At 40.7% G+C, this 68,630-nt stretch overlaps 2 protein-coding genes and 1 long non-coding RNA gene across 15 annotated transcripts in view; 1 reads left to right on the top strand and 2 right to left on the bottom strand.

Moving 5' to 3' along the window:
* The window catches only part of MCMDC2 (minichromosome maintenance domain containing 2), an 8,147-nt gene extending 2,979 nt beyond the window's left edge, over positions 1-5,168 (bottom strand). For 4 of the 6 annotated variants that reach the window (XR_009723869.1, XM_061342997.1, XM_061343000.1 and 1 more), the window contains exons 1-9: positions 5,029-5,168; positions 4,808-4,938; positions 4,652-4,711; positions 4,144-4,339; positions 2,929-3,051; positions 2,629-2,736; positions 1,300-1,428; positions 580-811; positions 1-67 (exon numbers count right to left, since the gene is read on the bottom strand). The exon at positions 1-67 is cut by the window's left edge and continues 139 nt beyond it. Coding sequence is in view for 5 of the 6 variants with exons in the window: in XM_061342997.1 (XP_061198981.1) it covers positions 1-67; positions 580-811; positions 1,300-1,428; positions 2,629-2,736; positions 2,929-3,051; positions 4,144-4,339; positions 4,652-4,711; positions 4,808-4,938; positions 5,029-5,128 (1,146 nt within the window). In the remaining variant the exon portion in view is untranslated. The remainder of the gene's footprint in view (positions 68-579; positions 812-1,299; positions 1,429-2,628; positions 2,737-2,928; positions 3,052-4,143; positions 4,340-4,651; positions 4,712-4,807; positions 4,939-5,028) is intronic. The other 2 variants (XM_061342998.1, XM_061342999.1) reach the window with 2 other exon arrangements.
* LOC133206762 (uncharacterized) overlaps positions 1-5,358 on the top strand; it is an 11,158-nt gene extending 5,800 nt beyond the window's left edge. For 3 of the 6 annotated variants that reach the window (XR_009723874.1, XR_009723872.1, XR_009723871.1), the window contains 2 exons: positions 1-17; positions 3,379-5,358. The exon at positions 1-17 is cut by the window's left edge and continues 151 nt beyond it. This is a non-coding gene — a long non-coding RNA (uncharacterized LOC133206762). The remainder of the gene's footprint in view (positions 18-3,378) is intronic. The other 3 variants (XR_009723870.1, XR_009723875.1, XR_009723873.1) reach the window with 1 other exon arrangement.
* A 3,310-nt stretch (positions 5,359-8,668) lies between these two features.
* Positions 8,669-67,861, bottom strand: SGK3 (serum/glucocorticoid regulated kinase family member 3). 3 transcript variants are annotated; one of them, XM_061342895.1, is made up of 17 exons: positions 67,606-67,861; positions 37,662-37,865; positions 33,197-33,280; positions 31,222-31,294; positions 28,294-28,369; positions 22,947-23,034; positions 20,924-20,976; positions 19,598-19,655; positions 18,735-18,818; positions 18,515-18,646; positions 16,431-16,543; positions 16,169-16,205; positions 15,975-16,061; positions 12,900-12,995; positions 12,166-12,321; positions 11,015-11,104; positions 8,669-10,053 (listed from the first exon to the last, which is right to left on the bottom strand). In XM_061342895.1, the coding sequence occupies exons 2-17, from the start codon at positions 37,737-37,739 to the stop codon at positions 9,883-9,885; spliced, it is 1,476 nt and encodes a 491-aa protein (XP_061198879.1). In that variant the 5' UTR covers positions 37,740-37,865; positions 67,606-67,861; the 3' UTR covers positions 8,669-9,882. The 3 variants fall into 3 exon arrangements, with proteins under 3 accessions (XP_061198879.1, XP_061198880.1, XP_061198878.1); XM_061342896.1 differs by lacking the exon at positions 67,606-67,861 and adding an exon at positions 45,305-45,450; XM_061342894.1 differs by lacking the exon at positions 67,606-67,861 and adding an exon at positions 44,918-45,031.
* Between the last annotated feature and the right edge of the window lie 769 nt (positions 67,862-68,630).

Here is a 68,630-nt window from a genome sequence, read left to right as displayed (position 1 = left end):
GAAAATGTCACTGCAAGGTGGGTGTCGTATGCCACGAGGCAGAAGACAGAGGCTGTAATTCAGAAGCCTAAAACATTGAACAGCTGTCAGTCACAAATTGTAAAGTTATTGTTCAGTTTTCAAAATCTAACAACACTTTATAATGGTATTTGCATATATTAAGACTCACTAAGAAGCAACAACAAACCCAACGTAAAACCTAAACATAAAACCAGTGTCAAAACTTAAATGTTTAAAGTAACTTGTGTCCAAAGTACACAAACGTAGGAGGCCAAGCCACCTCTGCAACAGCTCCCAGCAGGACTGTATTCCTTATGGATTTAACGTGAGGCAAATTGTGGTTTGCAATAGAAGTAATTCCAGAGAAGTCTCATAACTTAACCCTATATTGTTAATTCCTGTTCCTCTTCTAAAGAAACTTGCCACAATCTAGAAAGGTAAGGGATTAGTAATCCTGACCATCTGGGATAAATGAAAAGGCTGGGTGGGAATCTGCAAGCTCTGCGTGCACTTACTATTATTTTTAAAAATACTCATTTTTTCATTCTAACCTATGTGAAAAATAAGCAATCTCTTTACCTATCAATTACTAACGTGTCAGTTGTCACAATCAACAGATCCAGGTAATCTGCATTTTCTTTTTCACACGTCTGTACTAGACTCAGCAGTATTGCCAGTTTGAGCGTATTGTAAGTGCCTGGTGGAACAACTTCAGAAGCAAAGATATTGGCAAGGATGGCAGTAAACCTCCAGCATGAACTTGCAGTCAGTGACAGCAGATACTTAAAATTGTCACTGACAAAAGAAGGACCTAATGAAAACAAAGTACAGGTTAACAAATGCTTAATAAGACAGCTGTTCAGATATATGAGAACAAATCACCAGTTTAGTCTTGATGCAAACCTGACAAAGAATTATGTTTATGTATTAAGCACAGATTTAGAATGTAAATATCTGACACCATTAATTTTACTACTAAAAGCTAGCAGACATGATCTGCTAAAACTGACAAAGGAATAACAAACTGAAATACCAGGTTTATCTAATGTATGATTTTAAAATAGTTTCCAATGGATAGGAAAATTTGGAAAGAGAAGTTGGAAGGACTGCAGTAAATAATGATGTAGTTTCCCAATGTATGGAAAGTGGGCAAAGGAAGATGTTCTCAAGGAACAGAAAGCATGCATTGCAAACAGAAGAAAAGTCCCAGAGTGGTTTAATAACCTGGGCCTCCAGATAACAAAACTCCACCAGTTCTCAAGATTTTGTTCTAAAAGATTTTTAATGGAACTTTCTTACCACTTGGTTTACAGAGCTGTATGCTATTGATTTCTATACATGCTGTAGCTTGTAAGCCATTTTGTACACAAGCTGGAATTCCTATAATCTTGTAGTGGTTTCCCATTTTCATTTTATTGGCCAGTTCATCTAGAAATAAAAAAACGGAGGGGGAGGGGAGAAACCTGCAGATGTGTGAGGTATAAACCACTTAGTTAAAAAGACATGGTCAGAAACAACATTCTGAATGGTTCTATTTTACGCTTTAATTGGAGAAAATAACAGTTGGCTGCCAGGTTTACCATAATGGACTAGAATAGAATGCATACAATTATAATTGATCAGTGTAATAGGTAAGGAAGGCACAAGGGGTGAGAAAAAGCAGACTCCTCATGAAGAAAATGGATGATGCATTTAGCTTTGCATTGAAAAGGAAATGCATAGTTGTTTGCAGGTATGCATTCCTACTCTGAAACTTGTGGTCATTCTGGTATCAGTTACTGTCCTACGTGATGTCAGAGAAAAAGACAATAAAATGGAGAATTTCAGAATGACACACAAATGCCTTTAGGAAGATTTGTATTTCTGTGTTTCTTAATTAAAAAAAAAATCATCACATTTATTTCTAGGAAGGGAAAGCTACATCCAACCATGTCTGAATCTCAGCTGCGAGACCTGGTCTGACCTCAGTGATCACTGAAGCCAGTGGAAATTTAATGCATGCAGAACTCATGGTATCTCATCTACTGGTATTTTTATTATTTTCATAATTTTATTATTATTAGTTTTTTCCTACTTAGCTTTCAATGAATTAACTATATACTTCCATAGACTTTTTGAATGGTAGGTATTTTGCTTTTTTAAGAAAATTAATGGAATTATGTTGAGGAGTTGTGATTTTAGTTGGATATTCACACTGGAAACCATTTAATGTTTGCAGTGCAAGGTAGTGGTAGTAGAAGCCAAAATCCTGATGGAATGTGAAACAGCTATACTGGGGAAGGATGTTAAAAATGCATGAAATTAGTACAAATCAGTGTGACCAAAGGAATTAACAAGGAGGAAAAAACAAGCTGCAGTTAGGCTGTGATACTGCAAAGCTGGCTGGGGGATTTTATTTATATAGAAGTGAACACAACAGTTTTGCCATGTGCATTCTTCAATCACATGTGTATACTGTTTAGTCACCTACATTAATGCATTTTTTCCTCCTAATCTTATTAAAAAACTGCAATATAAGTTATGAGTATCACCATTTTGTCCAGAGAAATGGGCCTATAAGGCAAATGAAACAGATTGTTAGCTTTCAATTCTTAACCATTTTTGACAAAACTCCAAAATTCAGCTTACCTCTCAAGAAAACTGTGAAGGTCTGAATCCTGAAATGTGATTTATCATTGGAATATCCTTTCAAAGCATTCAGAACTTTTGCATCAATCATTTCAACTATTTGCTTATCTTTCAAAACAAAGGCAAAGAAAAGGTTAGTTATCTAGAAAACAGTGTGGCTTTTAGTAGTATTATTTTTATTAAATGACTGGTTTATTTTATGGTCCTATGATTTTCAAGCTTTTTCCATTTCACCATTTTGCTTACTTACTGTTTAACAGAAGTAGGAAAGTAATACAGATAAAACTACATAGGTCATACCACCAAGTACTCTAAATTTCATGTCTTCCTGCAGTGGCGAAGAACACAAACCACACACAAAATCATTTCTCACTGTGGCAGATTCTGTAGCTCCAGGGAGATGCACTCTTATGTACCTAAACCCTAAAAAGAAATTATTTATGGAACATTTAAAATGAGGACATGGCTTTCATTTTAAATTTATTATTCTGTATAGACATGATACCCCCCCTCTGTAAGTGTTCAAGGCCAGGGTAAATGAGGCTTTGTGTTGTATAGTGGGACATGTCCCTGCCTATGGCAGGGGGTTTGGAACCAGATGAACTTAAAGGTCCATTCCAGCCCAAACCATGCGATGATTCTATGGTTAAAATACTGGACACTGAACTGCCAAATGTATCGTGTTTCTTTGGATGAGCATACGTTCATGTACTATGCCTCCACTAAAATGATCTCTGTCATTTATTGCAGGCTGACCACAAGATGGCAGTAGTTCCTACGGCATATTCGCACGCAGAACAGCTTGGGGCGGCTTTCTGAGCGGCGGGACGGAAGCCACTGCCGCCTCTGCCTGGCCTGGAAATGCCATTGGAAAAACAGATACTCATTACGAAAGGTACGTGCCCTCATAAAGGTATCATGATTTATTCTGCAGTCTCCTAACTTTGGGATTTGGCTTTTCTTTTATCATTCATGGTCTATGTTACAGGAAGAAGCAGACAGACTTAAAAGTCCTTAAGGCCTAATCCTGCAATGATGCAGGCAGTTCAGTAATATTACTGAAAGAAGTTGTTCCACTGAAGTGAGCTACTTACTAAAACAAACTTGTTCTACACTAGCAGTTTTTGCCAGTCACTTAAGAATACTGTTCTACAGTATACAAATACACACAGAAACACAGTTTCCAAGGGAAAAAAAGTATTCTGCTAGCTTAGCTTTTTTTTTTCTTTCAGTTTATATGAGAAAATATGTATGTCAATATAATTTAATGAATTATCTTAATCATTAGGAAAATGGATTGCTGGCATTACTGTGCTTCCAAAACATTTAATAATGCTGAGCAACCACTGGCAGGGTCCACTGCTTTCAATTAACAGAAATCACACTGTGCTCATTACAAAAATATATGCATAATAAGACTGCATAGAAAAATGCCTTTGTCATGCTGGGGTTTTAGCTCTTAAATTATCAAAATTATTATAAAGCTTCTGAAATAGTACCAATTTTTTTTATTACCTTTAGAAAATTGGCAGGTTTCCTCAGTACAAAAAAATCTTGCTCCTTGCGTATATTTCGTTACAATTCCCATCGCAATCGCTATTCCTTCAGACATATAAAATCTTTGAGATGTGTAATTAAAGGGAAACGCAGCAAGACTCAGAACATAACTTGGTAAAGGTGGCAAATGGGTTGGTTTCAACAATATACTGATCTAACAAGAGACACAATCACATTAATACCATCAAAATATTTGTTTGTTTTAAACCCACTTTACTTACATGGACAAGCATACAGTGTGATATATGGCTATGAGAAAAATCAGAAATGCATGAGGTTTCATATTAATTATCTCTAAATTCTTGCAATAGGGTTGGGTGAGATTTCCAGCTATTTTTAATTACAACTAATACTACAATCCAAGGAAAAAATGCTAAATGAAAAGTTAATATAAAAATAATACTAGTTAATACTTCACCATACTTGAAAGATTTAAGATCTAAATGGAGGAAAACTGCAGCCTCACCTGGGCCTCTGTCTGCAGTTGTTCAATTAATGATAATGTCTTAATAGCTATGAAGCACACCTGTGATTGACAAATCATTTCATTTTAGAAAGGAAAATCTAGTTAAAATGTAGAAGATGTACTTTTGTCTGCTCTTGTCTATCAGTCTGTACTTACTGACTGAAAAATCTGTGCAGCTTGTATGGGATTATGAAGAATGTAGTTTCCAAGAGTTGCATCTAATTCAGCAATATCAGAAGGGTTTATTGAAATAATGAAACGATAAACAGCATAACTTTGTTTTGAGTCTGTAGGAGCAAAAACTATCCAAATAAAAAACAATGTAAGACTTATGTGACATTATGTGTTAATTTAACAGACTATCTGTTGAGTAATACCACTGTATTTTTTGCAATCCTGCATGAATTTCTGAAGGCCACCACTTCTGTCCAGGTAAACAAGGGCAACTTCCCTCATCTTCTGTATTTCACGATGCATCTTCCAAGAAAGACCTTTGCACTATTTATCAAAATGTTGGAATAAACTGTGAAGAAACAATGTTAGAGCTGGCCATGCTATGATAACAATAAAGGGAAATATGAACAAAGCCATACAAATAAGTCTCTTTTTCAAGCTATGCAGTTCTCTAAGGATTTTTAAAACTCAGTGGAAAGTTCTTTCCAATGGCTGAAGCATACTACATTCCCAAAATAAATTCCCGGAGAATGCTCTGGTGTTTTCTTTTCTCAGTGGTTTACTTTACTGCTCAGTGCCCTAACCCATGAAATGAAAGCTTGCATTTAACTTAACCTCCCCTCTATATTTTATAGGTATAATCAGCCTATCAGAAGTAGGGCTTAAGCACTTCCTTTACCTAAGAAGTCTGTCTTGGCTGCTAGAAGTGCAAAACTGGACATCTTTTTCCCTTTTTAAATCTGACTTTCCTACTCTGCTGTTACCTCCTGTATTACCCACTTAAGGTGCTGATCTTGCACACACTTATTTCCAGCCATGTACACAGAAGATCAGTCCCAACTCCCACAGACAAAGCTTTAACAACTACAGTTCTGGACTGGAGGCTGTGCTCTTCAGTGCTGCTTTCATTGTGTACTGCTGCATTATTATTTTCTTTTTAAAGCGGAATCTCGTGCCACGAAGCACTGCTTTGCTGAATTTAGAGGGAGGATTACTAAGGCCAAGTTACAGCATTTTGTATATATGTATCTGGTTTACTGTCTTACAGATTTTCTTCCACAAAGCGTCCTTTGTCCTCTCTGTTGATGACCAATATAAAAATACCACTTCAGTCTTCAGAAATAGATTTAGCTTCCTAGTAGAGAGTAAGACACACAGTTATTGGGCTGATGAAGAATCAAAGCTCATAGCATATGAAAGATCCCCTGGAGTTCACAGAACTGGCTTTGGAAAGACAAACAGATCAACATCAGAGATGAGTAACTGAATACTAGGGCAACAATAGTGCAGCACAGTGCAAACTCCATTGACTGACAGTTGTACGCTGTGGCCGGGTAGATGTGTTTAGTGCCTGAAGCATCGCATTTTAAACACAAGTTGGAAGATAGTTTATAGTAGAGATTTACACACACACGCACACACACACAGAGTTTCTTTAGGTCTACTCCTACATGATCAGTGATTCATCCCTCAAAATGGTTATCAAGAAGGGGTTACAGAAACACACAGATCCACTATACCTCCCCTCCCTGTGTTCCCCAGGCTAGAAGGGACACCAAGCACGACTAGGAAGGACTGAACTATGGCCCAGGTCATCGTGCACTAAATACTGTCATCACCTAAGCTTCAGAAAGTCTGACCAGTCCCACTACGGGGCTGATGGTGTTCATCGGTGCCCCCCACAGCCAGCGATACTGGCTCCTGCCACCCACCTCCCCTCCCCACATAAACCTCACGGGCGCTGCTTCCCAAGTGCTCTACGGGTTCCTACGCCGCCCTGTTCAGCACAGAGACCGACCGGGCTGTTCACATCACATCTGGGAGAGGCCGTGGCGCCTTCCCCCTCAGGGCGCCGCTGTACCCGCGGCAGAGGTCAGCTGTGCCGCTTACGAGGTGGTTCCAAGGGGCTCCAGAGCCTCCGGCTGGTGCCGCTCCCTCACGCCCTCAGCCGGGGGCAGCCGTGAGGCAACGGCCCTGCGCGGCCCAGGCGGGAAAAGCGCCCGAGTTCTCCCTACCCCGGCCTCCTGAGGCGCCGCCACCGGGGCCCTGAAGAGCAGCGCCGCGGTTGAGAACGGCTCCCGAAATCCAGGGGCTGCACAAGCACAGCCGCCAGCACCTCTGCCCCATTAAACACGGCTACTGTGGGTGCACGGCCATTGCTTTACTTTGCCCAGTGCATGAGGCAGGGCAACAGGGAAGTGTCATGCACTCAGTGTAGCAAGCACTAAATACCAATGTAAAAACATTTTTTCTTATTAATAAAAAGTTATCTCACAGAACATTTCTTCTTCTGTTGCATTTCATTCAGTTTGTGTTTTTACAACTGCCATACATGTCAGCCAGTCCATCTTGCTGCTGCCTCTCCCACTCCCATCCCATGCCCAAAGCAACAGAGCTGGTCGAACATTCCTTTGCTTCCATGGCACCAGGAGAGGTCTGCTCCTCACAGGGTTGAGATGTACCTCTCCGGAAGGGAGGAATAACTTCCCTTCAGTAAGGACAGGCAAAAACCCCTGCTTTAGTCACAAAGTCAAATTTTACCTCCCTTTATTACTCATCTGCCGAAACAGAAAGGCAGCACCACAGATGGTTCCTATGTAGGCTGACTATCTCCTGCCCAGGCTTTACCCCAACTAGTGCTTCAGAGCTCACTTGCCAGCTCAGCACTGGGTGAAGGAGCTGTGACACTCTGAACCTATCTTACTTTGAAACCCATCGTCATGGGATGCAGGGAGATGTGGAACAAAAGCACTAGGTGCCGAAGCACTGTTGTGAGGCTTTACTGCCTGATAATGTACCCAGTCTGTTATCTTCACAAGGTGGGAGCTGACTGAGTCATTTCACAACATGAACTTACAGCAGAACAAAGTGAACTGAACTACTGCAAGTGGTATGTTTAACAAATCCACACTTCACCAAAAAGGCAAGAAACCCTAAATTTGTCATAACCCTCCCCCCAAAACCCTTCACACAGTCAGGCAGCTAGGTACAAGACAAAGTGAAAGGGGTGTTACCTTCCCCAGCAACAACTTAAGTATCCCCTCTTCTTCCTGTCTCTCCACAATGCTGTACTTCCTTGCCATTAAGGCAGTTACAGTAGCCCACAATAATTTCAGCAGCATACAGAGTGAAAATCTGGTATGAGAATGACAGACACTTCATTCTTACAATCAACTTCTGCTTTCAAGTCCATCAGAAAGACTTTTTGGTGTTTGTTTTGGTTTTGGTGTTTGTTTTGTGTTTGTTGGGGTTTTTTTCCCCCAAAAAGGGCAATGCTGCTGCTTCCTCATTATTATAATGGCAATAATAGGATTCGTGTAGCTGCTGGTTGTTCTGAACATCTGCACAGCTATTTCCAAACCTCTCAAAATTCCAGAGCAGCACCACAGTAAATGAGAGCCAACCCACTACTTCACTTCCACAAACAATGCAGGTCTTTCCTTCCATAGCAATGTCAATTCTTACTTCTTTTACCCAATCACTCCTTCCAACACCTCATGAAGCAGCAGCTCAGCATCACTTAAGCACTATGCAGATCTCAGTTCTATAGCAGATACTGCTCCAGATAAGCACAGAATCCTGTTTCTGTTTCCACTTGTCTAATGTTTCACTGTTGTTGTAACATTGATTTCAAAAGAATTGATACTCTTTTCCCCAACATTCTCAATTTTAAACTGACCTTCATGCAATATGGATAGCATTTCTTTTAGCTAGTTCTTAGTGAAAAATGAGATGATTTAGATATCGAAACTTATCTTTTACTCATCAGTGTCTTAGCAAACTTCTCTCAAATCAAGGCATTTAACAGAATATATTTATGAACAAAAACCACAGAACATTGAGTAACAGACAAAAATAAGTTGTTATTTACAAGTAGTATATATAATAAAACTACTACTGTGATAGGCATTTATACAGGGTAACTGCAGTCAATATTTGCATTGTTTAAAAAAATTTCCTTAAACAGAAATTGTTCAGAGTTAGCCATTTGTCCATACACGTGTATGTTATGAGAAGTACAACAGCTTTTCACATTTTTAAAATTATAAGCATAATTTACATTTTTCCCTCCTAATATCAAGTGAAGATATGGTGCAAACTGGAACACAAAGACAAGTAGCTACGACTGCTGAAATACAATCAATTTGGAACATATTAGTGTTTCAAACCGTAAATCCATGAGAAAAATCCCTAGTATTTGGCATGGTCCCCCCACCACCCACCCCTGAAAGGTCAAAGCAAGATAGTCTTTTAAAGTAACAGTGATTATTGCATATTAGGTCTTTGGAAAAGCAGAGTTTTAACTAAAAATATTTTTAATGTAGTTGAAATATAGGCATATTTATCTCAGGGAGGAAAGAAGAATAGAACACATGATCAGTAATGTTACCAAATCAATCCAGTTAATTTGTTCCATCCTTGCTTTGACTTATCCCCAGTACCTTAGATAATCCAGTGGAGTGAACAGCACTGCAGCAAGTGCAAAAGCAACAATCCAGTTTTACATGACCAATTTTTCATTCTCTAGAAGTCCTTTAAGAATCTGGGTCTTAACTTCTATTAACCCCTAATTTAAGTGCTGACAGGTAAACGAACATATATTTCGAACTGACATAACAGGGAAAACATTTACCTTTCTTAAACCAGGATATACAAAAGACAATTTGCATAGTTACAATTCAAGCACAAATAGGTACAAAAGCATTTATAAATTTACTAACTTTCTGCTGTTTGTGCCAGCCAAATCTTAGATTAGGTATGAATGTAAACTTGGAAGGGACTGAGGAGAACAGTCAGTGTTTTTTGCTTAAAATATATTTAGAGAATGCTTTTTAAAGGTTTTTAAAAATATTTTCTGCAGCAGGAACAAACAGTTCAAACCCCCCACAAAGCCATCCAAAATGCCCAAATTCCTCCTATACAGCAGAGAAAGTTTGTTCATAGGTTTCAAACCTACATACAAAACGAGGCACTAGTTACGCTATTTTGGAATGTGTCCATAACCCTAACACTTCTGTTCACCCCAAGACTTCCAAAACACCATGGCTTCTAGCTTCCTAAGAAAACATATCTTCAGAAGGTGGTGCATAAGAAAATCCAACAAATGCATCATCTGCCTCAAGGACACTGGCATTAACAATGCTGTAATCTGAAGAAACGCAGACAGAGTATGGGACCATTTCTTCTGTAAACACTGCATCAAAATTCCCAATGTCATCTGGTCCAACCTAAAAATCAGAGATCTATCAGCTGTTATGTTAATACTATGCTTTAAACTTGTGGTTGTGCTTTCAAATTTAACTCTTGAGGCTATCTGTGTTGTTGTTGCCTGTTTATGCACAGGAAGTTTAAGGAAGCACACCACAGCATCCCCGGAAACAGCTATTAAAAGCCTGATAGTTTCTTTTAGACTGGAGTTTAGGCCAAAGCTTACACACCTTTATGATCTGATGAACCAGGGAAATACAAATAAATATGTCTGTCTGAACTGACTTTTAGGAAGATGCAAAAACTAATCCCACCCCCCTGAAAAGGAAGCCAAAAAATCAACCCCAAACCACACCAAATTGTATTTCTCTCCTTTCCATAAGTACTACTTTAAATGTTAAAATTCCAGCAATGGTACTGTTACTACAATAGATCAGTGACACACCTCAGAGCAAAAGCACAGTAATACTGGGTCACACAAAAAAGAGACAAGACATCTGAGGCTCCTTCACAAACCGGATGTAGACTCAACTGAAGGTGATGCTCTGATGGGACTTTAAGGACTTCCTTTCCACTGGACCACCCTCACCCTCCCCCCAAGCTTTTGGGCAAGCAGTCACAGGTTGACAAGAGTTTAAAACTGACAGGAAGATAAAGAAAAGCTGCAACCAAGGCTGCATAACTACAAAAAGCAGTAAATCAGTCTTTCAGAAAGATTTAAAAGTAAAGACTATCTTCTTATTTGGTCTTCAGACCCCACAGAAAATGACAGTCCTTTGACAGGAAGGAGCTGAAGAAACAGTGATGTATCAAACTGAGTTTTAAGTAAAAAAGGACGGTACCAATGCTCAAAAGTGTGACTGCTCAAAAGGCACTGGGGGGTTCCCACTTCTTCACCATTTTGAAACAAACGTTCTTTGCAAATAAATGAGATCTCAAAGGCAGAATTTTGGCAGCTATGAGCCAAAAGCAGGTACCTACCACATTAGGATTAAATGGCGGTGGGATCTTCTTCTGAAGAAGATCAGTCCAGCTGAGAGATTCAAAGAATGGGTGCTTTTGAATTTCAAGCTGCAGTAAGGAATAAAGATTTTAGGTATTTCAGAAATCCATCCCATGCATCATAGTAAATACTACTTCAGACTGCATGCACATAAGGAAGTCCTTCTTCAGTTTGTTTATTCACAGTTTACTTTGCAACAAAAACTGTAGTTGGTAAAACAGCCATTAAAATTTGTTAGCCTGTCTCTGCAAACTGATTTCCCTTTAAGATTGTATTTTCTGCTTTTAAGTCTTAAAATCAACCACCCTGAAGTCTACCTCAGAGCAAGCACATTTTCTGTTAGTACCTCTGCTCTTGCCTTAAAGTTTTGTTAGTTTTTGTTAAGTAGATCATTGGCTGCGAAGCAGCTGCTTCAGCAAATCTACAGTATACTTAGTTAAGAAGCATTAGCTACAGTAACTGCTACTATCCTTTCATCTTGGTCCATGCTGTGAGAAAGCACAATATTATAGTGCAAATGCTCTGTTACAAGGTCAGCAGGCTACCTAATGTTAAAACTGAAGACTGTGAGGATCTCACAATTACTGGATGAACTGCTTCTAGATGTTTCCTCATTGCACAGTTCTGAAGACACTGTATTTTTTCACATCACCTTCTTGCAAACAAAGTCTTTGTGCTACACTGGGAAAATGTTTAAAATGATTTTAAGGCTAAAACCAAGCTTCTGTCTGCACACTACCAGTGTTTATCTGAAGATTGTGTTTCATGCAGACCGCTAAACTGACATTACCAGAGAACAGCCTTTCCTTTTGATTATTTCCCAGTTTCACTGCAGTGAAACCTACCTTAGTACACCTTAGTGACTACTACACATGGAATTGTGTTTCCTTTGCTGGCTGGTACAGCAGCAACCAAGCTCTAAATATTTCTATCCCATTACAGTAATTTCTCTCTTACTGCCAACGGCTTTTAGGGCTCGATTACACTGGTGTCTTTAATGAAGAAACAGAGTAGGAAAACAGAGATAGAGCAATCTCTTATCTCCAACTATTAAACCTGTGCTGTGCACATAAATTTGGTGATGACCCTTTAAACAAAGCAAGGCTTGATAAATTAGGACATTACATACAAAATCTTCCCTTGCTCCAAGTCTGCTTTGCCGATCTTTCTCCAAAAGCTCTTCCAGGATAGACCAGGCTGTAAGACTGATTCCTGGGCGCAAAACTAGGGGTTTATGAAGAATATTCTCGTACATCTCAGCAACATCACGGCAGTAAAAAGGAGGCTAAAAAATAAAAATCATACACGAATTTGAAGCCAAATGCAGTGAATTATTCTGTAAGAAATACAAACTGCTAGCAGTCAAGAAGAAATCTACTTCTTCTTACACACTAACTTCTAATTCAGTCACCACCACTGCCAGACCTTTACACTTGATAGCTTCCCCACCCACCTCCTGTACGCCTAACATGTTCTCACACTCATAAGAAGCCACAGATGCCATCCAGTTTCAAAGCTCCCATTGAGCTTCCCTGAAAAGAACCTGAGAGTGGAACCCAAATTTATCTCCCTATTTAAGGTCCTGGAGCAGGGGGAGATGAAGCACAGAAAACTAACAGAACAGACTGTTACTGGAATAATTACATGTGAGTGAGTAGAAGCAGCACAGTAGGATTTTTTAATCCTAATGCTGCAGCAAGAAAACGTGTCATGCTAAGTGTTAAGAGTAACTGTTCATCCATTTAAGTGGATTTTATCAGTATTTTTCAAGTTAGCATCTTTAACAACATGCCAGGGTTACTTCACATAAAGGGAGAGGAGAGGGAAGCAGCCCCTGCCCCCCTCCCCCCATTAAGTACCTACCAGCCCATAAAGCATTTCATAAAGAACTGCACCAAGGCACCACCAGTCTACTGTGTTGTCATAGGGCTGCTTTTTAATGACTTCTGGTGCAAGATACTAAAATAAAAAATAAGTAAAAAGTCTTTTAGAGCATTAGGGTAGCATGAATAAAACCTAGGTTTTAATCACATCAAATTAAACACCTTCAGGAAAAGTTGCTTCATAGCAATTGTATGACTGCTAAGTATTTATCTTGTCCTTCAACAAGCCTGGCAAATACTTTGTCACCATTTGGGTATTTACCAAGCAGGAGAGCTGTTTTCCCAACTGAAACAATACTTCCCACATGCTATTGTTTTGCCAAACTACCACCTCTATTATGAAACTTGTTCTACATTTCTGACAGCTTGCTGCACTGTTGCAGAGGCAACATCTCTCAACACGCTAACGACTCACAGCTTCCTGTATGCTCCCCATCCAATACATAAACATGAAAGGAGAAGATACTTATTCTGCCTCTAATCTATCATCTCTGAAAAATTGTATGACCTATATTAAGTTTCAGTGTACATCTCAATGAGGGCATGAATTGTGAGGTGCTACACGACATCCTTGTCTCTAAACTGGAAGCATCAATCTCTGGAGACACGGACCACTTGGTGGATAAAGAACTCGCTGGATGGCCGCATGTAGAGAGTTGGGGTCAATGGCTCAATGTCCAACTGGAGACCAGTAATGAGTGGTGTCCCTCAGGGGCTGGTGTTGGGACTGATCCTGTGCAACATCTTTGTTGGTGACATGGACAGTGGGATTGAGTGCACCCTCAGCATGTTTGCCGATGGCACCAAGCTGTGTGGTTCAGTTGATAACAGTGGAGGGAAGGAATGCCATCCAGAGGGACCTTGACATGCTTATGAGGTGGGCTGATGCCAACCTTATGAAGTTTCACAAAGGTCCTACACCTGGGTCGGAGCAATCCCAGGCACAGCTACAGGTTGGGCAGAGAAGAGATTCAGAGCAGCCCTGCGGAGAAGGACTTGGGGGTGTTGGCTGATAAGAAACTGAACATCAGCCAGCTTTAGTGTGTGCTCACAGCCCAGAAAGCCAACCACATCCTGGGCTGTATGAAAAGGAGTGTGACCAGCAGGTCGAATGAGATGATCCTGCCCCTCTACTCTGCTCTCATGAGACCTCACTTGGAGTACTGTGTGCAGTTCTGGTGTCCTCAGCGTAAGGAGGGCATGAAGCTGTTGGAGCAAATCCAGAGCAAAGACATGAGGATGATCAGGGGACTAGAGCACCTCCTGTATGAAGACAGGCTGAGAAAGTTGGGGCTGTTCAGCTTGGAGAAGAGAAGGCTGCATGGAGACCTCATAGCAGCCTTCCAGTATCTGAAAGGGGCCTACAAGGATGCTGGAGAGGGACTATTCATTAGGGACTGTAGTGATAGGACAAGGGGTAATGGGTTAAATCTTAAACAGGGAAGTTTAGATGGGATATAAAGAGGAATCTCTTTACTGTTAGGGTGGTGAGGCACTGGAATGGGTTGCCCAGGGAAGTTGTGAATGCTCCATCCCTGGCATCATTCAAGGTCAGGTTGGACAGAGCCTTGGGTGACACGATTTAGTGTGAGGTGTCCCTGCCTATGGCAGGGGGGTTAGAACTTGATGACCTTAAGGTCCTTTCCAACCCTAACCTAGCAATCCTGTAATTCTATGATCTCAGTCCTCACCCACAGCATACACAATTTCTAACTTCGCAAAACAAGAGAATGCTCACTTCTATCATTCTAGCATCCACATTCTGAAATTTAATTTACAAATAGGTAATAGCATTGTCAGACAAGGCACAGACTGAAACTCACAGTTTAATTAGATCAGTATTTCTCCAACTTTCTGTATGTGTGAGTGCCCTGTAAACTCATTTGTCTATAGATGACTCTGCAAAAATATAAAAAGCAGCTGAAGTATTTTGAAATCAACCACTTCAGCTTTTGCTAACCTTTCACAACCTCCTTTGAGATTTTTAAGTGTTGGAACTCACCATGTCACCCAACTGAGTGTTTAGAAACACTGAGAAGATAATTACGCTTTTAGCAGGATTATGAAAGATTCAAATCTAAATCTTGGATTATAAAGACTAATACAAAACTGCTATGTTTAGTCTTGCTGGTTTTAAGAATACATAGAAAGCAACAGCATTTTCACCCTCTTATGTTGCAATGCATGTGAGACCAAGGTAAGTGTGAAGACTAAGCCTCTGAACATGAGAAAAACCCCTCAGATTTTCTGAAACAGATCCAGTTACCTGTGTTCTATGCACTGTCCTTTGAGATTTCTAAAATATTCAAATATTGCTTCAGTTCATGTTTACCACTCAAACTTTACGTATTCCTATTCTGATCATAACTAGGATTATTTGTCATATGTTGCCAACTGCTTATTTCTTTTCAGTTCAAATGTTTCAGGTAAATACTACTCCTCACATATCTTCCACTGCCTTCAAAGGCCTTTGCTGTAATTTCAAGTATGTTTATCAAATTATCAAAGCCACGAACACTGACATTTCAGTGAATCCCTCATGCGTGTTGAAGACCTTCAGATTCTAAATTTTCCAGTGTATTTTTCTCAGTGAAAAGACAGAGTTCAATAAACTTGGTCAGCAAGTAAAGGTTCCATGCATATGCAAAATTTGCTCAAGACAGGTATTAAGTCCCTATAAACTTACTCAAAGTCGGCAGCAGAATATGGTAAGTAGATTCATACTGGAAAATCTGTTCCAGCTGTTACACAAACTAACTGTCCTGTGTCTAGCCAGTGGTTAGGAGACACAGGAGGAAACAGTGTTTGAAGGGGGTTGAAAAAAGGGAGGAAGGAAGAGATGAGTTATGGGGATGTGGGTAGTAAGTAGGAGTAAAAAGGACAAAGAACACATCTGCAGGAAGCTTGTCTTTGGTTTGGTTTCATGGAAGAGCTCGTTAGAAGAATGCAAACCTCCACCAGTACAGAGTATTTGATCTTCCAGTTACACAAATACTAATAATAGTTAACAGGCATTAATTACTAGCCAAAAACCCCACAGAAGTCGTCAACATACTTCTGGTGTCCCACAGAAAGTTGCAGTGGTATCAGAACTTGCAATCCCTTCTTTACAAAGTCCAAAGTCTGTCAACACAACGTGACCCTGTTTAAGAAAAGAGTGGTATTTTAAAACCAGAACCTGCTCAATGTGTGGATACACACTGTCAGTTTTGTGAGAGAACACAGAAAAACAAAGTAACGTATACTTACTAGTGAATCTAGGAGAATGTTTTCTGGTTTTAAATCCCTGTTACAACAAAACAAACCAAAACAAACATATTAATTCAAAGCAGCAGTCACTAACATGAGAGCCTCAGAGGCAAGCAGTTTCATTCTTCAGCTGAAAGCTTCAGGTTTTGGTGAAACTGTTGTGTTTGAGTTTCCCTTAAGATAATTGCATACAGTGGTTTTCACTCACTAATCTGTGCCATTTTGAACTTCTGCAGGACAAGGATACAGTTCAGAAACCTACCTGTACACTATATTTATGGAGTGTAAGTAGCCCAGTGCACTGGCTATTTCAGCAGCATAAAATCTGGCTCTGTGCTCAGGAAAGGAACGTTCTCTTTGCAAGTGAAAGAACAGCTGTAAATACGCATATAGTAAATAAAAATATTATTAAAAAGATCAGGTTAATAACACGTAATTTTAACAATAAAACATAATTTTATTTAGCTGTCCACTTTTTTTAAGTAAAATGAAATAAAAGTGGGTTTGCTGCATGATTCTGTCATACTTTTACTCCCTTCCTTTCTTCTCAGAAATGAACAGGTAATTCAAACATGTAAGAACATTCCCCTAAACCCAAGACTAGTCAAAAGGAACTAGAGTAAACCACTAGGCTGTGAATAAAAGTTGCAAGATTCAATGATGCAAGATAGCCTCCTAACAGAACATAACCTGGTGTGTCAGATCAGTAATCTTCCATTTCTGCATATGCTTGCATTCAAATTTTTCCATATAAGTATTTGTAGAACTGTATTTTGTAATCACCTAGATGTACCTCAGTTTGGGAGATGTATATTCCAAGCTGACAGCTAATCCACAAACTACACAGAGCCGTCTGGCTTCAAACAGTTTGAGCAGATATGGGAGTCTAGCCAAAGATTAATCATAATCATACAGATTAAACTATACAACCCATTCAACTTCTTAAGATTTTGAGAAAACAGAAGTTTTCTGTTTTCCGCCTACAAAGTTTGGGAAAAAAATAGCAAAAAGCCCTCAGAGCTTTCTGAACACTTCATTCAAATTTGAAAGCTGTTCTGCACTGTATTTTAGTTTGCCTGGAAGAATGCCAAACTAAATTGTAGGCAGGAACTCAAAGCACAGCACACTAGGAGCTTGCTAATACAGTTTAAATAGGATGACAGTCCATGAGGCAAGAGAAAGGCCCATCTTGTCCCAACTCTGACACTTAAAGGGGTCAGAACAGCAGCTCTAGAAACACCATAAGTACTGATGGCAGGCCATCATCAATATGAAATAATGCAGTTCATATCTCATCCTGGTTTATTCAGCATACTTAACATTTGTCTGTGTATATCCAGCTGCACCAACACAATAGGAAGCCTAGAGATACGCCGAAACAAACTACATAAATTCCACCCCTTCCCCTGTGCTCTTCCAGCTACCGGAGTTTCATCATCTACAACAGTATCCTGTCTTATCCTTTCCTGTTCTGTTTTAAGCACCTCTAAGACCTTCTGAAGTGTATACATTTTACACCAGTGAACTAGCAAAACCGAAAACAGCAAGTGACAAGACGCACAGCTCTGTTCTGTTCATACAGTCATTTTTCACTATGACGTTTTCTTCAGTGACGACTAATTTCCTAGGTAGGCCTAGGTATTAATAGTCTACAAGACCCTCAAAACCTTTTGAAGGAATGGAATGAACATTTTATACCCTTTTACGTGTACTGGCTATTCAACCAGTTTATACATAAGTTTCTTGAGCACTCCTAGAAGTAGTGGCTGCTTTGGAAAGCAACATATCCCTAGCTGAAGACAAGCTGCTCCAGAACATCTTATTTAAGCATATATATACTTCCTCCGTTTCTTTCACAAGGTTTTCCTCAAGTTACTTAATGGCACTGCTTCAAGGAGAAGAATCTTGAGGTTAAGGTTATTTGGTAGTAAGTAATTAGACCATACAAAGCTACAGAATAATCTCAAAGGTCCCAATAATACCAATGTAGTAAATTCAGTTGCCAGTTTCCTTCCTTCTACTTTCAAAATACTGGCATCTCAGCTAATGCAGATACAAAAGGAAAAGCCAGATTTACATGGTGAAAAATGTAACAACATAAGATTAATTAATAATAAAGGCAAACTTAAGTATATACAAAATACAGTATTTGTATTTGACAATCATGAATAAATTTGGGAATAGAGTTGGACAAGAAGAGGAACAGGGTCCGTATAGCTACTGAAGTCTGTACTGATAGCAGATAATAATAGGATTTGGAGAGAGACCACCCATTGTAAAGGATCATTCCATCCCCCCCACAGAGAATTAGAAGAGAGACTAAACCCAAACGCAACTACCACATACCTCTCCTCCATTAACAAAATCCAGGACAAAGTAAAGCTTTTCCGTTGTTTGGAATGAGTAATGTAATCCAACCAAAAATGGGTGTTTCACATTTTTCAAAAGCACATTACGTTCAGCCATAATATGTTTTTGCTGTAAGGAAGTAAAAGATCAGTAAGTAAACAGGAATATTTTTGTAACTAAAGGAAAAAGGGAGGTAGGTGGGGAAAGAACATTTCACCTCTTTCCTATTGAGAACAATTTTTTTCTGCAGCACTTTGACAGCATAGTATTTCCCATCCAGTTTTCGTTTTGCAAGAAGAACCTGAGAAATTCAGAACAAATGAAGAAATGTGACCTTTGCGGTTCACATTCTATTAGTAATAATTCCATAAGTTCAGCATAACTGGGAAGTATTCATGCTAGTTTTCTACAATACACTTTCTTTGCCTCTAATACAGTCAACCACCAATGTAATCACCAACAAAATGAGCTCAGAGTTCAGTAAAAAACTGCCTTGATAACAGTATTGTGAAAGACTGAATTACATTTATTTTCCATGACTTGCTGAATCTCTATCAATTTCAATTTGTAAGTTTTTAGAATAATTTAACGAGAAACAACTTAAAATTGGAAACAAAGACTTCAAAAGAGATTCTCTGTTGCATCTTTGTAAAGTATCAGTAATTAATTCACTTTTCAATGGGCTGTTGCTCACATGGGTCCACTGCATTAGGGGTTTGACAAAACAGCCCATGCCAACAAAGGGAAATGCACGATTCATACTCCAGCTGCTGCATAAGCAGAGGGGTACCTCCCTTCCTCTCTGGGGGAGAGGATCCCAGTTCCTCTTAATGAGAAAGGGAAACACTCCCATTTGCTACTCCAGACAAGTGACTGAGGCAGCCAACTGCCACACCAGGTAAGAAATGTCAGGGCTTATAAAAAAGCAGCAAGAGGGATCAAATAATACAGTTTATATGCAACCCTAGACTGATACCACTTCCAAAACCTCTAGCCAAGTCTCTAGCCAACAGTCATTATGCACAAGACTCCAGCTGGCATCCTTGCACCATGATAAGACACGGTAATAAGGAAACTCACCTTGCCAAAGCTGCCTTTCCCAATAACTTTCAGGAAATCAAAGTCTGTTGGCTTAGCACTGAAATATATTTAGGAACAAAGACAGGTGAGCTGAGAGGAAATTACAAGCTTTATAGCTGTCCAGCAATCTAGTGTAGCATGTGAGTGGTAATGCAAGAACAACACTCTGTTAGCACCCTGGTTTATTCTTCATTCCACCTAACACCCACATGTCAGTAGACCATCACTCAGAGACAATGACTCCTCTTCATTCTACAATTCCATTTTCCTCCAGGGAAAGTGCTCAAGTTGCATCCTTTGAATTTCTTTTGTAAGTTTAAGGTTAAGCTACAAAGGAGCAGCAAGACTGTTCTTTTATTCTCCACAGTCTAGTTCCTTGTAACTTTTAAGTCTGCATTTCCCTATGACTTTTCCTAGAGCTTATTTTTCATTTCCTAAGGGCTCAAGCTTACAAAGGGAAGGAAGAAGGGACCAGGTTTGTTATTTATTCTCTTTGTTTATCCCTTCCTTCCCTCCATCCATGCCTTCCTCATTTTAAATTACAGCAAGAGGAGGGAGGTCTTGAGGAATAATTCACTCTCAGTTTTTCCACTTCCTACACCACCACTCCTTTCATTTTTCCCAGGATTCCCTCTTTCCTAAATACAATTCAGATATATTTTTGTCAGCAAAACAATTATCCATGTCTTCAAATTCCAAAACAACAGTTACATCACCATATACCTCTCCATTTATTTCCCCTGAAGGGAAGTACTCTTAAAGTTAATTTCTTACTGCAATCTATTAAGCATTTCCTGCTATTAGTCCAGAACAAATCTGTGACGAAAGCAAAACCAAAATAGCAGTCATCTCCTAGATGAGAAAAGCACAGAACTGAACACAGATTCACACAGAACTGAGAACAGAAACTCTGCAGAAGACACCAGAGAAGCAAGTTATGACTGCAGTAACTAGGTTTGCCATACATTAAACCAAACTTGTTTCAGCAGCTGTTCACATTCTTAACAGTTGTTGGACCACTCCCAAGACAGAGAGGTCATCTTTGCTATAGCATTGTGAAGTAGGAGGATAGCAAACTAACAAAATCTGAAGGTAAAAAGAATTGTAAAAATGGCTGCTTATTTAGCACAGGAGTTAGTGTTTTGCTTCTTCCTGAGCAGTGCAAATTAACAAATAAAGGCCTATGCCCAAAGGACTTTCATTATTATTCACAATTACACTCAGTCTAACTTTGCTGGGTTTAAAATTAAATTCAATAAATGTCACTGGAATAAAAAATTTACATTAAATCAAATTATGTTTTAATTCAATGGAAATGAAACCTACTGAGGATTTCCAGATGGTCCCAAGTTGATATTCTGTGAGGTAGAGTTGATATTCTGTGGGAGAGACAAAGATTTATTTTTAATTTTTTTTTAAGTTATCTTAGAAACCAATATTAATTTCAAAACACTCCACTAATTTGCTCAATCCATACTTTACATTTGTTAAGGAGATCTAACACCCACATTAGGATCCTTGTAAATTGAAATATCTGGCCATCATCACCTTGTCACAAACTATTTCTACGCACATCACATTCAAAGATGAAGGTCATACAATAACTGTATCGAGACACAGAGAACAAGATTGGGAATTAAAATTTACAATCGTTTCAAGAAACAATTTATTCCTCATCCAGAACTGAACACTTTCTGTATTTGCTCTAGGAATGTATTTCCTAACTTTTATTCTAGATTTTCCAAGATCTTAGCAATAAAATGATTTCAAACCCCCATACATTGTTTATGCAGGAGTAAATAAGGGAAGACACAGTGTTTTGAAAAAGAAAAAAAAACGTGAACATTCTCCCCACCCCAAGAAAAGGATTACCCACTTGTTCTATCCTGACATTAAAGGTCAACTTAGTTCCAGAGATGACATGAATCCTACCCACTACACACCCAGACACAATGTGTAAGTTACAGAGAGAGGAGGAAGCCACTGTCATTTAGGTGATTTTTCTCAATCTTATTTTCATTTTACAAAGGAGTATTTGTACTCTCATCGTGGTTTCAGACTTTATCAAAAAAGTATAAACTGCATTCAAAGACAAGTTACCTGGAGACAGGCTTGGCTCATGGGCATCACATAAACCAGTACTCCTCCAGAAGCGGAGAATTCCCTGAACACAGCACTGGGTGCTACTATTCACCAATAAGAGCCAATCACAGAATGACACTGATCAGTTTTTAAAAAGCTACAATACAAAAGACTTGTTTGTTCTGAAGGCTCGGTTTTGTTCCTTATTTTTCAGCTTCGTCATTTACATTAACTATGGGAAGGTGAATTTTCTACCAAATGTACAGTCTAGGCCACTCTGCATTAGCCCTCTTCGTATTTTGGAATCTGGTGTGGCACGACACATCATTAATTTTTTGACTACAGGTTTTGATCATTCCATGTTACCTAAAATACCTTTCAAAGGACTAGGAAACTGGTATTTCAAATTAGACTTTTGCTGTATGCTCACAGGACTGTCAAGCACTTACAGAAAAAAAACCCAAAAAAAGCAGCAAAGACTGGCATCTTTGGAAGTGGAACTTTCAGGAAATACCTGATCACAAACCAAAATGACAACTTTTATACCCTTAAAGAAGGCTGAATAAGAAAAGTACTAAGATTACATCTGTATGTCAAGAATAAGAAAAGTACTAAGATTACATCTGTATGTCAAGAAGTAAGCCATGGAGAAAACAAGCTTAAATATGGCTTAAAATATTCCTAAAAATACTCCTTCTCTCAAACAGCACTGTTTCTAGAGGCTGTAAACTAACTTCCAAAGAATCCACCTAGCCACATAATGGCTTTTGTGACAAGAGAGGCGTCAGACATCCCACAGTGTTACATGTGAAATGAAATCAAACCCATCCTTGCTCCTAAGTGACTTTTAGGAAGACTGCTTTTTTCCCCCTGAATCATATTTCTCCCCCTCTTAAAAAAAACCCAACAAACCCAAGCAAACAAAAAGACAATTAAACATTTAATCTCCCCTGCTCCTTGCCAGATATTCTTAGCAAGAATCTTTGAAGAGATTGCAAAAGCTGTGATGGCTAAGCTCTGACTAAAGCTGTGTTTCTTCAAACCATATAACAAGTAGGCAAGAAGCAAGACAAAACTAACAATCTCCTGTACCCCTTCTCTGTGGTTCACATATGACAGAAGAATATCTTACACCCAAAATCAGAACAGATTTGTTTCAAAGAGCACGGAGGAGACTTACTGTGAAACCAGCTAGTAATTTTCAGTATATAATATACCTAAGATTGCTCTCAAATAGCTAAAGTTTAGAAGACTGTTCTGTTGTTACCTTCCGACTGCTCCTTTCATCTTCATCTTCAGATGGATCTGACTGGTGTTTTGGGTTATCCATTTGAAGAAATGCTCTGACATCTGGGCTAGAAACACAGTGATAATCTGCATGATTTTCAGCCATAACCATAGGAAGCACTGGGTTGAACAGCAGCATACAGAGGCGTTACTCATCACAAAGTTTTGCAACTAAGTTCTGGCAATTAAGGACTGTGTATAATAAATGCTTTTATAGCAACATAATTCAAGTGCTGAATGTGTTGCATACAGCACATAAAATTTTTCCTTTGCAAAACCCAGACACATTAAAGTATATGGATGTGAATGAAGACTTCACAAGGAAATGCTCTGCAGAACAGCATTAAAAGGTAACTGTTAGAAGAAAGCATGAGTTCTAACTGATCACCAACCACCAGGAAACCAGCTATCTTTCAAGAAACTGAGGGGTTTAAAACCATCTGTAATTTTCCAAAGTCAACGAAATAGTCCAACATCATATAGTATGAAATGCATAGTCTGCATCCCAAAGAGAGATACATGGTCGTTACATTCCTGTCCCCATTCACTTTTAAGTGGAAGATGCTGACCTTCTATTCAGAATGCATTCTGGCTGGGCACTTGCAAGACAACGTTAGGAAATCCTTCCCTTCAGCTGCAGGACACAAACACTGTCCTTCAGCAACCAGCAAGAGGGCCTACAAGCTTCCCACAGTACTTAAGGAGATGCCTTTCAAACTTCAGCACTCATTTCTAGCTGCTGCCTTGGTGAGGGCCAGGGGAGGAGGACTGGGAGAATGCAGGGAAAGTAAAAGAATTCTGAGAACCCACCTCCAGTAAGCAAAGCTTACTCAACAGTAATTCAAAAGAATGTAATGCCTTTCTTAACCACTACACAGTGAGTGAGTAAAACATAATGTACCAGAAGTGAGGCAAAATTAATGCCTAAACAAATGGGTATCACATACAGGCTATATACCGCCTGAAGAGATTACTGAATCTATCAGTTTCCATCAGTTCACTAAAAGGTAGACTGCTTATCAAGGAGGAAATCTTACCTAAATTTCAGAGATTAAGTTCTTTGAGAATGTCTCGGGGCAGCCACTCATAGGAAACTTTGCATGAGCCATTCAGTAAAAGAAAAGCACTAGCTTACTATAGAGCTGCTCTTTTATCCCTAGTACATAAAACTATTTTACATGTAAAAAACAGATATACTTGCTTTGCTATTTTCAATCTATTTCACCCTCAACACTTAAAGAAAGTGAGGATCAGCAGTAAGAGACGAACCATTTCTGACATATCCCCAGCTCCTGTATTTCATATTAGCACTACTCATTACTGGACCCAACTAATGTCCTATACTATCTGAGGTTCCCAGTCTCCATCGCCCACATTCTATATTCGTAAACCCTACCTGAAAGCTTGCTTGTTACCTTCAGCCTTTCAGGTTTCAAGAACAAGGCTGCACACACAATTTTCCACTATCATTTCAGTTTAATTCTTCCCATCTTATAAGAACTCCAAATTCTGATCTATTTCACGGCCTCGCCTGTATTCTGAGTCACAGAAGACAAAAATCACTGTGGTTTGAATATTGTAGTAATACTGGCTCACGATGCAACAATTTAAGTTTCAGAATCCTTGGATACCATAAAATCAAGAATAAAGAGTTATGGTTAACACTTTCCAATAGACAGAACAACAGAACCAGATCTTAATTACCTTTCAGCATTAATTATTCTGGACAAGTGGCTGTTTTAATGGAGCATGTTGTAATACAGCTCAAATAGTTACTATAGTAACTTCGTCCAGGACTGAATTCACAGCAGGGGAAAAAAAATAAAAGTAAAAAAATACATTCACAGTAAAAGGCTGCTGTACAGTTGCAGAGTATTCAATCTCCACAATGCAGGCAGCCAGGGGTATAACTGATCAATGTTACATCATTCACGTTTGCAATTTTAAAAGCACTGCAAAAAAAAGTAGCGATTAAAAGAAAATGTTTCATTTCCTAGCCTAGATTGCAGCATGCTAATACATGCTATATAGACTGGTAGGACTTTTATGCTGTAATAGCTCATGTGTATTAACTCAATGTATATTAAAATACACTGGAATTATTCCTGAAATAACCTCACAGGAAATTAAAAGGATCAAGAAAACAGTTTAAAATGGATGCTCAATATACATTGTACATATACTACCAGCAAAAGTCGATTTTGTTTGGATTTTTATGACTGGATAAATTTCGTTTATGGATTTTTTGGGGATCATGAATTGATGTCAAGCTCCACCTAAATGCAGTTCCTTCTGTGACAGTAGTTCTGCATTAGCCTTCCTGAAGAAACATATGAAGTCACACAAAAAATTCTGGACATACAGAAATATGAACAAGCCCCAGAAGTCACACAGATTTTTGCAGCAAAATGGTAAAGTTAACTGCCAGTGACAGAACATTTAAGACACTCTTTTTTAACTAATGGTGTCCAGTAAAACACTGCTATCTTTTTTACAGAAAGCAAAGGCTCAAAATGCCATAACGTACAGTTAACATTTTAAAAGAGCACAACCAATGTAATGCAAGGCTGGCTTTCCCCACTGTGGACTGCAAGATCTTGCAATCCAGGGGGTTCAGATTCAGAAACCAGAAAAATCCAGCCACTGATTTTCTTCTAGGGAACAAACACAGACCCCTGCTTCTCACTTAAAGAGCTATTAACTCATTTCCCCACAGAGGTAGCAGGGTATTGTCATCCTTGAGTTCCTCAGGTGTTATGCAAATGTTCTCATTTTCATTAAGGCACTACTTTGGACTGTTTAAAAATAACTATGTTACATCTTTAATGCATCCTCTATTATACATTTGGATTCAAACAGATTTTCTTTGGAAGTGTTCTCACACTTACATTCATTAATTTTCCCATGAATTTTCCCTACCTTTGAGGGGGCTATCAGCCCAATTTAAATAGTTGCTCAGTGATTTAAGAGGCCTCACAATGCTCACAATAAGCTCCCAGCTCCTAGTCAAGACATCACTCAGCAAGAAGAGCACATTATCAGATCTCTATCCCTTCTGCATCTGCTTTCTATCCACAAGAGCAAGTTCTCTGTCAAATACAGTTAGCTGGGTAAACGCAGCTTGAAGCTAGTCCTCTTAATTCCCAATTAGGTCTAAGCCAATGATCCACCCTATCCTGTATTCCACCTGACAGCAATTGCAGGAAAATCCTTATCAACTGCCACAGCGTCTCTCTAATAACTCTAACATATTTCTAGGTTTTTGTTGGTTTTATTACTGGGCAGAAAGGTGTGACTTCAATACAATATCCCACAAACATGCCAGACCCAAGAACCAAGTCCACTAAAGGAGAGAAAAAAAACCCACAACAAACAAGCCCACCCCTCTCCCTGAAACAGTGCTGTAAGGTTCAGAGAATAATATCAACATTACGATCTTGGACACACTGAATCTGACATTTGTGCTTTCCAATTCAGATGTTCAGCTGTCTTCATATCCAGAAATGAGGACATCACCACCAACCATCCTCCGGCTTTTAGTGAAAGAGTTTTCCTAGGCAGGAGTTAAAAATATGACATCCTGATACTGGTTTTAATGCTTAAAAGATGTAGTGGAAGGTGGACTTCCTTGAAGTTGTGTGAAAATGCATATCCCCCTATGCCTTCCTTGCACGTTATTAACTTTACATGATTTTTTTAATATCAAATTTAATTAGCACATTAAAGCAAAACAGTAAGTAAGGATGCTGACTATCTGTGAAGACTCAGTCACCACATATTCCTTGAGAATCTTCTAGCACATTTAAAAAAAAACAAGACAAATTCAGTGTCTATTTTGTTTTTATTGTATAACTATGTCTAATAAGCTTTTTATTGAACACACTTTCAACAACACCAAAACACTTTATAAGACCTACTCCTTAATACTGGTTTAAGTTAGTTTTAATGTATCAAACAGGCTAAGTGCAAAGTTAAAGAACATCGATTGAGCTACAGATGCATTTGAATGGAAAACAATTTTAAAAGCTCACAGAATTTAAAACAATAAAGTGAATTTGAGGTTTGGCTTCTTTTCTTTTTTTAAGCATTCAGTTCTGTGGTGTGCACAGAAACATTGTATCATTTTACCTATAGAGAACATATACATCAGGTTTTGAAACAAACTATTTGGACATACTGACAACCAAACAGGGAAAGGGTCTGATAAATGAAACCAGTGTCCTTTCCTAATGTAACAAAACAGATTAGCTTTCAATAATTAGTTATTTTAAAGTGCTTTCTCGTCTTCCCCAAGAACACTATGATGACCATAAACCTCACAGTATTTGTTCTAGTGGAAAACTATTCCAACCACTTGCAAAATTTTTTCCACTTATCACAGGGAAAGATACAAAATGTTCCTTTCTCCCCCAAAAGAAAGAAAATACACACTTTGGGTTAATAGGACATTTAAATAGTTCATTTATTGGGAAAAAAAATACTCTTGGCTGCACGCTGCAGCAATACTGCTCAAAGGGTTCTTTTCTTTCCTGTGGGAAACAGGCAGTTTAACAGGTTGCACACATAGGCTGATTAAACAAAGCATATGTGTTACAGACATTTATTCAACACTACAGTCAAACATAGAGCTTTACTATTTTACCAGTTCAAGCAACACAGAAAGCTGCACAGATTTAGCTTAAATTTATTAGGTATAGATTTAAATGAAAATGAAAACGCAGTTTAGCCCCCAGATAAATTCACACACGGAAGAGTTATCCTTCAGATTTAACTGGAGCCGACTCTACCATACCATCACTCATCAGCAGGACACTGATGGAGGTTAACACACCTGCAATTCTCATGGAACAGTTTATGTGCAGGCTTATTCACTTGCTTTAGACAGGCAGCTTGGTTACCCCCAACCCCCTAAGCAAGCTGATTAAGCTACTTTGTTAAAAAGCTTATAAAGTTCCGGAGCACACACATTAACTCCTCTAACAAAAAAGTTCAGGCGGTGACTTAATAGCAAGTGACAGCAGAGTTGTTAAACAGGACAGCCACGGGCAAAAGGAATACCTGCCCTACAGCAGCAGAGTTTACACTGGAATCTGCTCCCCTTGAATTAAGATCCATTAACTGCCTCCCAGGTTATTTGTAGATCAGTTTTCAGAAAACAAAAATATTTTTATACTGTTCATCAGCCCATAGTAAAGTTTGCTTATTTTATTTAAGAGCACCAAACGTGAAAATTACATACTTTTAACCAGATAACTCATTTTACAAATCTGTATTGACACCTCATATATTTTATACTGTCCTTCTAAAACAGAAATGAAACTACTTACTGGTTGCATAGCTCTGGCTGTCTAACTAAATTTTGAATGAATTCGTTCAGTCCTGCTCTTCTCTGTTTAATAAAATCTGGAGAAAAAAAAAAAAAGGTAAGATAGATTTATTAGAACCATCAGTGAGCTTGTGAAAAAGACTTCATTTTCAAATGTAGGGTTTTTTTAGGACTTAAACAGCAGTTAAAAAAAAAAGGCTGCTTCGTGACTGGTTCAGAAAAGGATTGGTTCTACATGTGAAAAATCACAAGCTTAACACATTCAAGTAAGGTGAAAGAACGAATTTCAGTTTCTCTGCAACACTACTAGAAAAAGTAGACATTCAGTTGGATTAGAACTGTACTGAAGTGCTTTGAGAACAGCGTGTAAGCACAGTAGGCTAACCTGCGCAGCCTTCGTTGTGTTGGTGAGCCCTTCAGGACCCAATTCTGTTCAAAACCCACAAAACACAGGCAAAACCTGGCATCAGCTGCACAAATCAAGTTTTTACAAGAACAGTCCCACCAAGCAGCACATTTCCATAATATATGTATGACAGTGGTAAAGCTGCACAGCTCATCCCACCAGCAGGAGCTCAGATGGAACCATTAAAGGTAACTAAATAAAATGCTTTATTTTCTGTCTTGGACATCATCTCTGGTATTAAAACAGCAATCCTCAGCATCTCCACCCTCACCTAACGCTTAAGATACATAACTTTCCTTTAATGATATGGAAAGATACACAAGGGATTTAAAACTGTTTATCATGAAGTAAAAGTGCAAAACAGGATAATCTTGTCTTTCACATTATTCATGTCAACAACAAGTTGTACGGAAAAAGCCTATTTTATTTGTGTGTTAAGGTAACTCTGTCATATATAAATTGCTGACCACTGTTAAAATTTTAAATTAAAATTCAATTTCAATTAAAAGCTGTATTTCAAATACTACAAAAAATATTTACATTGTTCCAGGGATATAATCCCTCAATCCTTGTTCAGGTATTTAATAATCCCAAATTACTGACATCAAGCAGGAAGATAAACCTGCATAAAGATGTTATGGGAGTCACCAGCATCAGCAGTTTCAGTATGGTGGATGTATGGTAGCATCAGCCACTCTAAGGCTACAGTGACCCACAATGTTGAAGATAAAACACCTGCATCATGTCAGCTCAAATGTATTCTGTCATTTTCTAGTTCTGTATTCTGACTGGTTTCAATGGTTTCCCTCTGCCCTACTTCTGACATTAAACCCAGATTAATTTTGAAATAAGTGACAGTAAAAATGAAGCATCTAGATGGCAATCTATGTTATAACAGTATTTTTGGTAGACTTTGGGAAGAGGATATATGGAAGTTTCTCTCTACTGCACTCCAAGGCAATAGTACAATCCATGCACTGACAATAGCACACACATTGACTGACAGAGGTAAAATACCTTTTCAGCATTTGTAAAATAAGTGACATTTCAGAAGCCAGCAGAAACACTACATCAAAGCTTCACTAAATTAGTGTTAAGATAATTATTTAAAAGAGCATCATGGCTCCATCTCCACCCTGCCCCACCAGCAAGAAACATCTTAAGAACTATTCAGTTTCTCATGCTTCAAGGACATCAGCATAGTTCATGGAAATTTAAAACAAGTCTGAGGACTTTGCTTTACATATGTAGTCTTAATAAAGTTTTAGGTTCTTTCCCCACTATTTAAACTGCAGTTTCCTAAATGTGATTCCAGTAAATCCACCTCTACATTCAGCTGTACAGCAGCCCAGACTGCATCACACTACTAGGTCTTCTGCCGATTCTGAAAACCGCAAGGTCAGAGAAAAGGACAGAAACCAAACCAAGAAATCCCTTTAGACACAATCCATGTAGAAGTTTTGGCAATCATTCACATGTTCATCAAAAGAGGCCATCAGAGAGAGCTTGGATACTTGCATTTGATTATTTTAATAAAAAATAAAAAGGAGTTTTGTGTCAGGATCTAGATGATTAACAGTAACTGCCAAAAATTTGTTTGTTTGAAAGAACTCTAAAAACCCCAAAAGAACACAGTGCAAGAGTTCAACATCTTTGGATCTATTTGTTCTTCAGCAAAGGAGAAAACCAAATGCCTGAAATAGATGGAGGAGGCTGTGAAACTACAGACTCGGTCTAACCACATTAGCAAGCCAGGGGAGGGTGGGAGATTCCCAATGACCATCAAGAACACCCTTAAGGAAAAACACCCTGAATGAAGAGTATAAACACACAGAGTAAAGCCTTGGCCTTCCCATTTGCCTTTTTATTTATTCATCAGTGGTGCCACCTAGGTTAATTCAGTGCACTTCAGAAGTGATTTCAAATGAGTATTTTGATGTGGACAGAGCAAGATTAACTGGGACCTGTAACTGTTAACTGGATCATATCTTGTGAACATCAAACAGGATTCTCTAAGTGAAACAACAACAGGAAGAGGTTCATTTTCATTTAAATTGTACAAGGAAGCACATTTAGATACAGAGAGTTCAAAAGCATTCAAAGATAAATCCTTCAGTTATTTTTCAGTTATTTTTCAGAGAGGGCAGGTAAAATCACACACAAAGGAAGTTAAAATTTGTTAGGCTTATGTTCAGCAGAGTCTGCAGTTTGGCTTTTGCTTTTATAGAACAGAGATTACACCTTGAAAGTTCAGAACAGTTAATATGGGAGGGCTGGCAGGAGCTATAGCCTTCAGTGCAAGAGCGGTTCGGGGCCACTAAGCAATGCTTTGCTCACAATCACAAGCAGAATACCTTCCTACGCTGGTTCCTGCTCTTGACTGGGGCATGACTAAACTCTCGTTTAGTCACTGTTTTGAGGACTGCTGTAAATCTCATCTAAGATAGCTCCTTGTAGGCTGGAATAGATCAATTTTCATCTTAAAAAAAAAAAGACAGAATGAGTAACCTGATGATAACTTACCAGGATCAAAATTGTCGCCAAATATTCTTTTAGCTGGAATCTTCAGGTTCATGGTGGGAAATTGCTTCTTTAGCTGAAAACAAAACACATACAATTGGAGTGTGCTTAAATATCAATAGAAACAATTGCATTTTTTTAGTTTGCTGATGAACAGTTTGAACACCTGATTATTAGTAATTCTGCTCTTCTCTGTCATCTTCTCTAGTCATACACTTGTAAAAAGAGCATAAACAAACAAACCCCAATCTGTACTCAGCTTGTTTGCACCACTCATACCCTTTTAAATTCAAAGGCCATCACACTTTAAAAGGCTACGGATTATTGTAGCTATCTCCTGCAATATTGCTGAAAAGATTTTCCACTTGCCCCAGATTAAAACACGCAGGTTAGAATTTCAATGTTGGTTTTATTTTCTCAGGTTTGTTTTTTTTTTCTCTTGCTTGCTTGCATAGAGGTGTATGCATGAGGTTTAAGATGGGCTGGGGCTACAGGCCTCTGGGTTTTGCCCAAATAACATTCTTGAAGTCTAGAAAACATAAGTTGTCTACCCCTAAGCCAAAATTGTAAATAGATGAACAGCCTGTTTTACAATAATGCATTTGATAATTTGATTATATTCTACACTTGGTAAGCTGACCAGAAGATTGTATACAACAGCACTGAATTTATCCAAAAAAACCCCTGACATTTGCCAAGCCTGATTACATTTGCTTCATCTTCAAGAGCTCAGAGGAGCAATCTTAGCCTCATTCTCTTTAAGACAGTAGTTTTTTGAAAGAGTAGCTAACAATTCTCCTCTCCTTAGAAACATCAGTATCTCCTCCAGTTAGCAGCACAAATTCTTCTTGGTGTACTATATGAATTATACAGAACAGAAAGTGGACTCAGTGTGCTCCTGGTTATGCTTCTCCAGGACCTCTGCACCTACACACGTTAGAAAGACCAGTGCTGAACAAGCTTCTGCAGAGCAACACTAATCTGAATGGCAAGAGAACGTGGCAAAAGGAACAGGTTCACCAACACTCACCCTACAGGTATAGAAAAGGGGATCCTTTGTTTTCACATCCCTTGCAAAAGATGCAGGCAAAGCATACCATGGTGCACCCAGGCTGACTTCAGCTCAGACCTGGTAAGACAACTCCAAGCTCACTGCCTGTATTTGTATACCATCGCCACATATAAATCTATGTACAGTGAAACAGAAGAGAGAAAAGCCTGACTGCTTCCCATAGGAGCAACAGATAGGAAAAGGAGGCACAGATAAGCAGCTGCTAATCTTTTCTTGTGAGGATCACAGAGGACTCATTTCTGTTTTTGTTAAAGCAAAAGGTACAGCCTCTACACATGAAAAACTGGAGACAACTAGGGACACAGGGCACATCATGGACTACACATTTGAGCAAGTCAGTGCCCCACTTGCCTACTATGTAAAAGGGGCAAAATCCCCCTGTAGCAATGAACCCAATAAACCCATACTTATGTGATGGAGAGTCCCTATTTCACTGGGACCACTGCCACAAAATTTGGCTACTGTAACTATTCCTACTGCAGATAGGAACAGTTTATATTAAAAAACAAGGATCTGTTTGCAGCTTTCAGTACTTCAAAGTAAACCACTTATTTAATAGATTCATTTATCTTAATGGTTTAAGTTCTGCAGTGCTTTTTTACCATCATGAACAAATGCACATTTCAGATGTTTTGACAAACTAAATTTAGAGGTTTCTCTCATTATACTATGATCCCAAGCCACAATTAAAAAAAAAAAAAAGCAACAAATAAGTGGATTTTGAGTTTGAAATTCAAACACACCAAAGTTTAAAAAACCCACCCTGTCATTTTCTTTCAACAGGCTCCTATGGTTACTGAATGTTGACTCAAACTCTTCAAAAGGGAATTAACGTTTGAGTAACACTGCAAACAAATGTTATTCTGTGCTATTCTGGCATGATTTCATAGCTTGCCTTTTGCTTACCGTATTGTACAGTTTATCGAACTCTGCATACCGTCTGAGGACAAACCACTCATTTCTGCCAACTGACACCAACACTTTGTAAACCTGTAGTAACAAAGATAAAGTTACTGGCAACAACAAAGTTGAACAAAACCCACCAGGTTTAGTCCTGTGGTGGAAATAAGGGGAAGTCTGTCAAATGTAATATGTAAGCATACTTGCTGAGCCATATATTTCTCATAGCTAAGTCACAAAGACATCAACAAAAACGATTAGAACAACTGGAAGAGTCTGGGATTTTACAGATTTATAACAGCAGGTAAGCAAAAACTTAACACCAAAGCTGATGTAATGGAGTTTCATAAATTAGCTCATACCCAACAAGAACACGTGGCCATCAGATAGCAGTCAATAAAGATTTGCTAGGAAATTTGTTAACAATCTGATAATACATAACAAAGACTAATATTAAAGGAAGTAAAGCATTTAAAACTGAAGATTGCCTTCACCAAAACAAAGAGAAAGCACATACGGAAGGCAGTCATAGAGGTAACTGTTCCTTGCAACATCTTGAATACGTATTAATAGTCAGGATCCTGGCAGATGACACAATTGTTCAAGGAGGTGAAAACACTACTGTGGCTGAAATATAGCACAGGTCAGATCACACCACACACAGCACTGGGATCAAAGGAGGAACTGCTGGAATCTGCTGAACAGTTTGGCCAATCAAATCTTATCACGACAGAGGACTTCAGTTTGTCAGGTGACTCCAAGTTGTCAGTCCCTAGCTTCATAAATCTGGTTGATAGCTGAGTGTCCAGCAGGCTGCTCCTGTGTCTTATGCAAGCTGACCTCCCGTCTTCACCTTCCTGTGCTTACAGAAGGAACCTGGCTATTCCTCCTGGGAAGAGGATGAACACAGCAAGAAAGTAAGTGCAGAAGGCTGCTAACTCCTGATGCAGATAACATGACCAATATCCCAGTCTTCCTTCTGTCCTGCAACAGCAGCTTACCTCTCTCTTTTTAATTCCCACAGTGGAAGTGGCAACCACTGTCAGTTCCTTAGCCTGAGGTCTGCATTCATGCTGTATTAGCTGCTCAAATAAGCTGCTCTCAGTCTCCCCTGGAGAACAGAGGGGGCTAAACAGAAACATTCAGTAGGACAGTGATAAGACTCTCCTTCGAAAACTAGCTTCCCCTTCCACTGCTCAGCAAGCATTAGCATAAAACATAGCTACACACCTTCTAGAGCCTCCCTAGACTGGAAAGAGTAAAAGCTTCCACTGCAAAGACTTAAGTACTTTCCTTCTTAACGAGATGCCTAGTTCAGCTATCTAGACAGCAATCAAGTCCTGCAAATAACGTTCAAACACCAACATATTCACTCCCCATGACTTCATGGCAGACCAATGCCAACAAGCTTAAGAAGCAGTTCATGGACTTCTTAAAATTAGCAGGGCAAAATGCATAGACTTCAAAGTGCACAGGCAAGCACAATTTTAACTTGGGATACAAGATGATGATCCACCTCCTTGGCAACCTCAAAACAGTTTTGTTCTCAGAGCAGCTAGCTGTAGAACAGCTACAACAACTGTAGAACAACACCACTGTCAATGTTTTTTTACGTGACAGACCATAAAAGAAACACATGGTCATTCAGTTCAGAGCATCACCAAAGCTCTTGCATGCCCAACAAAGGAGAATCTGCAAGTTCAACAGTTAGGGAAGCACTAAATGGTAAGAACACATATGATACCTACAAAGAATTTGGTAAAACCCAAAACTATAACATCTCTGGGCTGTATTACTACTCTCAGCTCCACCTGCATAATGACTGAGAGATGTGCAATGCTGGTTTCCAGAAAGGCAGGCTGGAAGGATCTAGCCTTACTTGGGTAATAATGTTTTTACATCTGATTACTTCTAAATCAAAACTAGTCTGAGAAAACTCCTAAAACATACATAAGATGCATCCACACCTTATAACATGTGGATAAATAACCCAAAGCTTTGAGAACAGGAAAAGGAAGAAAACCAGACAATTTCTGAAAACACCACCACCACAATCATCATTAAACTACATTCCCAGATATAGACAGGAGAGGGTCCAGCTATTGCTGGATCTGACTGATCTCTTCACAATAGAAGTCACTGAAATCAAAAGGATTCAACTCTGTTTAGGTAGCTCATGTTTCTGGATTAAACATTCAGCTTGTATAAAACAAAGATAAGAAAAAAGGCAGGCTGTTTTCCAATTTCAAGAGGGCAAACATGAGAAAGTAAGGGAACTATTAAAGTGTCAACAACAACCAAGAAGATCAAAACACAAAAGCACACCACCAAAAAAAAAACCCAACTCCACAATTTCCATAATGCTGCGGATTAGTGTTATACATTACAGGTCTGAGACAGTTTCCAGATTTAATCAGACAACAGCACCCTTGAAAGAGATTTGTTAATAAGCCTGCATATGATGGGAGTGAAGGGAAATGAGAACAGGTCAGAAGAGAAAACTAAGCCTCAGACATCAAACAGCACAGTGATAAAAGCAAGAAAAATCCAAAACAATGCTATTTGGCAAGACAGACAAAAGAATGACCCACTATGCAGCAAGAGCAGCACAACAATTAATATGCCCAGATAGGGTCCAAATCAAGCAAGGATTTTGGTCTTTTTATGAGGAAAGTGAACGTTGAATCTTCAGAAAAAGGCAGGACAGTGAACTAGAGTGGATACACACAGGGACTAGTTACTACAAATCAAGTGGAAGCAAAAAGGAGCCAGAACACACAAAACCTTCAAACATTGAAAAGATTCGTCAAGAAAAAAAATATTGGTAGTAAATACATCAAAAGTGTGCACTAAGAAAAATAAATAAAATATTCAATAAAAGATTATGAAAAGGCTCAGGAGCAATGAAGAGTTCACTTCCAAAGATAAAAATGAGAAGCTTGACTTATTTATCTCCCATATCCCTCCCTCACCAAAAGCAGTACTGATGGGCTCCAGCTACAACAGAAGAGACAAAGTAAAATCACTAACAGGCACATGCTGGAATTCAGAGTTCCTACCATGAAGTTTAGTATGACCCTCACTTCTATTATCAAAATCCTAGAATATATGTAATAATACTCAAAAGCATGTCTGTGAAAAGCAGCTCTAGTCAAGCTGCTAATTATGCCCTGATGTAAAAACCAGAAGGTAGCAAGACAAAGCGTACCTCACCGCACAGTGCAAGCTGGGTTCAATTCTGTTTTCCAACCCTCAACTCCCCATTCATCATGTTTCCTACTCTTGCTTGTAGCAAGAAAGTACACCCAAAGAATGTGCCTTTAAGCTTCTAAAGTTGTCACACAGATCTCTAGGTAAAATGACCTGGAAATCACACTAGTATGTACCACACTGGCACATTTTAACAGCAGAACTGCCAACACTGAGGCAGGCAATACAGCAAACCTGTTTTGCTCAAGTTTAGACTTCCATGGCATTTTTCCTGCTTGTTTGAGTTTCACCTGCATGCAAAAAAGAGCTCCAAAGCTGTTTTGCTTGTTCCCTTTACCAGCACACTCCTTCCCCAAATTACATCTTGTAAAATCAAACAGCATTATTCTTCTCTGAGGAACAGAGGTGAAAAGGAAGGGCAGATATACATCTCAAACTAAATCTTTGGTGTGTTGCATTCTTCAGACAGCAGCTCAGTGAAAGGGTGTTTGCATTCCACATCTGAAGAGTGACTAATTCACTCAAAAAAGAAGGAAAAAAAAAAAAAGCTTAGAGGAAGTTGCACAAGAGCAATGAAACAGTTTGAGCTTTTTAAAGGAAGTACTGATGGTGCATTTATGTACCAATATAAATATAAGCAAAACAAAAATCCCTGCCACAGTACCTTATTTTTCAGCATGCAATGCAGAGTTTCCCCACAGAATGGGAAGACTTTAATTCCAGAAAGCAAGTCATTTTGGGAGGAAAAAAAAAAAAAAAAAAAGGTAGAGGGAGGGGAATGACAAGGAGTGGAAATGAGAATAGGGCAGGAAAAAACTTACAATCAGAAAACAGGAAAGAAGGCAGAAAAAAGGCTTTCAAAAAATTCTTTTTTTTTTCTTTTTTTCTTTTTACACACACAAAAGTATAATAGGGTATCTGTTAAAAAAATGGCCATTAAAACAACAACAAACCAAGCCAAACCCCAACAACAAACAGAAACCAACCCAAAGCACATGAAAAATCACAGAGGATACCAAATTTTAATCTGATTTGGTACCAAAATCTTATCCCTGTAGCTGGACACTTATGTATGAGAAAATGCTGCCCCTTGGGGGTAAAACCACCAGAAATTTGTAAAGCCAAATTCTTTTTGCAGAAGGCAACACTGTAAAACATTCACAACTTCTCACACTGGACTATGGCCAGAACTCACAAGAGCAAGTGAACAGATATCCACAAACTGCCTTCACCTACAGTGCTTCCACACTTCCATACTTACAGTAAATCTTTTTTTCTTCTCCCTGTGTTCATCAGAGCTCGGAATACTAACACTTGGGCAGCTTTCTTTGTGATCCATTGTATATGTTCTTCTGATGAATGTTACAGGACCCTGCTTCAGGTGGTGTAATCAGAAGGTATCTTCAACGGTATTGATCCAAGATACACAGCTTTTCTTGAGAAAATGTGAATTCCATCATGTAATCTTAAAGTGAAAATAAAAGGAAAATTAAATACAGGAACACTTAACTCGCAGTGCTAAAACCTGCATGACGAGAACTTTTCCTGGCAGGAAATGCACTTTAATATGCACATATACAGTCATAATCATCATTAGTTTGCAAACTGATTGCAAAGTTTCATGCTTGTGGTCCTTTGTTGTTTCACTGAAATAATTCACATTCTCTGCAGACAGAAGTGAATCCTTCTTCCCCCCCCAAAAAAACCCACAAAACAACCAACATATCACTGAGTTGTGCAGACATACTAGAAACCGATTTGGGCCTACTACAGATAATACTCTGAAGGAACAAAGACTGAACACAAAACCAATTAAAGATGACAACCTGGTATCAGACCTCTGAGAAGAGTCACGAACACGTACGTTCAGAACATTTTACTTCAAAAACAAAGGTTTTCAACTGCAGAAGCCTGTACCAGGGGGCATTTCAGATTTGTCAGAACATGCCAGGTGTATTTAATTATCACATCAGAGATGAAAGACAACATGAGAAAATACTATTTTTTCACATGAATTTTAGAGAGGGACACAGCAGCATCGCACATCTGCCTGAGTATTTACCTGCTCTGCCTTTTCTTCCCCCATACTTGCCACACTCCAGGTTTGGCAGAACAGTAAGGTCATCCATTCCCTTCAGTAGAAGTTAAAAGTTCACTTCCTTGCAGAACTTGAAAAAGGCACATGTGAGAAGATAAAGCCATCTAGAAGGCAGAGAGCTTAGCATTGACTAGATGCCCCTTCACTCACTGAGCTAACCTGTCTTGAGCACTAACAAACTGTTTACTGGACCCCCGTGCAAATAACAGGAACTTCAGCACTGCCTAAGAGCAGCCAAAGCTAATACTACATAGCTGCAACCCTCTGTTCAGATATGCATGGCCATGTGAAATGTTTCAGTGAGCACAGCCCAGCTTTTGGAACACTTCTGTGTCTGACTAAGTTACAAACATGAGAAAAGTTTTTAGAAAGAGAAGACCTCAGTTCTCCTCAAAACACCCAGAGGAAAGGAGTGCCCAGATCAACATTTAACTCCCTATTTTCTTAAAACAGGGAAGTATAAAACTGAACTGTGTATTTCATATCATAAATTTCCAAAAAGCACAGACTAATCCAGTGTAATTCTGCTGTTAGAGAGACACCCATATTTATGTTGGCACGAAGGCCAAAGCCCCTGGAATACAGTGAAAAGATTTGTTCTTGATACCCAACTAGTCTTGGTCACTCAACTCACTATTTTTCCTGTCAGATCGTGTCTCTGGCTCAATCTTCATGTTGTTATTCCCCCTGTAGCCATTAAAAATTAAGTAATTTTCAAAAATCTGCCAACTTTAAATAAAAGAGGGTGTTTCAAATCACTGTAATCACAGCTAAATACTAGATCATCCATACTGCACCATGCTCAGAGAATTATTTTGTTACATCCACATTTACTTCAATTTGATTGTTCTCTAGTTCATTGATTAGGCAACTATAAGGTTGAACAGGGTTAAACTCTCCACTCCCATGCCTTTACTTGACTGTAACACAGCTCAAAGCCAGTTAAGTTCCAAACCTTAAGTTCCAAATTGTTTTCTCTTTTCCTTTGGAAAATGATGGTTAAAGCTTTATCACAACAAGGCACACTACCCATTTTCCACATTTTTATCTTGGCATGGCATTAAGACCCGCTGCCACACACTCAAATTAAGATCTAAAGGTTAACTGTGATCTTCTCCATCATAAGAGGTCCACTAAGACAGTAAATAGGCACCACTTCTGTAAGCATTTCACTAAGCTTAGACTTTACTAAGCACTTATGTCAACCTTTAGCCATTTTGGGTCCAGCAGCAGCAACTGAGCACAAGTCCCTCTGTTTTATCCGTCTTCCTGCTCATCACAGAAAAACAAGTAAAGCTTAAAAACAGATTAGGTGTTCCCTGAGTAGTATCACTAACCATCTTTCCCCTCTTTGAAAGTGACATTCATTAAAAAGGTTCCTATTATGCTTGCACTCATTCTCACAATATAGGCTGTACCTCATTTTTTATTCTTAGGGTCCTAATTTTAAAAAACAGTACGGGAATAGTATGGATTAAATGATGTAGCCCAAAGAATATCAGAAGACTAAGCTTTAATCCAGATCTGAAGTTGAAAGACCTACAGAAAACAAAAGGAGGAAGTGTCACCCAGATTAATTCAGGAAGAGTTTATTCATCTTAGAGGGGAGAAGAACAACAGTAAATCAGCCAAGAAGCTGAAACTGCAACATTTACATTTCTTTCTTTAAGCTGCCTCAAAGATCACTGGCTGTGGTATTTTCTTTCCCCAAGGCATCTCCTTTGAGTCGTGCTTGCATCACCAACACTATGCTAACCCAATAAACTTGGAAGAAATACATTTTCAGTTTGCCAAAAAACTCCAGATTATCAGACCTTTCTTTCAATTTCTATGTGCCACAAGCATATCAGCTCTTGAGAGCTTCTTACATCTTCTGAACTGTAGGGCTGTCTGTAGAAATGGGGATAGATTTGCCTTAGTGTTTATGGTGCTGTAATTTTAGGAACAATGGTTTACTGTGTGAAGTAGTAACAGACAGCAAACAGTAGAGATGTATTTTCAGCCACAGCATCAAAAGCACAAACTGCAGTGTCTTGAGCGTTGCCAGATAGGAGTAAATTAAACTGACACTTGTCAGCTGAGAGATCTCTGCCTCTGGTTATAAGCTTTTCCTCTAACTAAAACCAAATAGCCCTTGGCTTCAACTTTGGTAACAGGCAGACAGGGGAAGGAACTTCAGAAAACAGGTAGCAAAATAAATCCCCTTAAATCATACTTGGGCATTAGTGAAAGAGCATGAAGACAGGGTTGAAGAGACCAGTGTTGCTCAGAAACAGCTGTAACTTTTAAGTTACTGCAGTATCTAGGCCTGGAACAGGGGAAAGTACAAACAATTGCTTTAGAGGGGAACAAAAGTCACAAATCCTCCTGGAACAGTTTCAAGCCTGTCAACAGCTACACTGTCCATTCTCTCCATGGCAACTGTCAAAAAGCGAGCAGCATTTTCACTGTTTCCTGCAGGAAGCTACAGCAATGTCAAATTTCAGGCTGACCCTTTCCTCTGTTGAAGTAAGAGCACGGCAATAACAGAACACCGACACTGTGAGACCTTATACAGATCTAATATACTCACAAATGAATATTTTTCTGAATGCCCGAAGGCAAACTATTTTGTGTAACTCTGCAATAGCTATATGCAACAGGCAGACATTGCGTACTTTAGGGATATGTGGCAACCTTTCAGTCCTTTCTACATAAACTAAGTTAAAACTGCGTTAGAAAAGGTTTCTTAAGTTCAATCAGATTGTTTTACTCTGTACTGAAATTTTCATTTTTTAAATTGTAATGGCCTGAAGATTATACAATTACATAACAAAGACCCTTGCTCTGGGTGCTTACACGTCAATCTCTGCCAAGAACGTTCAAAACTAGATCAGGAAGCTGTGTTCTCACCAGCTGCCTCTCCAGCTGTAGCCAAATTGCCTTAAATACCTCTGAGGCCAGTGCAAATCAGCTATCATTCTCATTCTGACTCTGAGTAACCCAAGGGAAGCAGAGACAAGAACAGTCAAAAACTCAGGAGGACAGTCTCCCTGCAAACATGCCTGGAAGAATCACCAGAACCCATACGCACTCACTGCGACAGAACAGGCATTTCCCTATACACTAATCATCTGCATTGAAAGACTTACTCTAGGACCAAGTCATCAGTATAACCAGCTGCTGAAAATCCCACCTGAACATGATTCCAATTACAGAAGAAACCTGCATATAAAGAAACAGAAAGCAAGATACAGGAGACCATCCTATTGCTCTCTCAAAACTATATTTCCTCTTTGGAGAAAGTTATCATCTTTGGCATACTTTTCATCATTTCCTCAGTCTTCTCCACAAATATCCTGATAATGACTCAACATATCACTGGACATTACACAATCTTTGAGAAAGTCCAGAAAAGCAACTTTTTCTCAACATCTGTATGGTGAAATAGTGTATCCCACTCTCTTGTTACCAGACAAGCACCTGATACACAGAAAATAGCACACAAGATATTTGGAATCCCACATAACAGAAATACTTAATTAGGAGAGCCAGGGAATAATCTGTAAAGAGAGATGGGTGGCCAGAAGCTGTTGAATAACTAGGTTCTGAAGAACAGAGGTTTCACACAGGCCGCGTACTTATGACAATACAAGAATACTTACCACCAGCACAGACCTCTAGAAATAGTCCATCTTAAGAAAAACCAAAAGGCTCTGGCTAATCTTTGGCCTATCTCCACACTCCCTTCTAGCTACAGTTTGAGGAGAACTGAGAATTCAGGCACTGGCTCCCTGTTTACACACCCACCCACTACCTTGCATTTTTTAAAATCTCTAGTAGCACCACTCTGGAAAGCAAACCACTACTGTGCAGCAGCGTGAGCAAAGTCCTAGCCAACTGATTCTTTCTACTTGTAGAAAATGACAGCAGGTAAAGTGAAAACTCAGGAAAGGGAAAGAAACGAGTAACTCCTTTTTTTTTTTTCTCTATGAAACTTACTTTGGAGAAGTCATGTAAACATTTCCTTCCCACGATTCTACTGCACCCGAGAGCATCCCTTCTGCCCCACCTCCCAAAATAAGCTCCAGTAAATTACCCTAACTGGCACATAACAAGATCTGTGGCTTGGATGGGCTCTATTTGCATTCATGTTTATTACATGACAGAACACAGGCTCCTTGCTGTGGTAAGCAAACCCCCAAGTAATAAAATGGGTCTAAAGAACAAATACTGCCAATAGGAGGCAGCTGCTTTTCAATCCTCAACACAGGCCCATCATAATTTCATCTTTAGCCTTTGTACATACTTATCTGGGAAGGTTACTATGTGCCTCAGACAGTAGGACTTACACAAACAGTGAAGCACATGGAAAAAAAAAATCAAGTTTGCATTAAACTTGCTACCTGCACATTTCCTGGCATGCTTCCTCACCCTTCCTACACACCAGGTCCAACTACATTCAAATTTAGATACATAAGGATGCAGAAATGAAAAGCACTGTGAACAACTTTTGAGAGGTCTTACAAGCAGCTGATACCAACCACCTGCAGCATGGTCAGCTCTACGTGAGAGGGCAGTCAGACTTCAGTAAACACAAAGCAAATAATCACAGCCTCGTTTTGTCCTTTGGTGAAAACTAAATGAGAGAATGCCAAATTTCATTTACACGTATACTGCCCATTTTTTCACATGACCTTCAACAAGTCACCAACTATCCTCCCTCTGTCTCACTACATAAACAAAGGAGTGTTCTGTTTAAGACTGATGTTACTCTAATGCATCAAACACGGACAAAGTGACTGGATTTTGTGTACTATAACTGGCAAAAGGGTAAAATCTGTGCAAGAGAGCATTTTCCGGATTTTAAAAGAATGAAGTATGTAAGTCCAAGCTATAGTTCACAATCCAGAAAACACACTTCTGAAGTCTGTGCTTTACAGAATTCACACTGCCTAGAACCACAAAGCTACTGGATAATAAAAAGGCAACAACTTAAATGCTGAAATATAAAAGGCAAGTAAGAGAGTCTTTAGCAATATCGAAATTGCACACCCAGTTCACTGCCACACATTACATCAGTGCAACCACAGCTAGTATTTCATGTCCATTCTTCAAGGACAGTTTACAAACTCCTGCAGGTAAGAGCATACGCTGACCTCTCACCTACTTCGGTGCTGCACAGAGAATAAGGTGTTTCAATTCTGTAAGGATTCAGAGCACAGTTGTTTATGCTTGTAGAATGGAATTTGGTGCACAAGGTCAGATGTGGCGAGGCTGTAATTTACAATCAAAGGTGGGAATCAATGTTGGAAAGCAACTGTACCACAATTCATCATCATCACATAACCACTAGTGCCTACTTTTTCAGCTTTCAAGTTGTCAAGGGGATTAAAACAACCAGCAATTCTCACTGACATGTGCAAGCTGAGCATGCTGTATTTCTGACCTAAACTAGTATGTCAAAATACCTTTTAAGAAATAGGTCAGTTTTCTAGCTTTATTAGAAATACCATAGACGGAGACTGCCTTGACAACATTAACAGTGAACTTTCCAAAATGCTTTCCAAGAGCTAACAACACTTTTTCCTGAAATCTGAAGAATCTTAATACCTTCAGAAAAAAACACTCCTCCATATACACCTTCCTTTTTTATCGTTAAAGACTGATGCGCACATGAAGACTCAAACAAAATACAAACAAAAAAAAAAATCAGAACCCTATTTAGACACCCACATTGAACCACCACCAATATTTAAAGAACACAAAACAGAGTAACAACAGCCTTGAAGAATACAGAATCATTCTGCACGAGTCTATAAGTAGAATTTGGGACTATGTTTTAAAAGAGTTATATATAACAAACCCAACTTAGCTACAAGAGCACTGCAGCAAGTGATTTTCACAGGAACCTTCAGTGCCAAGTAACGGGAAGAACCGTAACGGCATTCAAGTGACCTTACTGTCTTGAAACGAAATGCACTGCCAGCACAAAAACGTTATCGTAAGTTTAAAGGGGATTAAGAAATGAACGTTCCATACTGCAAAATTGCTGCACATCCAGAAGCAGGGCAGTTACACCTTTAAATACTGCTAGAGGACGAAAATTCCCGCAAATATTTAAGAAAGAGGAGCTGTCAGAACTGCTTTATCCTTAACGTGTTACAACTGCTTTTTGATTAACCTCCACACAGTTAAATTCCTCAGTGTGGTACCTGAATCTCTACAAGACAGCACTGCCTAAAAAGTTTTACTTTGGCAGGACAGGACCTAAGCAGTATTCTCTCTCAGGCTCGCTGCACTATTCCAAAACACCGGCTGCATACTGCCTGCGAACCACTCGCAGAGAGGAGTAAACACCCCGCAGGTAACACCGAGGGGATGCCCTTCGCCCAGCGACTACCAGAGCAGCGCGGCCGCCACACCGCACCCGCACCTACCTCCTCGCAAGCAAGGCCACCGGCTCCGCTGCCCCGGGAGCGGCTCGGGAGCGGCCCCACGCTGCTCACCGCCACCCCAACAACCGCGCCTCAGCTTGGGAAGTTACCAGTCTCTCACATCCCCGGTCCGGCGGCGCCGCGCTGCTGCAGCTGCCCCCGCTGGCTCCCGCCCCGAGGCGCAGCCATCTGCCCTGCTCCCGGAACCCCACCGGCGAACGCACACGCGGCCTCATTGGCGGAAAAGAAAAGCGAGAGGCGGCTCCACCGAGGAGAGGAGGCCGAGAGAGGGCCGGGAGCGGGGCCGTCACCGCGGGGAGCGCGCCCGGTGGCCCCCCGCGCCTCAGCAGCGGCTCCCCGCTCCCTCCCTCCGTCTTCCCGCTCACGCACCCCGCACGTGCGGCCGTCGCTCCGGAAGGCGGGTGAGGAGGCAACGTTTAACCCCCAGTTAACATCTCCGGTGGCGAGGGTGGGCAGCGGGCGCGGGACCCAGCCCTACAGTGGCCGGGGGAGGCGAACGAGCGCGGCCCGGCCCGGCCCACTCACAGACGCGTCCGCGGGGCCAGCTCCCGGCCGCTGCCGCCCCCGCGGCGCCAAGCTGCGGCCCGGCTCTCCGCCCACCGCCCCAGGGCGCACGGCGGGGCCCGGGCACCCTAGAGCCCAGGGCTGTTAGCCGAGGCAGGAAGGCGAGGTTATCCCCACACACAACTCCCTTGTAATGAAAAGTTCTAAGTTTCCTTCAACCTGAGTTTTCAGTCCCGCCCCGCAGCCCCTGGGGGAAGCTCCCGCTTCTGCTGGGCGGCTCCCCACAGAAACGCTGGAAAAATCAGCAGCACAGCAGCGGCCAAGCTGCCACTTCGGTAAAAATAGTCTGAAAAACACCCAAAACAAAACCCTGCCCACAAACGGGCCTTCAGTTTTAACTCTTCGGTGCTTTTCAGAGGTGCCTACAACCCACTGGCAAGGCTGTCACTAAACCAACCAGCTGCTGTAATGAAAGCTCTCCCCTTCTTCTGTATGTGCATAAAGAATTAGCATTAGCAGAAAAATTAGAGGGGTTTGTGTAATGCCTACCACTCTTTAGGGCAGTGTTTCTGCATGCTCTGAAATGGGAGGGTAAGTTTCAATACACCAGTTAAAATGCAACCAGCCTTCTTGAAGTGTAACTTGGTAAGTTTTTTCTAAGCAGACTGAGGCCATAAAACAGTTATAAAAATACAAGTTCCAGAGGAAAAAGGTCTTTCAACAGCAGTATCACTTCCACTTTATTTCACCAACTAGATCTAGAAGTGCAGGGCAGCCAGAAGGGAGCATAGATGCAGTTTAACAGAGCAGGCCACAGCGCTCAGTGAGTTAAAACCTTGTGTTTATTGAGGGTCTGCTATGGTCTTTAAACAGTATCTAATACAAACGGTAATGCTCAGGATGAGGTAAAAGTCTATGCCATTTTATTTTCCTCCATATAAATACCTCAAATGATTCTCAGGTTTTCCACTGCTGTGTAGAGATGCTGTACTATTCCACTGTCTCAACTGATGTAACACCCAAGTGCCCCCAAGACCCCACAGGTTTTCATCAGGAAATACCAATTATGGAGAAGCCCCATGTTGTACAAGCATGTCTTCACAAGACTTGCATTAGGGCCTGACGAGACATGATGGTGCTTATTTCAACAGTCACAGGTATTGGCAAGTATCTGGCGAGCAGTAATTCAGGAGATCCTGTTTCTGAACGCTCCTGCTGCACAAGTGTTCCTGACTCCTGTCAGGCACCGACAGTCATCTAAGCACTCTCCCAGAACAAACCAGAGAAGCAGCCTATTTAAAATACGTCAGTGTTTGGATTAGCATGTTGTAACTGAAAACACACACAGGCTACAAGTCAACTGCATCATAAGCTTCCATTTCAGTACAGCCCGCAGAGGAAGACATAAAGAATTTTCCCATCCTAACCTGCCCTTTCATGATTTTGGAGTTTTGCATTTTGGGGTAGGCACTGCTAGATCCAGACGCTGCACTGTAGCAACAGCCTTCTCTTGCTTGTTCAGATTGGGCAAGGTATTTGCCTTACATTCACAGGTTTTAAGGAAACTTAGTTAGCGCTTCTTGTGAAGCCCAGAGCAGAATGCTTTTGAACTTCAGTCAGAAGAACTTACTGGCAAATAATTTAATCAGGTAATCTGTATTCAAGAGCTGTTTACTTTACAATTGTTTTGCAGTGTTCATGTTCTGTCTGGCTGATAGTTTTCAGTTAATCATTCACTTGTCAGTAGATCAGCTCAATGGAGCCACTGGGCTCATTTACAGTCAGTAGAAGGGCCTCAACCTAGGAAACCTGAGGTGACGACCTTGGCCTAAGAATGATTTAACTCTTGTCTACCTGGCCACACACTGTCCTTTCTCACAGTTAAAAACTCAAAGACTGGGCTGGCAAATGATTAATTCTGTGCAGTCCCTCTCTCTGTTCTGGAGCTGTGAGCAATCTGAAGTAATCAGAAGGCAGCAGCGTGGTACCTATCCTTAAATTGATACTTGCCTGACTGAATTCCGCAGCGTGTTAATTTGCCTAGTGCATCATACTGTGCAAAACACTGTTAAGGTCCTAAAAAAATAAATCCTAATTTACAGATTTGCTTGATGAGCTTTTAAAGGATAATGTTCCAATGTGGAGGTGGATACCTGGTGGTTTAACTGCATAGCACATACGGAAACACACAGAACTCAACTTGCCTTTTAACAGAAGTTAAAGGTCAGCATCTGCTCTGACATTTTTGTACCCAGGAACTCCCTTGCATTTCCCATTTATGTTTCCAGGGCAAGTAATACACACAAAGGCTCTCTCTTCCACTGCTTTGCAGTACTTTGCTTCTAAAGAATGTTACAAATCCATGTACTGTACTGTCATCCCAAATATTTAAAGTGTTTACTGAAGAATACCAGTGACTGGGTGGTGGGGGTGGAAAAGCAGAAAGAGAAATGAAGGACCCATCTCAACCCACTGCAAGTGTCAGACGTCACAGAAATGCATGGTACCTTTAACATGTTTCTCCAAGTCTAGTATGAGCAGGTAGCAACAGTCTGAACAATTAGATTCTGATTTTACTGGAAATGTCCTTAAATTACTATGAAAACCTTGTCCCTGATCAAAGATCATGAGTCTAATTTAACAATAGCAAGAGACCTATACAGACAAAAACACAGCATAAAACACATTGCAAGACAAGGACAAGCAGGAATGCAAACGACTTTGTTTAAACATAGCCAGGGGCTTTGCTGGTGAACACAGTTCTGTATGTATATTCTGTGATACTTCAGAATATATTCAAGTATTCACACAACAAGAGCAACTCAAACCACTTGACAAGCGTAGTCCAATATTTTTAGTTACTGCTAAAACACTGTGGGTCAATTGAGTAACACCTCGAAATCATTACCTCACTACCAGCTTCAAACACCACAACACCACAGCTTTCCATTTCAGTTCCTGCATCTTCAAAGACTATCTCGGCTTACCAAGCTTTTTTTATCCTACTCCTCACAATCAGGGACAACACAACCTCCCCACCCCATAGCAGACCATCAATAGAGTCATCAGGTTTGGACACTAGGATGAGACGATGTTTGGAATCAACAACCAACTCTTCTGTGACAGTATCTCACATACTAGAAACTGCAGTTAAACCACACGCATGTCGGTTTAAAGTCCTCCAAAAGACATTAATGTGACACTGCAATAGATAGGAAGTGATCTTTTAAAGTAATTATTGTTAAATTTAGCCTATAAACCCCTAAACTTAAGATTTCACTCGGGAAACAACTGATGGCCATTGTAGTTAACTTTGCATGTGCCAATTGTTTTAATCAAAGAACCCAGCTCCAGGCAGGTTGTATCCACTTACACAGCACTGAGCAGTCTGAAAACATCACCCTCTGGAAAGCCTCAGGCTGCAATGGACGGGCCTCACAATGACGCAGCCACCCAAGAGTCATGTACTGTAGAAAACTGTCTTCTGGTAAACTCCATAGACGCATGAGATTACCTTAAAGCATGGGCTACCAAGGACAAAATCACATAAGAGAAAACACTCAGTGGGAAAGTGATCTAGCTGGAAGCCTGAGGGTTAAAACGGTGGAAGAAATGCCAGCTGGACAAGATTTAAACCTCACAGTGCACGTGCAAGCGTCACCAGGTAACCGTTCTTTACCAAAACTGGTTTTGTAACACTTGATGCACATATGCATATTAACAGCTTTCATTTAACTCATTTTCATAGTTGTGTGCCTGTGCTTATTAGAGAAGTCTGAATAATGGTTCAGTTTTATATGAGCTGCACAGGGGAAATGTTTTTTTTTCCTGTACTTCTTTTTGTATGCTACATCAACTACAAAATGTCTCCAGATTACAGAGACAGTCTTTCAATTTGAAGGAATGAAATGAATAGTTAAAAGATCAATTCATTGCAAACATATACTTAAACCTCTTCTCCTAAAAAAACAACTAACCCACCCAAAACTAGTACAAGCCACCTAAACAAGTATGACTGAAAGATTCAGTATAACCTCTTGACAAATCGTAAGAACTTAGCAAGTGAAACGAGGCTTCCCAACCCTGAACAACATTCACAGTGAACGGACAGTTTTCCAGCACTCCAGACACAAAGAAGCCAATCCAGGTATTACAAGAAGAATGTCTTGGAGCGCAGAGGCTGGTGAAGATCAAAACCAGGATCTGCAACAACACTACGTGGACTCATATTTAGCATAGCAAACACCACAGGCCAAAATAATGAAAAACTATAGAAAAACTGTAATAAATGGCATAATTTCACAAACATCACAGAGTATGAATAACATGAACTAGAAAAATGACAGCAGCACCACATCAAAGAAATTCTTCACAGAAGCTAAGAAGAAAACTGGTTTAAATCAATTGAAGCATATACTAAAGATGAACGCTAGCACACAAGCAAGCAGCAGTGTCACAAGGAATTAAGGAAAAAGAGATAAAGCTAAATGATGAAAAAGGTGAGTTTATCCCTACCTAGAGTAACATGTATGACAAGGATGTTGCTGTGTACCTTGGGACGAAGATTCCCTGACAGTGTTCTTCAGAGCAATTATGTTTTTTGTTAAAAAATACATTAAGCTTTCAGTCTATTCAGCTGTGGATTTACATGCTGGGATCATGAAGCCAACAGCTGAGCATTTCTCTGGGCAAGAGTAACTGTAGTAAGTAGCAAATAAAATATTCTCAATTACATGGGAAAGTCTCACTGAGTTTGATGGCACCTTTGTCTTAAGGATGTTGACATTTACATCAGTAAGTGCTTACAGCACATATACCTGATCCTTCCCAGAAGCAGTATCTGCAGTCTGAATGTTCAGCAGACCTGCACGGAACTTCTTAACATCTACAGTCTGGCCTGAACAGTGACTCTTACTTGTCTGATGAATATCCAGAGCTCCAAAATAAATGCAAACAGTTCAGGTTCTGTCCTGGTACCACCTCCAGGCAGAACAGACATATCTGGAGAACATTAGATTTATGGCAGGTTTTACAGATCCCATCTTGGTCCAAGCACAGCCCTCATTCCTCACACAGTATCAAAGACTTTGCCCAGGAATGCCTCCCTTTCCCCTCACAAAGGCCACTTTCACATCCCTGATTTTCATAGAATCGTAGCATGTTTTGGGCTGGAAGGGCCCTTTAAGATCATTCAGTTCCAGCCCCTTGTCATGGACAGGGACTCCTTCCACTAGATCAGGTTGCTCAAAACCCTGTCCATCCTGGCCTTGAACACTGCCAGGGACTGGGCAGCCACAACTTCATTTTACTCTTCTTCAAAGGGTTTTCTTTCCTGAGTTGCAGGGATTGCGATATCTGAGCTCCTGTCTTCGAAGGCAGGGATTTCTGGCTGTACTTCATACAATTCATGTTTGGTTATATCACATACAGTGTTTTGCAATGAGAAGGAACCCGTTTCAAGCAATACCTATGGACAAACTGTGGACCTGGCCATCACCTCATTACATGCAAGTACTTGATGCGCATGAAGATCTGTAGGTAGCAAATGGAGCATAATGGGCTGAGTGGTGGTGGGAAGGAAATGCCAGTGATTCATTCCAGTAGCAAAGCTGTATGTATTACCTTAGACATAGCACAGACATTCCTCATTAGCTTGATACCAGTGTATTCCATACCATAACCAGTTTCACATTTTAACCAAATACACAAATATTAGGGAACACACACACACACAAACCAATTTACTACCACAAGCATTATGTGGGCTTTTAAAGGCTGGAAAACAAATTGAAAACATGAAGACATGTAAGGCCATGAGTTACCCTTTTTTCCTTTAAGAGTTCTCTTTGTTTACATTTTTTGATTCGTTGGGGCCTCTGTATATTTTTATAAATGTATTTAGGAAAATGAATTTCTTTTGTACAACACTATGTTGTAACTAACTACTACCTCCTGGGTAATCTGAAATAGGCAAGCAATTTTTGGAAGAAACTGCATAAATGCACAGTAGAATTTCAAGATAAAAAAGCAGTATCAGACAGTGAATTATCACATCTGCATTTTCAATACATGATTTCTCTCACTTCATCCTCCTCAAGTTCTTTATTTCCCTCATGCATGCATCAAAATGTATTATTATTGCTGTATCAATCATTTTGGAGTAGTTTTTTTCTCAGAGCAAATTGAACAATGTCTTTTGTTACAAAGCAATGTAAGATTAGTTTCTGAAAATTACTTTTGCAAGGCATTTGAAGTTAATGGTGAAGTGCACATGAACTGTCCAACAAAGCTCACTCTGGCCCAATCACTGATGTTTGCATCCTCTTCACTTATCCAAGCAGAGGCTGGCAGGTTTCCACCTGGAGATGTCGTCCAGCTACAGCCATGTTGGTGGGATAAGCACCACTAACTGAGGGCACATGGACACACACCAGTCCTCATTGCCCAGATCTCTTTTTTTTGCCTTACACCTACCCTCACTCACTGCAAGCATGCAGTCTGGAGCAGGAACCCAAGCAAAATCTCCATAAACTAGTTCTCTACAAACTAGTTCAACTACCAGGAGCAGAATAATAGCACGAATGCTAAGCTCCAGATAGCTTAGTTTACCATAGTTTTAAGTTATCTTAGAGATGAACAGTGTACATACTGCTTCAAGCCACCTCCACCTGCTTCCATGGAAGCATGGAAGATTACATGGTTTCCAAGAACATAAGGAAAAATAAGTTCATTGGACTTGACTTAACCACCAAGTTCTTTAAGGGTGAATACATATATAATGAAAGGACAAAGATAGCTGGCTGTCTTATAGATTTATAGCAACATATGTGCTTGACACATCAAATACACAGTTTACTGGTATATGCTAACACATTCTGGGACTAGTTTCAGCAGACATGCATACAACACAGTTATAAATTACTGCACTGTTAAACACTGTGAAGCTGAAGTTATCCAGTACAGCTTATAAAGGGTAAGTACTGTAAGTACTGACAGTACTGTAAGACCTGCATTTTGCTCTTCACAAAGACTCTCTGGAATTCAGTTTATAAATGCAGTTCTATAAAACAGGTCAAGTATCTGAGTTTGCAGGAGACCTGAGCAGTTTGTGCAGGAAGCTATACCAAACCTAAGCTAAGTATAAAAGAAAAAAGTTCTCCAAGTAGTAATTCTGTATGGATGTTTCTTAATTCAGCCTCCTGAATCCCAGCTACAGCACGTTCTACTAGAATTGCAAATACGGGCTGGGGTGAACAAACATGCTTTGGTAAACAAGTGCTCTGGCACACAGTGCTATGTAGGTGGGGTCTACCCAGAACACTGGGAGTTCTTCCTCAAATTGTAGAGATGAGCACCATATTTACCCAGAACACTGGGAGTTCTTCCTCAAATTGTAGAGATGAGCACCATATTTGCATTTTCAAGCTATATACTGGTATTCTACTTAAATGAAACTAAACAGTGGTGTTAGTTTGAGATGAGTGTGTGTCCCCTCACAAAAGGATCACAGCCTTCTTCCAAAACATCAGCATTTTAAAGGCTGCCTAAAATCTACAGAATTGACTAGTGTTTGGTCATCTTAATACTTGTTACAAACTGTGTATGTCAAAAGACGCATGCATCCACCAGAGCACTGTTACACACGAACTCAGAGAAGAAGACAGGTAGCAACAATTGAAAAAACACGCTACCAAAGCAAGAAGCTGTATCTCATGATCAAAAAAATGACAAGAGATTGAAGCAAAGTGTTGTAAGAGTCTTTTATTTGCTGTCCTTACTTTGTTTACTTATCTAGCTGTTTCCTCATGTTTGCCAGATGCCCAACCTACTCTTGTTCCATTGAGAAGACATATTTCCATCTACCAACTACAGAGCCTGTTTTCTTTTTGTTCTCCAAGCACAAATACTTTCATTTTCGGTCCTGGGAGCTGTGAGTCAGTGCTTTTAAGTGTTTATGTGGGTCTGAACTATTAAGTGGGTTTCAACAATAGATTTATATAGAGATACATCAGCAATACATAATTTTTTGTACTATGGCAATTAGCAGAAGCCAGTTAATAAAATATTGTAAACCTGAATAAGAAGCATAAACAACAATTAAATAAATCCATCTAATCTCTGTATTAACTCAGGACCAGTGTTCCATTATGCAGTCTTAAGAAAGAACATAGCAGTATTTAATATCTCAGGTCAGCAGTTTTTTGATGTTAGCTATTATGCTGCTGGGGGGTTAAGGACCACTGGGAACAAGGAAAGATATTGTATGTTACAGCATGGAACATGAATACTAAGTAGGAGAAATTATCACAAAATTGTACCTATTGACATTTAGCTTTGATGTACCTACCGCCATTTAAAGGGACAGTAAGAACCAGATTATTTAAAAGATATGGTATTTTATCGCAGTCTTTGTTCAGATTAGTCAAATGCTCCATGTGAAAATCCAAGCTACTCTGTTTCTTTCTCTAAGGCATGAGAACAAGAATAAATCTTATTCCAACTACAGTTTTCTCCAACAATGCTGTGCAAATTGAAGTCATTTTAGTAGATGACAGCACAACCTTAAGCTTGCATCAGAACACAAAAGACCAAAATGCCAAAGTTTTCTCATCACATGGCAATCTTTGTGTCAACCCGATTCATTAAACGTTTTTATAAATCTTTGTCTTAAGAGAAAACTTTGCTGTAGAAAGAAGATAAAGAATTTTGTAAAGGCATGCGAACTCAAGATGTTGTACATCTCACGAACTGAAGCGCTCAATAAATACACTGTTACTGCATTTACTGCATATGGGAGCTGTGCATTATCTCTACAACGATCAGGAAATTACTAAGTATCAGTATCTGTTTGGATGCAATTCCAGCGGAGGTGAGGATACCCAGACTGCAATATGCACCACACTAACGGATGCTAATAGGAGTGGTGTTGGCAGAGGGTGCTACTATCTTCCACCCTTGGAATAACTGATGAAAATTTTCATTCAGTCTGAAGCAGAGGCCGTGCAAGAGCTCAAAAATCCCCCTCCGTGCCGCACAGGCTCTGTTTCTCCTCAGGTTTGGGATGAATCACTCACAGGTTTCTACACCAAATTGCTTCCGATTCAAATGTGCTGTTCATTTATATAACAGGGGTTGCAGTAACAGCCCTTCAAAATACCCGCTTCAGAAATAATGCTTCATTGTTCACATTTATGTAACTGTGGTTCTCCCAGGCCTACGCTGCTCTTTTTTTTCTTTGTTTGCCACCCATTTATGCCTACCTGCACGCAGCCGTTAGCATGACTGGGAGCCACAGGGAACGCCTGCACTGCTGGTGCAGTCACCTCCCCTGGGAGCCTGGGGTGGCAGGCAGATCATAGGATCATAAAACCATAGAACAGTTTGGGTTGGAAGGGACCTTCAAGCTCATCTAAGTCCAGCCCCCCTGCAGTGAGCAGAGCCACCATCTTCAACCACATCAGGTTGCCCAGAACCACATCCAGCCTTGCCTTGAATGTCTCCAGGGATGGTGCATCCACCACTTCTCTGGGCAACCTGTGCTAGTGTTTTACCACTCTCATTGTAAAGAATTTTTTCCTCACATCCATTCTGAATCTCCCCTCTTTCAGTTTAAAACTATTGCCCCTCATCCTGTCACAACAGGCCCTGCTGAGAAGTCTCTCCCCATATTTCTTACAGCCCCCTTTAGGCACTGGAAGCTGCTCTAAAGTCTCCCCAGGGCCTTCTCCAGGCTGAACAACCCAAACCCTCTCAGCCTTTCCTCATAAGAGAGGTGCTCCATCCCTCTGACTATATTTTGTGGTCCTTCTCTGTACCCGGTCCAACAAATGTCCAGCCAAGGGACCCTCACCATGTACCTCCATTAAAATAAAGTTGGGATAATTACGGATATTTTCATCCTTCACCCATCTGCCTCCACTGATTGATTCAGAAGCATGTATCAAGTCAGAAAATACATTGAATGCTGGTCTGCACAGAGCAACAGCAGAACCCCCATGTTACATGCAAATGTTTGGAAGACCACTTGCCAAGCCCAGTGAGATCAGAGCTCCCAAGGAATATCTGGGTGCATGTGTCAATATGCTCAGTGAATTAGTTTGCTAGAGACAGTCTCCGATTAGGTACAGGATAGGTAGGGCTGCAAATATATTATTAGAATCATAGGAAGTCTTCCTGGGATGGAGATGTTAGTGCAAATGGGAGAAAAGGAGACAGAAGCCTTAAAAAGCATTTTGTTATCAGGACAAACCAGCAAAGCCTTACTTAATTATTATATTAAACCCTAAATAGCATTTTATTTTGGGCACCTCCTCCATCAGCACAGACAGAAGCTTGGAGGCAAACACACTGGAAAGAGTAATAACAGGCAGTAGGCAACAAGGAAAAAATATCTTCCTATTTTTTTATTGCATCATCATTTTTATTTACCTTCACTAGGAGGATAATGTGTGTCTACCATGTTACATCCTGTCTCTCCACTTCCCTGTGCTCTGTAACCCGGCCTCATGGGAGGAAACCCACAGGGTTTCAGCCGTCAAGAGGTGCAGCTCTTTGCTCACAAGCTCTCTTCCTGCTCTCCCAACACTCAAATGCCACTGTCACCCACTCTGTTCTGGATCCTTTTCACGCTATACCTGTGACTTGTCATACCTCACCAGACAGGAATAAACCCCAGTGTAGTGTTCTTTGGAAAAGAGGTTATCTTTATTCATTTTGTGCAAGACAACTAGTGTAATGCATTTGATGGACTTGATGCAGCTTCAAGTGCCTAGTGGCTGCTAATGACCAAGATAACAATGTCAATATAAATACACATAGAGGTAAGTATTATTGCACACACCCCTCTTATCGTGCTCAATTGAGCACACAGTAATCCTTTAAAGTTTCAAAATCCTTCTATTCCTAGCTCTTAAAGACCCTGCTCAGGAACAACTTTTGCTTAACAACTGGCAGAAATAAATCCGTGGTTGGAAGAGTCTGGATTCAGCATCTGACCTTTGTACAAGTCTTTGCAGCTTGTGGAACAAAGTCCAGACCCACCATGGACAGGCTCAGGTTGCAGACCAGACATGGAGCCAGTGTCAGACTAGATGATCTTTAAGGTCCCTTCCAACCCAAACTGTTCTGCAGCTCTGTAAATCTGAAGGCCTTTATTTTCGAAATTGATGTTTCCCACTGCGGCATGTGCATCATGACAGACAACGTAGGAGCACTGCAAGAACAAGCCATTGCACTAACAGGGATAATCAGTTTAAATGACAAAGGCATTAAAAAACACCTAGCAGCACCAGGGTTGTTTGGTTGGCATCTCAAATCTACATATCAAACAGCTAGCAACTTGGAAATACACCAGAAAAGCCTGAAATGGGAATCTAACAACACGCGGTATCTTGATAGCCACATGGTATAAAGAACAAAGGCTCACAAATTGACACGAAACTCTGTTGCTGTTTAGACTCTCACTTATTTCAGTATTAGCAAAATTTTAATTAATTTGAAAATTATAAATAATGTAATAAAAATAATTGTATTTTGAAATTAGCGAATTAATTTTTATCAAATTAATTTAAGTAACAGAAGGCAGCAGACCCTTTAGATTTCTTTCTAGACAAATAAATGGAAAACAAGCAGTTCAAAAGACAAGTTGGATAACCTCATGAAATGGGAGGAGAGGGAATTCATAAATGTAATGGAAGACAAATGTGAACGCGCTCAGGTAGAAAAGAAACCTCACAAGAGACACTACTGAGAGATAGGAAAGCAGCGGGAGTTTCTCCAGAAAACAACACAGCAGGATAATCTGTCCTTGCGCCTTCTAAAAACAAACAGCAGAAGTTGTAGCACAAGATTTGTCAGGACAGACAGAATGTGAGAACATGGTCAAACTGCTGGCAATAAGTATCAAGCCTGCTTAAATACATAGGTATGAGAATCAGCATGGTTAAGATAGAATTATAATGCAAATTAAAAAAAAATTACTAGCAACAACAACAAAAAAATCCTTATTATCAATAAGTTTATAGCTTAAGAGCAAGAAAAACCTTGCTGTCCTAGTCAATACAGAGAAACTGATGAGAGATGACATCCAGGCGGCTACCATGTCTGGGACATCAGTCTTCACTAAGAGTGTCAGATTAAAGCAGCAAGTAGCATAAATAATAGCCATGACAGGTAAGAACTCAGGGGGAAGAGAGGCAGAGAGGAAGCATGTGAATGAAAATGTGTGCACGTGTGCATGATGGAAAAATCCCAAGCAAGTAAACAAGACAAAGTGACCGAATGAGTCAATGAGTTTAACTTCAGACTCCTGGAGAAAACAATCCTGAACAAAGTAATTAGCACCTGGAACATAACCTAACTAGCAGCCAAAAGAGATTTGTTAAATCTCATCACTAACTTCCTTTGACAGGCCTTTCAGATAGGTAGGAGAGAAGTCACAGATGTCACATCTTTCCTTAGTAAGGCTTTGAAACCGCCTTGAGATATTTGAACAATCAGACTACAGATGCAGGAAGAATAAGTATTAGTTCAAGATGTGAGAAACAAAGGTTAAATATATCATTGCCAGGACAGAGTAGTGATCTGGAAGGACGGAGTGAAATGTAGCACGTTACATACAAGATACTGCCCGCAGACAGGAAACATCAAATACAAAAGTACAGAGTGGAAACAAGAAAGCAGCAGACAAGAAAGCAGCAGACTACAGCAGGTTGTAAGAGACAAATACCATGCTGTTGTAAGAAAGACAAATGCTGCTATGAGATAGAAGATTTAAAGAAAAAGAAAAGTGTTGGTAGGCAAATCTGGAGTATAATCTGTTTAACTAACAAAAATTTCCTCTACTTTACTCTGTCTTGTATGAACACCTGTGAAAGATGTGGTCCCGCTAGAGAGGCACTCAGGAACGGTAATAAGAATGCAAAGTAGTACAGAAGATGTGACTTACAGGGAGGTGGGATGGACAAGCTAGCTGTAGTATGGGGGTAACTCTTAAAGAGTAGCTGTTACATTGGAAGACTACTACGAAAAGAAGGGAATTGCCTCTTTAGTCAGTTATGGATAGACCAATCCTAATGAGCTTAAAATGAGCACAGAGAGGAAAGCAGGTGATGTTGAGGATGCGGCATCCATACTACTACCGCACATGTTGATGCAGTCTGATTTGTATGGTTTGCTTCAAACAGCTCTAACCTGGTCCTGTGCACTGGACACCCATTCCTAGTTGGTAGGTGTTAAAAGCACTCCTGCAGAACGTCTTCCACTCTGACTTAATCTGAAAGGAATCCAGCTCATGTTCCCCAGTATCACCAGGCAAAGTGAACTCAAATGTGGTGAGGGATGTCCTTCAAAAGCAGGCTCCTCAACTCAACTGTTCAGTCAGACAGACTCACCTCAAGCCAAACCTGAGTAATCCAGGGGCTGACGGTGGCATCCATATGGCAGAGAGCAAGCAGGATGGGTCACAGCTACAGCAGACCAGAACACTGCTTGTCTCAACTCTTAAGATAGATGTAAATACTTTGCAGCAGCGAGCATGACTGGAGGGACAGTATTAAGTGTCCAGATACCAGGCACTGACTCTTTTGAGACAGCATATTGGCCATTTTAACTGACATCTGATGTGACATGGATGTCACTGGTAAGTTTGTGAATAAACTGAAACAAACCATCACGTTTTCATTTAACAACTGCATTTGCTTTAAAATAAATTGATAGTAATCTGTCTTTTCTTCCTTTTCTTTAAATGAGGACCTGTCTAGGGACTTCCTGACTCATATAAATAAAAATAGTGGAACCAAAACAAAGGGCCAAGCACCCAAGCCATCAATCTTTCCCAGCTTCTGAGTCATGGAGCAACAACCAAGACAAAAAAAAAAATCCCAGTTTCTCACAGCCCATTCCTAATTTCTTAACAACATAATTTAATTCCATGATGCCACTTTCTTCTCCTAAAGAAGGGTCAAATTGTGCACATCTGTGTGTGCATGCCTGTTTAGATTCTGAGCTGCAAGGCCATCGTGTTCCTGCACTGAGGCACTCACTGCACTGAGGTTCCTGCATCATGAGGCACTGCTCTGTAGCTTCGTAAGTATTTGGCACCTTTGGATTCCTTGGTAAGGACTGTTTTGTTTCTTACTCTGTGCACACCATGCATCCAGCATGGTTCCCCAAATAGTTATCTGGGTTCTGACTGGGTGGTTGAAGGTAAAATTTCTTTCAGGTCACTTCAAGTGATGCTCTTATGTAAAACAGCAAACTGATTCTTGCACATATTGACAAGTTTACAGTTTCATTTCTGTCAGTGTTGTGAAATTCCTCTTTCCAGCTCTATTTTAATTCTTTATAAACGAACACACATGAAACATGAGAAGAAACCCATAAACAATCTCAACTAATACCAACAAATACAATTAAAATGTTTGCACAGAAATTCTGGATCTCTCTCAACACGAGAGAAGCTACAGAGTTCTGGTTCTGTTCCCAGGTAATTAATCAATGGGAGAACAGCTAAGGGCATCAAACATAAGAGTTATTTTATCTGAGGATCCTAGCCAGCTTGCATTACAGAGCTATGCTGTCAAGACAGGCTTTATTTACACATTCTGGTGAAGTACTCCACAAGTCTAACATTTTATGGCAGTTTATATATTTCTAATAGCCTCTGCCAATTCACATAAAGTGTGCTTAAACACCCAGATGTTATGACCAAAAGCAAATAAATCATGAATTTGAAGTTTGTCTGAATTAGTGAGGTCAAGTCAAGCTTCTAGGCTAAATTTACATTGCCTTGGATGTGTCAATTAACATCCAAGCAGCATAACTTACTTTTAATCATCTTGGATGGTAGATGAACTCTTTCCTTGTCAGTCTGCCTTCTGATTCTAATTGGGTATAAAACTAATGTAAATATTTTCTTCTTTCTCACCCTTTCTTCCCAAGGCTTTTTATAAACAAGTGAGGTATTGTTTAGCTGCTATGCGCTATACCCCTCACACCCCAAACCAAACCAGAGAAGTATGTGTTCAGATTGCTTACAGAGCACTCAAGGTTTTATACATCTTTTGATCACACACTGCCGAACAACTTGAATACCTCCACACAAACTGATCAGGGCAACTTACAGCATCTTTTTAGCTTTGCTTGTCATAATCTGTATAAGGAGAGAAAAGTAGGATTGGAAACTTTGGCAAATGAACCTAAACAGATTTGCTCAGCGGTCACCGAGCCTCTGGTCAACAGTTCTGTGCTGTTCAAAGCCCAAGTACAAGTGCATCACTGTTCTCTCTTTTAAATGTAGAATAATTCTAGGATTCATGGCAATTCCAGCTTGAACTCAGCTCTAAAGAACCCCTTTGTTTTCATATAAATCAGTGCCTGGTTTTAGATAATTCTATAAAGAATCCTATTCATCCACCACATAACGTATTTGTTAACATGAAAAGAGACCGAAGAGCCAGCCAACCTCCAAAAAATTCTGAAGAAAAGTGAAGTTAAACCAATCTATCTAGCATATGCCATCAGAGTTACATATAATGTGTGTAGACACATACACAAGATGTAAAACCTCATTTGAAACAGCAGTTTGTCCTTGATACAAACACTTCACACTAAGGCAATTGACAATTTTGGAGTACAGTAGCCATACTCTGCTATTCTTTTACCAAGGGCTCATTTGGGAGGGTGAAATTCAGATATTTTAATATTAAAATGCTGCTTGACTATTTCCATGCTAGTCTGAAAATCCAGAACCCCTTGTAAGAACAACTGATCAACCCAAATTAGTTCTTTACAAGATATTTACTGTGAGTACTATATTACATGAACACCATTAGATTCATTACTTAAATGAAACAGCAAGGCCTATTATTTGGGGGAGAAAAAAAAAAGAGGAGGCACATTGGATTCTAGACTGTCAGCATCTACTCTGACTCTAGATAACCCCCTTCTGTCTCACTTCTTACTGCTCACAAAACATCTATATATTGTTTAATGCTATTTGCTCTTTTTACTTACCTCTTATGAAAACACAGCCTTTTAATGTTATTTATTTTCTGTAATATAGTCAAGATGCACCGTTACTACTGCAGCAAGGAAGAAGTTCTCTGATGCATTTGTCTTCAGGCATTTGACAGTCTGGGTACTTTTGCCAGGTAGCTTTTATTTCTGACTGTTCTAAGCTTTCTCTGTTTTGTGGTTTTTGGCAGCATTCCAAACTCATAGACTTAATGCATCTTGCTTTTGCAAGGTATGGTTAAATCTCATCCAAGGGCAGTACAAAAAGTTATTTTTTTATTCAATTACCTCCTATTCCTCTTCCATGCTCTTCCCAACATTAAACCAAAACACGTACCCTAAACTGGAAATTCCATGGCATTTAAGTAAAACTATTCATTTTCTGCATACTCAGTCCTTACTTATTTACTAAACTTAGGATGAAATGTATTTTAGGGCTTGATAGTGATCCCAGTTCATAAATACCTAACATTAAGATGCCAAGAAGTCTAAACCTAAACTATCATAACCTAAATACACAGTCATTCTGTCAGAGTCCTGCACACTGAGTACATTCCCAGTAAATACAGATGTCCGACATTCCTGCACTGAGCAGAAACTAAAGAGGGCACAGCAGAGGCCAGGGAACAGACAGTCAAGGGCTGTAGCACATGCTCTAGCAGATAAGCCAGAGGCACCTGGACTTGCTTACCCTCGAGAAGACTTCAGGAGCACCTAGCACGAACCTCCCAGTGCCTTTGAGACACTGCACAAGAAGAGGAATCACTATAGGATAACCGACCACAAGGGCAGGTTGCCTGGGGGGCTGCAGAGCCTCAGCCTTTGGAGGTGCTCAAAACCCAGCTAGACAAAGCCCTGAGCAAACCCTGCCTGAACACAGGGTTAACCCTGTTTCAAGCAGGAGGTCACACTTGATACCTCTCAAGGTTCCTTCTAACCAGAATAACTGCATGATTTAAGATGTTTAGCCCTAAGCAGCACTTATATATCTTACCCTAGATGAATCCAGAAACGTCACTGTAATGCAATGTTATATGCAACATCACAGTACAATAATCTTCACAAGTCTTGTGAATACTTACAATTTCTCATTAAAATATCAATTTGAGCAAAGATTAATGATGCAAAGCCCTGAAATAGCTATCAAGATAGTTTCTGAAAAATTAGAACTGTTTCCAACCAGTGCCTTATTTTAACAGCAAACAGAAAAGTTACAAGATCTCCAAAATTGGCACACAGTTTGCATATATTTAGGTATCAGATTTAGCACCCTATATTATACTGACAAATAGAAATGCTTGGGAGTGATTTCAATTCCGGAGATGTTCAGTAAGGACTCAAATACGAAGTATAACTCCATAAGACACTGCAAATCTATTCTGATGCACCTGCCACGTTACCAACATTGAGTCCAGAATGAGAGGAAAAGCCTTCCTTGGTCTGATTTCCAAAGTAGTCTGCAGTTAACAGTACAATAAAAACTTTTATATAGTTCTGTTTCCTCAGTTTTTTTCACAGCAGTGAACAAGAGATGAAGTATCATTGAAGGAAACCTGGCTGCAGCAACTGGAAGAGGTGGCATCAGGAAAGCAGCATGCTGGTGCCTCATAAGCAGATGGAAACATGTCAGTCTTGCTTTGCAGCAGGGGCAAAGGAGCAGAAATTGATGCCCCTTTGGTTTACTCTGAGAGAAACATAACGGTCTGTAAAGTTACACAACTTCTGCAGTGGCAGTGTTTTGCAATAGTACTTGGCAAAGCACTCAGCACGAGCAGCTTGCCAGTCACCCCCAGAGTTTAAACAAGACTGCCAAGAAGTAAGATGTGATATCGCTTTGAATAAAGCAGTTTTGAAATAAGTTTAGACTCCAGTCATGCCTGTCTACATTCCGCCCTCCAACCAGGTGCTTTCCTGCCCTAAAACAAAGAAACACTGTAGTTGCAAAGCATTTCAAATATGAGGGAATAAGGAAGCTCCTTTTAGTCAGATGATGCCTGCAGTATGTCTGAGAGACCAAGTGCAAAGATCACGTGAAGATACAACCTTACTTCTTCCTTCCCTAAAGGCTAGGGAGGCAGACTCTCAACACAGATGTGGGTGAGGGAATGGAGCACAGGCCAGGTCACTAACATCCAGATGTGGGGTACAGATTGGTCACACCACCACCTAAAAACATGCATGACACAAACTCCCAGGCTGGCACCTGCTGCCACGCAGATAAGTCATGAGAGGTGCTAAGGATGGAGAATCCTGCACTGGAAATAGGGCTTTCTGGTAGGAAACACTGGATATTCTGCCCCACTTCAGAGCTTGAACTCCTAAGCCAGGACTACCAACAGCTGCCACCACCTACTCGATTTCAGAGCCCGTTCTTCCCTTGGGCCCAGTTTTCTCCTGGAGCAGCCAGCCAAATGTTGCTCCTCTCTCAAAACATGGGAATTCTCACCTTTGGTAGCAGTCTCAGCAGCAGCAAGCACTAGATCCCAGCCCTCCTCCCAGGGGAACACACAAACTCACGCAACAGTCAGGTTCTGGTGCTTCTTCATGTCAGCTTCAGGCAACCTGCTGCATCCTCCATGAGATGGCCCAGGGTAAACGCAAGGGGAAAAGCATGTCTTCCCAGTTACTTACTTCAGCCTATGCAGCAGCTACAGAGGTAGGGGCAGATTTGGCCTTTAACCCCTTGGGCGCAGGGACCAGCAGCCCAGGTTTCAACTACTAGAACACAGTCTACTCTATAGACAAGCCCCACCACCACCAGCTCTCCAGGAAAGTGAGCACTGGCTCCTCTCCTGGCAGTGTTTCAAAATCAAATCCTATACAGCTGCATTTGGAGACACAGCCGTGTGTGTTTACAGCATGCTTGCTAGGTGCCCTAGTTTCTCCATCTCCTAAGGGCTTTGATCCTCGACTGCAGCAGCTCTAGATAAGGCGCTTAAGAACTTTCTGCTTAAAGAGGGAGATCCAGTGTGTTTAAGACACTTCCAGAGCCAGGCAGAGACTGTGTTAGGTGCTTTGGAAGACCTGGGCGGGGGGAGGGAATAAATTCTGCTTTAGAGTCAGGAATGCAAGCAAGAACCTAATTAACACATATTAGAATGTTCTCACAGTATGCTGAAGGCCTTCAGTTCTACTTTGGAAAGTGTGTTTGCTTTGCAGGTTATTTTAACATATGGACACTACTCAAACTGGAACAAAATAAATCCTTCAATATAAACACTCCAAGTGCTAACTTGAAGTAAAAACAACATATTGCTTTACTACAGCTCAGTTTATATAAATACATAGATTACTTTCGCTAGTTTCTATTCCTTCGGTCTACAGTAAAAACTAATTCACAGCAATGTAAGTCTTCGATGATTTAGGAATGACCAGAAATGGAGTCACAAAACCAATCAATAGTGACTTTTCTTTGGGAAAGTACCCACTCCTTAAAAATAGCATTTTTCCAAGTGACAAATTAGAGAGCCAAAACCAGATATTCATTTACAAGTACAAATATGTATAGGCTGATCTCAATTTACACGCAGAAATGAAGGGTATTTTTGTATAAAATGGCCTCCAGCCGTAGGACAAAACTGCCCTAGTCCTTGCATGCAAATCATAAAACTGAAACCATCTGGAAAATTACATGGGATATAGGCAGGATACCTCAGGAGAGAGCTCATGTGTGGATGTGGCTGAAGGATCACAGCTTATTAGGAGCTTATCTTGTATGGATGGGATGGAAAATAGGATTTGACATACCCTCTTACACACTGATGATTAACATGAACCTGCAATTAGCACGCATAGCATTATAAAATGACAGATTATTTCCATCATAAATCATAGATCCCAGAGGAGACAAGAGTTGCTTTGCATCTGTTTTTATTTGCTAATACCTGTGCATTTTAGTTGATATACTTTATTTTTGTCTCTCAGCATACCCTATTTAAATATCTTGTTGCTGGGTCAAGTCAGCTTTGGAGGCTTGCAGCTACTCCAGCTAGCTAGGCTGAAACAATTCTGCATATTAAAACCGAGCAATCACTATTTTAAACACATGCCATTACAGTCAAATTATCCACCTACTTGTGGATTCACTTTAAATAAGTCAAAAAAATTAACAGAGTAGTAGTTTTAAAGTGCCCACATCTTAAAACTTGAACTACTTGCTCCTTGCAATACATTATTTCATCAGCAGAGTGGGCCAGGACCCACCCAACTTATGTCCCCCATAGGTTCTCTGAAGACCTCTGCTCAATAAGTCTTGGATATGCAGCTTTGTCAGGCTTCTTAGAAATATACCTGTCTTTAGAGGATGAAAATGCAGGCAGCAATAGTAAAAAAAGCAACAACGCCTATCAGTTTCTGATTATCAAATGAAGATCCCCTCAGAATAACATAACCCATGAATTCCAGGTCTTGCAGCACTCGAGATGCAGCCTGTGTATACACCAGTTTGTGTAACTCACCCTCCCCTCAGGAAATGTTTAATCCTCTTTTAAGATAACAATACATATTGAATTTATTAGATTAGCATGAAAGAAATTAAATGCAAGGGATGTCAGCATTTGTTTTGAGTGTCCCTTATAAATGTCAATGCTATTTCAACACTCAGAGCATGTAACAAAGAAGCAGTAGCAGTTACTACAAATACAGAGATCACAAGCTGTTTTCTGCTGCCAACTCATGCATATTCCTCCTCTTCATACACTCCCCAAAATTAAGGGGAAGAGCCTGGCACTATTCAGACAAAAAAAAACCCAAACAAATCAAAGCCAGCTCTACAGGAGCTCGTAAGTCTCAGTAAGGGGAAGCCAAGGGACAATGACCAATGCTCATGCAAAGAACTGAGCCAGAGAGAGACATCGTGCAAATACAGAGTCAGGCAGGTGGGTGTTGTGGGATACTCTGTCAAGCTCCGCTAGTTCTCCCCTAATGCAAATCCTCCAAGTCTGTGACAGGATTTTACCTTCACAGAATCACAGGATCATAGAATGTTTTGTGTTGGAAGGGACCCTAAAGCTCCTCCAGGGACACCTTCCACTAGAGCAGGTTGCTCTAAGTACCATCCAGCCTGGCCTTGAACACTGCCAGCAATGGGGCAGGCACAGCTTCTCTGGACAACCCGTGCCAGTGTCTCACCACCATCACCGTAAGGAATTTCTGCCTCATGTGTAACTCCCTGCAGAAGCTCTGTGCACAAAGCACCGGTACTTTGCAACTCCTGCATGGGAGGAGAAAATGTTATTTTAATTTTCTCCCTGCCTCCAACCTTCTCTCGAAGATGTTTAAAGAGGTAACGAGGCAGTCCCAGCTCTTGCCTCCCTGGCACAGAGACAACTAGAGACTGCAGACCTGAACTGTCTCAACTGCTTTTCCTCTGCGAAATACAAAGCAAAGGGAACCAGAATCTCCCCACCTTTCTAGGGCACGGGGAAGGGGCTCTCTGCAAAAGGGCTCCTTCATCTGCTCTGAGTTCAATGCCACGCCATCCCTTACCTCTTAACCGCCTGCTTCCAGCTGAGCGTTACTGTCCATACAGAATTAAGTGGTGTTAACTGGAGTTTGGTGGTGTCCGTAGCTGCAACCGAGAAATCAAACCCTCCCACGCCCAGCCAGCCGTGCAAAATGAAGCGTAGCACACACACACACAGAGTAATGCAGAAAAACATGAAGGCGAGAGTACTAGCAGGAGCAAGTAACACCGCTGGAGAAGGGAGGGATAGGGGGGAAAAAAGAGAATACGAAATGCGGAATGACTCTGCAACTTCTTTGCTTAAAAAAAAATAAAGAGTATCTAAGTCTGTACCAGCTGAGGAGAAAAGCACAAGTTTCTCCGTGTTTGCTTATCCATCTGCCCCCAGTCCGTGACCGGATCCCTGCAACTGGAGCCGTTCCCCCACATGGATCACTGTTCTGCGTGAACAGTCCCGGTCGCTGCCCGTGTGTCCGTTCCCCCCCCCCCCGCAGAAGGCTAGGGAGGACCACGCTGACCGCACTCCACAGAAACAACCGAGGACACAAGGGAGCCAAACCGGCCGGTGTCCCGCGTCCCGTCCCACCCTGCCGCCGGGAGAGGGGAACCTCCGTGGCCCCGGGCGCCCACTGTACCCCCCGCCGTCTACGAGCGGCCGACGACACCTGCGTCGCCGGGCCCCGCATACCTGCCCACCTCCCTCCCGCCGGCCGGGCCGGGCCGGGCCGAGGGGTGCCTGTCCGTACGTCCCGCCGCCCGTCCGTCCGTCGGGCCTCTTCCTCCTGCGTCCCCTGCCCTCGCTCTGCCGCGTCAGCCGCGCTCCTCCCGCCGCAGCCCCGGTCCTGGCGGCTCCCGCTCTCCGAGGCTCCCCCCGCCCCACCCGCAGCGCAGGCGGGGCCGCTGCCGGTGTGTGAGGGGGTCGGTGTCGCTGTGGGTGTCGCCGCCGGGCCCCGCCGACCAGCGCCCCTCCGGTTAGCAGCGAGCGGCGCCCGCCGCGGGGTCAGGCGGGGACTCGCGGCCGGCGCCGGCCCTGGCCCGCTCCTCTCCGGCCCCGCTCCCTGGAGGGCCCCGGGGCGAGGCAGGGACACAGCCGCGCCTGCTGCTGCGCGGCCCGCGGCTGCCGGAGCACGCTGCGGTACGGGATTCAGGGCCGGATCACCGGCGTGCTCCGACCGCCCGTTGGTCTTACAGGGCTCCCCACGGGCAGCGCATACCGGGGAGCACGGCCGGCGCCTCGGGAGCGGGTCTCGGGGGTGACAGTGCCTGGCAGCAGCGCTGTTCGCAGCTACATTCACAATCCCGGACCACCCCGCCAACTGCAAAGCTGTCGCACCCTGGCACAGAGAGGGGATGCATTTTCGATGCCAGCATTTCATTCGTTTGCCCAGAGAAAACTAATTAATCGGCCTGGGTGGAGGAAAGAGCCGCTGGAGCCGTTAGCTTGGGTGCAGAAGCACCGTCCCCCTTCTGCCTTCTAGGCGTTATTTCGCCTTTTTTCTTCGATAATCAGCGCTCGTTTCTCGCAGCAGGATGTGGTAAAAATAGAGTTATCAGTTTGTTTCAAGCAACGTTTATTGTCTGTTTTCTGGCTGCTTCTCCCCCGCTTCCTGCCATGCTTTCTTCTCCACATATTGCCACGGCATGAAGGACAGAAAACCATCCCCCCACCCCGAATTTGTGCAGTCCTGCCTCAAAATGCTTCTGTGTATGAGA

The sequence above is a fragment of the Neopsephotus bourkii genome, unplaced genomic scaffold, assembly GCF_033783945.1.
Source record: "Neopsephotus bourkii isolate Nb327-2 ecotype Australia unplaced genomic scaffold, CSIRO-AGI_Nbou_v1 NB_1820, whole genome shotgun sequence".
NCBI classification, from domain to species: domain Eukaryota; kingdom Metazoa; phylum Chordata; class Aves; order Psittaciformes; family Psittacidae; genus Neopsephotus; species Neopsephotus bourkii.
Note: the sequence above shows the minus strand (reverse complement) of the source record. Positions and strands in the feature narration are given on the sequence as shown.

Coding starts and splice junctions, on each gene's coding strand:
- SGK3 (XM_061342895.1), bottom strand. CDS start 37,739: ATGGATCACAAAGAAAGCTGCCCAAGTGTTAGTATTCCGAGCTCTGAT. Junction 33,281..37,661: donor AGAAGAAAAAAAGATTTACT/GTAAGTATGGAA, acceptor TTGTTACTACAG/GTTTACAAAGTGTTGGTGTC. Junction 18,647..18,734: donor TTGTTCTCAATAGGAAAGAG/GTGAAATGTTCT, acceptor ACTTCCTTACAG/CAAAAACATATTATGGCTGA.